At 33.1% G+C, this 72,089-nt stretch overlaps 4 protein-coding genes and 1 non-coding gene across 5 annotated transcripts in view; 3 read left to right on the plus strand and 2 right to left on the minus strand.

The window, feature by feature from the left end:
- The window catches only part of LOC130960921 (protein TIME FOR COFFEE-like), a 5,645-nt gene extending 4,431 nt beyond the window's left edge, over nt 1-1,214 (plus strand). Inside the window, exon 12 of the mRNA XM_057886458.1 lies at nt 1-1,214. This exon is cut by the window's left edge and continues 1,086 nt beyond it. Coding sequence (XP_057742441.1) covers nt 1-726 — 726 coding nt within the window. The 3' untranslated portion in view covers nt 727-1,214.
- Nucleotides 1,215-18,724: 17,510 nt separating this feature from the next.
- On the plus strand, nt 18,725-25,691 carry LOC130961300 (F-box protein SKIP17-like). The gene is made up of 13 exons (XM_057887079.1): nt 18,725-19,295; nt 19,920-20,095; nt 20,959-21,156; nt 21,235-21,345; nt 21,819-21,904; nt 21,988-22,109; nt 22,823-22,887; nt 23,015-23,087; nt 23,179-23,241; nt 23,337-23,401; nt 23,504-23,578; nt 23,696-23,957; nt 24,818-25,691. The coding sequence occupies exons 1-12, from the start codon at nt 18,924-18,926 to the stop codon at nt 23,901-23,903; spliced, it is 1,614 nt and encodes a 537-aa protein (XP_057743062.1). The 5' UTR covers nt 18,725-18,923; the 3' UTR covers nt 23,904-23,957; nt 24,818-25,691.
- Nucleotides 25,692-36,375: 10,684 nt separating this feature from the next.
- On the plus strand, nt 36,376-40,893 carry LOC130960161 (COMPASS-like H3K4 histone methylase component WDR5B). The gene is made up of 4 exons (XM_057885465.1): nt 36,376-36,892; nt 37,742-37,984; nt 39,136-39,443; nt 39,902-40,893. The coding sequence occupies exons 1-3, from the start codon at nt 36,470-36,472 to the stop codon at nt 39,427-39,429; spliced, it is 960 nt and encodes a 319-aa protein (XP_057741448.1). The 5' UTR covers nt 36,376-36,469; the 3' UTR covers nt 39,430-39,443; nt 39,902-40,893.
- A 1,382-nt stretch (nt 40,894-42,275) lies between these two features.
- On the minus strand, nt 42,276-43,592 carry LOC130962063 (uncharacterized). Its single transcript, XM_057888149.1, has one exon. It carries the CDS (start codon nt 43,320-43,322, stop codon nt 42,336-42,338), a length of 987 nt encoding a protein of 328 aa, XP_057744132.1. The 5' UTR covers nt 43,323-43,592; the 3' UTR covers nt 42,276-42,335.
- A 24,789-nt stretch (nt 43,593-68,381) lies between these two features.
- Nucleotides 68,382-68,489, minus strand: LOC130964977 (small nucleolar RNA R71). The gene has a single exon (XR_009081039.1). It is a non-coding gene; the product is annotated as a small nucleolar RNA R71 (small nucleolar RNA).
- Between the last annotated feature and the right edge of the window lie 3,600 nt (nt 68,490-72,089).

Consider the following 72,089-nt stretch of genomic DNA (forward strand, 5'->3'; position numbering starts at 1 on the left):
TTTTCTCCTTCAAATGGAAACTGGCCTAATTGCACTGTTGCTTCAAGTTCAGTAACAAGTGTGTCTTCAACTGCAATAACAAGTGCGCCTCTTTCTAGTAATGCCTCAAGTTCTCAAGAGCCATCATTGCTTCACCTTCAGAAGCAGTATGGTATTCAACAGTCACAGCAGCAGCCTGCTATGGCTACTTGGTATAAAGCACCATCCACCAATATCAATTCGGCCACAAAGTTTGCCAATGATATCCCTGTTTTCACACAAACTCAAAGCAAAAGTTCTACCCAAGCTTCTAACTCTAGGAGCTCAGGAAGAACCATGGATTCTCATCTTCATCATGCACCTGTTATAACATCTAATGCTCCAAACCTCAAAAGTTATTCTCAGGAGCGAGGAAGAATTTCACAGGGTCGTATGCAAATTTCATTTGGGGGAGATTACACAACCCCCCTGCCACCACAAGGGCAATTAATCAGTAACAACCGACCTGTGTCTACAACAGTTGCAGGCATTGCAGGCACTACACCTAATGGGGGCAATTTGAAGCCAAATCCAGAGGGAAGGAAAGTTAGTTCATCGATGAACACTTCATCAGTGAACACTTCTCAATCGCAACAAACTGATAATTCTTCTGCTGGGAGTGGTAAAAAATCTTCTCCAGTTTGTGGGAGAAATGTTCCTTCAATTTTAAGCTCATGCCCCAGCCAACTATCTGAGCTAAAGTATTAAGAAAATAAACTGTGTTGTACACCAAAAATAGAATTAGTTCTATAGAATCCCCTTGGAGGACTTGCTGATGTTGCTTCAAGCTCAAAGTGCAGTAGATGAGGGGTTTTGTTACCTTTCCTGGTCTCGTGCATGCATTTGGGATGCAGGGTAATTTTGAAGGCACAGAAGATTTTGTTTCAGACATGGCAATGTAGTTGAGGTACATGCTTATTTGAAAAATTCACTCTTGCACATATGATTGGTGGTTACTACATTTCTCTGTGTTGTAGGAATAGACAAAAACAGTTGGTGATAGTGCAAATTGGGATGCATTAGGCCTACAATTTTGAACTAGTTGGCACTGCTATTTTGGCATATTTCTTGGTTGGTTGGTTGGCTTAGAAGGGCCTTTACATTATCAGGGGGTTCTAAGTAGTTTGACATATAAATTCTATTATGTAAATAAATATTATGTTTTTACTTTAGTTCCATAGCAGGAAATGTACTTATATTCATTTTTTAGTTGAAAAAAGCCTGCAATTATTTCTTTAATGTTCTTGATTTTTGTTATGAAGTTGCAACTTTGAGCCCTGAAAACTCTGAAACCCTGTTGGCATTAAATGCAACAAAAAAGAAATTATGGTTTCTACACACCCATATTACAGTAGAATCATTTAATAATTTTTTTTGTACTAATTTACCGTGAACCTCTGATTAATAAAGATTTTAAGAAAATAAGTTACAATGAATAATTGTTATTGTTGCAAGTTAATTTGTATCATAAGATACTTTTTAAATTTGTATCAATGATATTGTAAAGTTGTGTTATATTGTCATCGTATATGTGAAAAATAACTGATAATATAACAATATATAAAATATAGAAGTCAAATCTATTTATAAATAATGAAATGAAGAACACATAAAAACTTCTACATTATGCATGATTTCTTGCCGTGAGACTGTAATATTATTAATTGATTATACCAAGCATTAAATTTTAGAAAATATTGTACTGTACCTTTTAATTTTTATATAGATCTTGCTAACATATGTTTTAAAGGCATATTTTATTAAAATTATTAGAAAGATAAATATTTTTTATATTTTCAATATATTAAATATATAAAACTTAAAATGTTTATATTATTATACTATTAAAATATTTTATACTAGGGTAGGGGGAAGTAGGTGCCACCTTGGCATTGTTGGGATGTCCTGCCATGCACAAGGCCCGGGTTTTGGACTGAGACAGACTGAATATAACAGTTCTTTCCTTTTGTCGTTTGAAACAGAATCAATCAAAGTTTGAGTCATCATGTGTGCAATAATGTGACACACTGTCCTACTTCCATAAAACTGATTGATAGGAGATAGCAACTCTACTAATCTAGAATAATTATTAGGTATTCTTGATGTCATTAAAAAAAAGTGCAGGGGAAAAAGGTTTGAGGTCATTGTCCGAGGAATTTTGCAATGCGCATAAAACAAACAATGAGAAAAGAAAGAGGATTTTCAAAGATGATAAGTTACTCTCACGCATATATCAAAGCAACAAGGTGAAAACGAAGGCTGAATAATTTAGATATGGAAAATATTGTGGTGTATTGTTAGAAAATGGAGACACTGTATATTATAGATAGGTGGATGTGTCAGATGGAAGTACAATACGTAGGGAGCGTGTTGCCTGAATCACGTGGGAGGCGTGGAAGCTAGGTGGCATGATGTGGGTGAGCCAATTAGGCAGCACGTAGGAGGCGTACTGACGTGGCAAAGGCTAGTTGGCTAGGAGGGACAGGACGTGGGGGCGTGCTGAGTCAGCATGCAGGGGGCGTGCTGAGTCAGCATGCAGGGGCGTATGCTGACGTGGCGAAGATTGATTGGTCCAAGTATGCAGCACGTGGGGGGCGTGCTGAGTCAGCACGCAGGGGCATTCTGACACGTGTCAAAGCGTGATTGGCTTAGGCAAGCAGCACGTGGAGGGCGTGTTAAGGGCAACTCTCTATATAAGACAGAGCTCGATAGTGTTTTGCATACTAAATAAGATTTGAGTGTGTTTTGAGTGTTCTTTGAGGCTGTTATTAGTGTAAGGGAGGGCACCGCAAATTTGGTGGTGTATCGCAACGGTGAGATAATACATAATACTCATGAGGGAGTGAGGTTTGTGTCCCAGAATCCGTTTTCGTTTGTGGTTCCATGCACGATGACGTTGACGGAGCTGCAGAACGGCCTCTGTCAAAGCATGGAGAACGGTACGTTAATGAGAGTGAGCAGAATTCTATACCGGAATCCGGTTGTAGTTTTTAGTGGTCTAATACAGTTTGATACCATGTCGATCACTTCACTGATGAAGCGAGTATGCAGAATATGTTTCAAATTCACCGGCAGACTCAGATGCGATACCCACAGATTGAGTTGTACGTTGAGTTTGAAGCTATAGAGGCAGTAGCGGTTCAAAATGATATAGATATAGATGATGATAGAGCTGCAGTGTACGAATGAATGAAAAGTAACAGCAAAGAGGGCTTCGAAGCCACTTATGAAGCCGGTGACGAAGATGAGGATGGTGATGTGGGAGTTGAGGCAGCAGCAGAGAATGTAGTGGTTCAGATGTACGTTCCACATTTTATGCGTGAGTTGGATCTCGACGCCATGCATATCCCCGAGTTTTCGAAATATGCAAACATAGGTACGTGTTGACTAAATAATAAGTTTTTGTTAGTTTATACTTTGAATTGATCAATAAACGATGATTTTGGCTTTCTGTAGGCGTTGCTGATTCTGAGGACGGAGAGTTCCGGATTGGAATGGAATACAGTTCTAGAAAGTCAGTCGTCGCAGCAATGAGAAGTTTCACTATATCTAGAGGAGTTGACTATGATGTGTATGAGTCTGAGTCACAGACGTTCTATACAAAATGCAAGATGTACGGGTGTGGATGTGACTGACTTATCCGAGTCAGCTTGATACGGAAAAAAGGTTGTTGGGAGATATGCAGATACAACGATAGGCACACGTGCACGATCGGAACGCTGTGGTCCGTTCTATGCAAAATGCACACGTGCACTATTTACCTCCTGCATGTAGTCTATATCATGCCTGAATGTCTTTACGGTCTTCGATAACCACGTTGTGGTCCATTCCGAATGACTCCACCTGAAACATTATTAATTAAAAAAAATTAAATAACTCACCATATGTCAAACATGCATCATGAATATAACACATAACTAAAATAAGACTTATTACCTCCTGGCAACTGGTATCTCAGCCGGTGAAAAGGTTTGTCTCGATACGGGAGCAAGACACGGCATTCGCTCCCATGCCCAAACAAACAACAGATTCAGAGGGCCATCTATCTCTTTTGTATCATATCATGATGCACGGCATAGTGCTCTGTAAAGATGTGCGAGACATGCTGACCCCCAACTATAAGTATGGATCCGCTCGAAATCGCGAAGCAATGGTAGATATTTCGCATGGGCATATGCAGTCGACTTGTCCGTAAATAGGGTCGACCCTAACAAATAGAAGATCTGACATCTGACGTATCTCCTGATGGACTCCTCAGTGTCCAACGGCTCTGCGTCTCTGATACGTCGAACCCAACCCAGCTTTATATAGGACTTCGAAATATGACTGACTGATGGTTCACGACCGATTATCGCTATGCCCTGACTTTGAATGAAGTCGCTACTACTATCTGTCCATCCACTGACAGGCTCTCCATCAATGGGTAGGCCGAATATATGAGCAACATCCTCTAATGTCACTGTAACCTCACCAACCGGCAATACAAAGGTGTGGGTTTCTGGCCTCCACCTTTCAACCAGAGCAGCTAACATGGGGTGAAATCTTCTTATGACTCCAATCCTAGAGACGTGGTAGAATTTCGTGACGCGTAAGTAGTTCTCCACCATCGGATTCCATGTCTGTGGCGGATCCAGTTTACGCACCAACAAATTCCTATTAGGCTACATCAACAAAGATATATGTTACATTAATTAAATAATAATCCTTATAAATATTTTAATAAACATTCACATATTTATTTAAATATCTTATTTATTAAAATATTTAACATTGTTTATCTATTTATTTATTTATTTATTAAAAATTTAAATTCTTTATTTATTTGTCGAATAAAATATTTAATCCTTACAAAAAAAATTTATGCGACAACAATATTAAATAACATTTATCACGTATTATTTAATTATCTTTATTTATCAAATTATTTATTTTTTCAATTTTTTTAATAACAATATATTATACTATTTTATACATTTTATATATTTAATTTATTATAATATTTATTTATTAATATACGCAACATATATATTTTTAAAAAGTCAAAATATTTTTTTTATTCTTGAATATATTCATAATAACAAAAATTATAAAAAAATTATTAAAAAATTACATATTATTATTATTATTATTAACGTTTATTTTATAAAAACTATTGTTATATTCTTAAAATATTTATAAAATACACAAAATAATATTCTCATTACAAAATATATATGCATTAAAAAATAAAATAAACTTTAAATACTGAAAAAAATTAAAATTTACCAACTTACATAAATAGGATGATCCAAATAGTTGATAATATGTTCTTCGAGTGTCATATAATTACGTACCATTTTTTTAATCCCTTAAACTAATAATTTTTTTTCTTTCGCCGTATAAATTTAACTCACTACTACTCACTACACTCTCCTCACTACAACCTACACACTAGCACGGACACACTTCTTTCTTTCCTTTTCTCTTATTTTTTGGCTTCAGCATCTGTGTGATGAATGAGAGAAGAAGAGAGTCGAAGAGTGCATATATATACATGAAGGAGGCACATTGGCACTGGTTTCCGGGGTGGGAGGTTGTCCCCTGCATACAGACAGGCCTGCAACACGCCCCCCACGTGGTGTAGCAGCAGCATTGGAACTTCGCGAAACCCTGCTACACTTCACGGGCCTCCAAGTACCACGCCCTCTGCGTGGTGAGTCAGCACGCCCCTGGCGTGTTGATGGCGTGCCGCCACATCGCTCTCCCGCTCAGCCATCACGCCCTAGGCGTATTGAGGGTGAGCTCCACCCATTAGCAATTCCCCTCTTTAGCCAATATTTAGCCAATACACCACCACTGCATCCATAAGAAAAATAATTTTCGAAAAAAAAAATGTTATAAATATATTTGCACCCGTTGGCAATAGAGAGATATTTACCTAAGAGAATAAAATTTAATTTTGATGTATTAGATAGGGTCATTAAAATAGTCGAGTTTGTCGAATTAGTTTGTTTAATCACTTTAAATGAGTGGTATATTTTTTTCTAAAATTAAGTCATTGAAAATAAAATATTTAATGGACTTCACCTTGTTAATCTCTAATTAAACGGGTTGGCACAAAAAATAAATAACTTACCAGTTTAGCCTGTTGAATTTTTTTTATTCTTTTTTCTTTTATCTACAAAATTTAACCATTTTTTTTAATAATCTCATTCAATTACCTAAGTTTTGACTAAAATATCTTAAATTCTAATATAATAATGTACTATTAAAAAAGTAAAAAATTTATTTTAGTTCAAAAATTGAATTTTCTATTTTTAATTAAAATATATATTTAGACAAACAATTAAAAAAAATAAATGTGTCAGCCCGTTAAGCTCTGTTAGCTTTCCCTTAAATGGGTTGGACCTCTATTTAGAATCCCATATTTATATAATTGGTCCACCCATTTAAGTTTGTAGATCTTCTATCCAGGGTTAATCTGTTTGATGCCTATATTATCAGTATAAACTAATTTATACCACTAATCACGGAATATAACATGACATGGGATACATAAATTGACCAAATTTTAAAATAATAAGACATGAACCCAAAATATATGCATACATATTTTTAGAATAGAGAATGTTAGGAATTCACAAAAAATCAACTACAGTGTAATATATATATATATATATATATATATATATATATATATATATATATAAAATATATATTAAAAATAAATTAAATAACACAAATACACAATAGTTGGTTTGATAATTGATTTGTGTGTATATATAACATTTTTGTTTCAATTTATACGCCAATCAAGCAATTATATACCAATATTCACTATTGTCAATATTTAAACAATTAATATTAATGTTTTTGAACCTTACAACACTATATGTACATTGTATTTGAAGTGCCAATGAATTTAGAAGAGTAAAATCATTGATTTAATAAAGATTTTACTATTTTTAGTATGACATGTGTGGTAAATCTGTCTAACAAGTTGACAAAAATCACCAATTATCGAACCAAACATCATCAACACGTAAATTCAGTCTCATGAATATTTGTACAAGTAACAAAGGAGTTAAGAGGTTCAATCTTAATCCAATCATGACACCAAAATGAAGCAAAGCAATTCCAACAGAAAATTCAAAGTCCTCTCTCAAACACAACCCCAAACAAGATGCCGAATAAAACAATGTTTTGAGGTATTCAAGTGGTGTAAGAACTCCATTGATTAGTTTTTTGTTTTTATCTTATGTTCTTCTTATGCTTTTATGCATTAGAAACATAAGAAACTAGGAATAAAATTGGATATATTATTATTATTTTGGATTAGTTGGGATTATTTAATTCCTTCTTAGATTCTAGACTAAGTGTTGCTCATCATCCTTTGACAAACTAAACAAAAATCTATGTTTTATACAAATGAAAGGTGCATTTGTTTGGTGACACTCTTTATTTTCTGTGTTTTATAAAAAATTTAAACATAAAAGATTTATTTCTATTTCTTTAGTTTATGGAAAAATTACGATGAAAAAATATCTAATAGTGTTCAGAAAATATATGTTCCATATGAAAAGGTGATTCTTCTCTCCCTTGATCGGATTACAGTGGGAAATTAATAAACCCTAATTGTTATCTATGATCTCTTCTTTTTTCCCCAAATAACACTCACTATTCAGGAGTTTAACTCATGAAGAATCTTAATATAATATAATAATTATAAAATTATATTGCAAAGAATCTTGGGATATATGATCACATGTCAATAATTCAATATTTAACCATCATGAGACATAAACTAAGACTACTTTCATTATTTTTTAATCAAGCATCACTAAGACAATTTCTGCTAAAAGAGGGTAAATAAAAACCGACAAAAGAGTCGATCCTATTTGTTTTATATACTTTGTCATTATTTATTGGCTTATAATATTCCTCTCCGTGATTAGAGTAATCTTTGGATATTTTGTGTGGAATAAAATAAAATACATGTAATAAAATAATAACTTACAAGAACGGTTGGTCTCACTATGATTGGTAATTGGTAGGGTGGTAACGGGATGGGTAAAAACGGATTTTTATTCTATTGGATTCTATTTAGTCTTACAATAATTTATATAGTATTCCTTCCATTTCTATATGTAAATATCAAAAAGTTGAACCCTAATCCATCTTTACAAGTACTTGCGCGCTCTGTCCTTATCCATTTCTATAATTATTAAAATTTAATAAATGAAATTAAGTTTTAAAATTTATATAACTATCACCACATACATAATATAAATTAAAGTAAAAATTTAAATATGATACAATATTATTAGTCATTCTATTAATTATTTTACATATATTACACATATTATATATTAAAATTATATATATTATATATATACCGAGACAGGTATTACGTAAATCCGGTCCCGTCCCGTTCCAGTAAAAACCCGCCCCGAGCGGATACGAACAGGGTGGGTACCCGCGGATTCGGGTGGTGTTGCCATTCTTAGCTAGTAATTGGTATTCATGAATGATCTGCTGAGCAATTTTTTTTTCGTTTGTCCCTAATATCCCACAATTCGACCGCTCATCAAAGACTAATTTATTACGAATTTGAATTTCATTTAAGAGTTTACCACTGGCCAAACCAATAAATTGTTGTATAATCTCTGATATTTACTTAGGCAAACGAATAAGCTAATTATTCGACCAATTCAAATTGGTTAAACTGTTGAGCAACTTGCAATATAAGTACATGCATGTTATTTTATTTATGGGTAAAATAAATTTTTTGTCCCTAACGTTTAGTTTTATTCAATTTTGTCCCTAACGTTTTTAATACATCTAATTTTGTCTTTAATATTTTTTTATTTGTGTTAAAACTATCTCTAAAAATTTTTAATTTTGTCAGTAACATTTTACATAGAGTTAACATCTAAGAATAATTTTGACAAAATTTAAAACGTTAAAGATAAAATTAAATACAATTAAATGTTAAGAATATTTTTTTAAAAAAAAAATCACAAACATAACAAAAATATAGTTTACCTTTTATTTATTTATTGTTAATAATATTTTGTTAACCAAATCATTCATCAAAGAGAAATTTTTGTCTAGATACAATTTATCACCTACTCTTTTAGGTACTTCAATTATTGTTCAATACACCAAAAAACAAATAAAAAAGAATTATATAATACAACTTGCGTTGGTATCTCTGTAATCTTACACCTGTTAAATAGTATTTTGCATAGTTATGACAAATCATATCTAATAATCGTAACCCTTTATATATATAGAACAAAAAAATATGCAGTCCAAAGGATCTCATTTTATTTTTAATTATAGTTTATTATTAATTAATTATTTTATTAGTCTTTATTATTTTTCTAAATTTATAGTTAAATCTTTATACTTATAAATTTTTCAATTAGAATTTTATATTAATTTTAAATTTATAGTTAGATTATTGTGGACAATAAATAAAAAGAATAATTTACTTATATAAAATATTATAGAAGAATTAAAAGAGTCCAACAACAAAAATAACACAAATATTTAATATAAAAATAATATAAAAATACTCATAATACAAAATGACAATAATAATGAGCAAGCAATTATATATCAAGTAAAGCAATAAGAAGAGTACACCAATATTTTAACGTGAAAAATTTTTTCAATGTGAGTGGTAAAAATCACGAGTCGTCCAAACTAATGAAATAACTCTATTATAATTAAATATGAGGTATATGAGATACAAGAGAGTCTCAAATAAAGCACAAATCGTATATACAATTAGCCAAAACACTAAAGCACCAAAGCTTACAAATTAGTAATAAGAAGATGAAAAATACCCAAAATTAGAGAGCTGTTGTTCGAAAGCTATTTTCTTTCATTATAGATCTTCAATCAACATCTCCACTATCCAGAATGAAGAACAAGATGAGATAAAACTGCAGTCCAAATTTCAGACCGATGCAATGATGAACGAATGAGAACCTACTGTTTGAAATCTACTACTCTGTATAAAAACGAAAATTCTATTTTTTCTCTTCTCTCTCACTTTGTGGTTGCTTTCTCTCACTCTCTATTATCCAAAAAAAAATCTGATTAGGGTAGTGACACAAAGGTGCAAGGAGACACCCCAAAAAATTGGTCTTGGACATCACAAAGGAGAGAAAAAGCCCAACAAATCGTCTCCTTCTTGACTAGGTAGAGGCTCTCGCCATCCCGGCGATCAAACAACATGTTTTAAGTTTATCTCTTGACAATACTTTTATCATCGTATCAGCACCATTATCATCAGTGTGAACTTTCTCAAGTTTCAACAACTTTGAATTCAACACATCCCATATCCAGTGATATCTAACATCAATATGTTTAGATCTTGCAATAAAAGTAGAATTCTTAGCAAGATGAATAACACTTTGACTATTACAAAATAACACATGACGATCTTGTTTGAAACCAAGCTTTCCAAGAAACTTCTTCGTCCACAACAACTCTTTACATGCTTCAATTGTTGCAATAAACTCTACATTTGTGGTAGAAAGTGAAACACACTTCTGTAACTTTGACTGTCATAAAATAGCTCTCTCTGCAAATTTGACTAAATAACTTGAAGTAGACTTTTGAAAATCAACATCTCCTGCCATGTCTGCACTAGTAAAGTCAACTAGCAAAGATTTTTCACCACCAAAACTCAAACTCAAGTTAGTTGTACTTTTTAGATATCTCATAATCCATTTAACAACATTTCAATGTTCCTTACTTGGATTAGAGGAGAAACGACTCACACTACCAACCGCATGAGCAATGTCTGGTCTAGTGCACACCATAACATACATCAAGCTTCCAACACCCGAAACATAAAGAATTTCATCCATTGCTTGTTTCTCCTCGTCAATGAGTGGACACTGCTTGGTGCTCAACTTAAAATGAGGATCAAAAGAATTAGCAACAGATTTGGCATCATTCATGCCAAACCTTTGAAGCACATTCTTTATGTACTTCTCCCGTGATAAATAAAGCTTCTTGGAATCTCTATAATAAATAATAGTTATATCCAAAATCTATTTGGCAGGACCCAAGTCCTTCATAGCAAAAAACTTACTCAATTGTTTCTTCAACTCATTAATTCTCAAAACATTCTTTCCTACAATTAAAATGTCATTTACATAAAGTAAAGGAATGATAAAATCACCATCAGAAAACTTTTGCACAAATATACAATGATATGAAATTATCTTATGGTAACCATGCTCTCCTACAACAGATTTAAATTCCTTGTACCATTATTTTGGAGTTTGTTTTAAACCATAAAGACTCTTCTTAAGTTTGCATATAAGGTCTTTCTTTTCTTTAACAACAGAGTCATGTAGTTGCTCCATATAGATTTTTTTGTCTAAATTACCATAAAAAATGTTGTCTTCGCATCTATTACTCAATCTCCAGATTAAGAGAAGCTGCTAATCCAACTACAGCATGAATGGATGACATCTTCACAACAGAAGAAAAAATCTCCTCAAAATCAATACTTTTTCTCGTACCAAAGCCTCTAACAACCAATCTAACTTTGTACCAAGACTTAAAATTGTGTTCTTCATTCTTGATTCTGAATACCCATTTGTTCTTCAAAGTTCTCATACCTTTAGGTAGCTTTACCAACTCATAGGTATCACTGTCAAGCAAAGACTTCATTTCTTCTTGCATAGTTTCAAGCCATTGAGCTTTACTTCCATTTTTAACAGATTCTCCATAACATTCAGGTTCTCCCTTATTACTTAACAAAATATACTCATGTGGAGAATACCTTGATGACGAATTTCTAAAGGTGGTTGTTCATCATGATCATCATCACCCACTTCATCAAGCGTCGGATCAACTGTTCCATCTTCACCTGCACCTGTATCATGCTCATTATTATGAGTTTCAACTCTACCAACTTCCACCATAGGTATAGAGAAAGTAATATTCAAATCAGAAAAATTATCACTAGACTGAATCATTGGCTTCTCTGCATTATCAATACCCTTCAATATTTGGTCTTCAACAAAGACAACATCTCTATTTCGAATTATCTTCTTGTTAATAGAATCATAAAATCTGTAACCAAACTCATCCATGTCATAGCCAATAAAAATATACTGCTTAGTCTTTACATCCATCTTGGATCTCTCATATTTAGAAATATGAACAAACGCTTTGTATCCAAAGACTCTTAAATAATCATAAGAAACATCTTTACATGAACATATCTTTTCTGGCACTTCAAATTATAAGAGAATACATGGTGTCTGGTTTAAGACATGAGCAATAGTGCTCAAAGCTTCACCACAAAAGATTTTGCCAATCCAGACTGTGACAATAAGTACCTAATTCTTTCAACCAATATTTTGTTCATTCTTTCAGCCAAGCCATTCAACTAAAAAGTCTTCTAATGTCTTATGTTCTTTACAATAAGCATCAAATGAACCTGAGTACTTACCACCATTGCCAGTACGAATTCTTTTCAACTTCTTTTTAATTTCTCTTTCAACAGAAGCTTGAAATTGCTTGAACACACCAAAAATTTGATCTTTGGTTTTTAAAGTGTAAACCCATAATTTTCTAAAATGATCATTAATAAAGGTTACAAAATAGATAGATCCTCCAAGTGTTTTTGTCTTCATTGGCCCACATACATCAAAATGCACCAAGTCAAGTATTTCCAGCTTTCTTGAAAATGGATAGCTCTTGAAGGAAACTCTGTTTTATTTTTCAGCAAAAGAATGGTTGCACTTTTGCAAAGCACCCTTCCAACCAGATAAAAGATTATTCTTTGATAATATATTCATACATTTCTCACTCATATGACATAATCTCTTGTGCCATAAATTAGTTTCCTCAACAAACTCAGCAGTATTAATAACAACGTTCACAATCTTTGTTTGAGTTAAATAAAGAGTAGAATATCGTGTATCTCTAGCAACAATCACGGAACCTTTGGTGAGTTTTCAATTATCACAAGAGAGTGAGCTATCTAAGTCTTTATCACACAACTTACCAACAGAAAGTAAGTTCAACCGAATATCTGGAATATAATTCACACGCTTCAAAATCAATTTAGTATCGTTAGATGTTTCTAGACAAACCTATCTAACACCGGCACATGTTGCAACATCTTGATGAGCCACTTTCACATCACCAAAATCATCAGGAGTATAAGACGTAAACAAATTTTTTCTATATGTAACATGAATAGAAGCACCACTATCAATCACCCAACTAGTGCTATTATCAATAAGGTTAACAGATTCAAACTACTCAACAAGAAGAAAATCATCATAAGTTACATTGACGTTGTCTTCATTGCTATCGTCATCTTTATTTGCCTTCGCTTTACTTGCCTTCGCTTTCTCCTTCTTTAGATGCCAACAAAATTTATTTACATGTCCCTTTTGACCACAATGATGACACTCAATATTTTTATACTTTTCTTGAGACTTAATTCTATTTTGATTTCTACTTTTAGGACCTCAACTTTTGTTTCTTCCCTAGACTTAGAAACCAGAATATTTGAATGTGTAGCTGATGCACCTTGTGAGTTTATTCTCATTTTTTCATTCAAAATGTTATTCTTGACAAGATCCATAGAGATTACACCATTAGAAGCAGAATTGGACAATGAAATTCTGAGAATTCTCTACGAGTCTGGTAAGGAGCCAAGAAGTAACAATCCTTGAACTTCTTCATTAAACTTGATACCCATAAAAGATAACTAATTCATTATTTCTTGGAAGTTATTTAAGTAATCTGTTATTGATGTCCAATCTGTATATTTTAAAGCCAACAACTGCTTAATAAAAAAACATATGTTATTCCCAATTTTTGAGCATACCACTGTTCAAGTTTAATCCAAAGGGTCCGAGCATGTGTCTCTCCAAGAATATAGTTCAACACATTATCGTCAACTCACTGTCTAATATATCCACAAACTTGTCTATGCAACAAAGCCCAAATAATCATCAGATTTATTATTAGACTTCTTAGTACTAAAAACTGGTTGATGAAAATTCTTGACATAAAGCAAATATTTTATATTTGACTTTTACAAATTATAATTAGGACCATTAAGAGTGATCATCATACTATTATTAGTATTAACTTTCATTGTTCACAGAATCACAAGTTTAGAAAAATACCAACAAGCTCTAATGCTAGTATGAAAGAGCCCAACAGTAGAAACAACACTAATATCCAATACAAGAACAATATAGAAGCATTCACAACATAATATATATGATAGCAATAATGAGCAAGTAAATATATCAAGTAAAGCAATAAAAAGAGCACACAAATATTTTAATGTGAAAATCCCATCAACTTGAGAGGTAAAAATCACGAGTCATCCAAACCAATGAAATAGTTCCACTATAATTAAATGCGAGGTACAAAAGAATCTCAAATAAAACACAAATCGTGCATACAATTAGCCAAAGCACCAAAACTTATAAATGAGTAACAAGAAGATGAAAAATATCCAAAATCAGAACTGATGTTCGAAACTATTTTCTCCCATTACAGACTTTCAATCAACATCTCCACGTCCAGAAAGAAGAACAAAATGAGATGAAGTTACAGTCCAAATTTTAAGACGATCCAACAATGAACGAATGAAAAACTGCTATTTAAAGCCTGTTATTCTGCATAAAAATAAAAATTCTATTTTTGTTCTTCTCTCCCACTTTGTGAATTGTGACTACTCTCTTTCATTTTCTATTATCTCAAAAAATTTGATTAAGATTGTGACAAAAAAGTACAAGGAGACATCCAAAAAATTGAACTTAAACTTCATAAAGAAAAAAAAAGGTCCAATAAAAATAACTATATAATTGTTCTAAAAACAATTTTACTATACATTTATCCTCAAATTTATAATGTAGATAGTAAAATTTATACATAATTTATATTTGCCCATAAAATATAACAAAAATGGAATTGCTTTTAGGATAATCACGTAATTTTACTTTTTAAAAATTTATATAAATAAATTACCCTTATAAAAATGTTTTAAAACCTATACATTTTATATTAAATAGGATTCATATTGAGGTTGAAGATCTCTTTTCTTCACTTTTATATTTTATTAACATTACTACCGCCACCAATTACAATACTAATGTTATTATTAATAACCACCACCATCATCAATAATAAATCAGTAATATAATAACGTTCGATCGCAATAATATAAAAAAAAAAACAAAAAAAGAAAAATAATTCGACACTACCACCCATTACCGCCACACCGCCACCACCACTCGTCTTTTAGATTCACTACTATTAACATTATCAACATTGTTCTCATTGTTATCAACAACATCTATACCCACCACTTCTTGCCACTTCTTAAACATACTACCACCATTTTTCCAAAATTCAAATCCCACAATAATAGTCACACTTCAAACCAAAAATCGATCCAAACTAAAAATCAGCACAAACCAAAAATAAAAGTTAATCCAAAACGTTAACAACAATAATAATCCAGAAATAAAGCTCCAGATAAAGACAAAAAAATCGAAAAGTTGAATGGTTTAGTAGTGGTAGTGATAAAACGAATCTTTATATTGATAATGGAAACAATGGTCTCCGAAGTAAAATTAGTCCCCAAAATTTTACAAATTACTTTTAATATTTTTTTTAATTTAAAAAAAATATATATTCTTTTTAAAATACTTGTTATGCTAATTTATTAATGTATATTCTTTTTAAAATAATATTAAATAATATTGAGACATCTCATATATTTGTTGTCTTTGAAATTAATTTATTATACAAATGTTTTTTTAAAATTTTATTAAATATGTAAATAATTTAATGAATTTGACTAATAAATATCATATTTATAAAAGTTAAAAAAACTTTTTATTAAAGAATTAAAAAAGCATTTATTGGATGAAAAAAAGTTAAATATTCTTAACAAACTTTGATTTATTTTTGCTATATTGTTCTATATTTTATTGTGTTAAAAAATTTGACCTCCCCAAAATATTTTCTCCAGTTCGCCATTAGTGGTGATGAGGTTAATTAGAGTTGTGATAGTGAAGGTTAATGTTGGGGCTAGTGATGAAATAGAGAAAGGAACATAGGTGGAGAGTGATTAATACAGAGAAGACAAAGTGTGGAGTAAAGAATAGGTTTAATTATTCTATTGGTTTTATAATTTTATAAAATTTTTAATTAGAATTTTATATTTTTTTAATTGATTTTTATACTTTTTTTTTATTTAGATATTTTTTAATAGTAATTAGCTTAATTTTATAAAGATCTAATTAAAAAAAATTGGTGCAAGAACTCAATTAAAAAAATACAGAAACTTAATTAAAAATTTCGTAAAATTATAGAGACTAATAAAATAATTAAATCTAAAGAATAAAAAGCTGACATGTTTTTCATCTTTCTGAAAATGAGGAGTTTGAAGATCAGGAAATTTTGTTTTAAATTGTTGATTATGTTTTATCTATTTTATATTATTAACCAATATATCTAAATATATTATGTTAAATTAAACTTTTTTAGAATAGAAGAATATTATTATAAATTTAAAATTGATGTGTGTAAGAATTTTACTAAAAATTTTAAAATATAAATACTTAATTATAAATTTAAAAAATTATAATGATTAATCGAGTAATTTAACTTTTATCATTTGTGCATATTTAATGATAAATGTGTTTGTAAATTATAATGTATTTCGAATTTGACACCTGGATCTTCTATCGAAACACTACTTACCCAATTATTGGGTCTAGACTACATTACGACTCAAATTGATCGGCTGATCACAAATTCTTAATTAATATTTAAATTTAAATATTTTTTTATCTTAGTAAATAAAATAAGATAAAATAACATACACAAATTATATAAAGAATTAAGTAGATTATACATTCTTAACTCTTATTTATATTTTTTATTCTGATTTAAATGTTAAAATATCTTTGCAGGTATCACTCCCACCATTATAAAAGTTCGATCCGTCATCATTAAAGGTCGACAAATACCACTTCTAACCTCTGCTACTCTAAAAATCCGATCTCGTCACCATAAAAATCCATAAGTTCCTAATCCTTTTCTCAATTCGTACCCGCCAAATCCTCTACATAATAGTAATATATTATGTTGAGTTTATGTTCAATATGCAGGCATTATTAAAACGAAAGACGTAAGATTGCTTACCCATCCTTTTTGTTCCAGAATTAACACTTCTCATGGTGATTAACTTACGAAGAATCTTCAAATTAATTTTTAAAAAATAATATCTTCTAAAGAATCTTAGCATAGGGCATCGCTGAAGACAAGTTTTGCTGAAAGAGAAAGACTGCAAGTCTATACCTAAAAAAAAAATCTAAAAGCAGAGAAAAAGGATAAATAAATATATCACACTTGGGCCTTATGTTTTTGTTTTTGTATATTTTTCCTTCGTTCTTTATTTTTTGAGGAGAGAGTTGGCCCTAGTTTATTTTATCGGTTATATTTTATCTGCCGTGATTTGAACTTATGTTTGCATAAATAAAAAGCCTACTATTTTACTTCAACCAAAACAACAAATATTTTATTTCATTATTTGGATATAAGAAGGATAAAATTTTTATTCGGTTTATTAAAATATATTAGTATAAAATATAAAATATTGTAATTAATTAATTCTATTTAACTCTATATAAAAGAAAAAAACAATTGTAAATAGAAAACTATTATTCATAAATATTAATTTATGATTGTTTACTAAGAGGAAGATAAATTTTAAAATTTACGCGATAAATCAAACTAAGAGAAAAGTTTAAGAGTTAGTAGAATTTACTATTTTTGATTAATATTTTTAATAATTAGTCTAATTTTTTATTTTAATAATCTAATAACATATTTTTAATCTATATTTTTTAATATTATTAACTAATTACTGACCAAATATAATAAATTCGATTGACCTTTTAGTATTTATTTAAAACTAAAACATATAAATACCAACCAATAATCCATTGACTATTAAATTAATTAAATTCAACAAAAAAATGGATGAAAAGAATTATAAGAAACTTTATTTTGTTATTGGTTGATAACAAAAAGATTTATACATAATACTTTAAGCAAATTCTTTTCAGGAGAGTCGCTAAAAAACTTTTAGTATTTAGAATTTGGCAAATGCTAATATATTATGAAAAAAATAAAGATTATAGTATTTTTTGAATTCTAGATTTTAAATTTTAAATTATAAATTAAAAATCCTAATCATTAAATTTTAAATTTAAGTTATTGATATAAAATATAATAAATAAAAAATTAAAATTTATTTTAACATTTAGTGCAACACTCTTTATTTCATGGAGAGGGTTTAAGGATGAACCTTAAAATATGAACAAAATATTTAACAAAAAATTTATAAAAAGTAATATTAATTATTATTGTTGTTGTTATTATTATTATTGAAAAATAAACCCACATTAACAAATTGACCATATTTTCTTTTCTTACCAGAAAATTTCAGCTTCACTCTTGTCCGTGTTCACTGTTCAGTGTTCACTAATTACAGACTACAGTCACCATGAAATGAACAAAGGCGCGTGAATCAAACCGGAAGATACCCCCACGTGTCACTCGCGTAGCGGTCACACGCGTCACGCAAAACCCCATCGTCTCAATATTCCAATCACCACCACCCTTCTCTCACTCCACACCTTTCTTCTCTTCTCTTCTCTCTGTTCTCTGCAACAAAAAGTAATAATACAAAAATATAAAAATAAAAAATAAAAAATAAAAAAAATGAGAATGAGAGTGTGAAAATGATAACAGAATCCACAACCACCACAACAACAGTAACGGCCACCGCCACGCGCTGACGCGTGAGGAAGAAGAACAACAGCAACAACCAGCAGAGGCTTATGGCAATGGACACTTTTCCTTGTTCTTCGAAGCGACCGTGTCCTTCTTCGTCGCAGGAGCAGAACAACGCTAGGGTTGTTCAGGGTCTGGATCACGTGGAGCAGGTGCTCCATAAGTTCCTGTGCCTCGACGATGACGACTCAACTTCTTCTTCTCCTTCTCCGTCGTCGCCGTGTTCTTCGATCTCTTTGGATCTGTCGCTGGAGAAGCTTCTGGAATCTTCTGCGTCAGATGCGGATCGAACGGTGCTCATCGACCGCGCCCTCAGGATGGGATCGATGCTCCTCGACGCAGCGAAGCACTCCTCCAGGAAGCGGGCTTCGAAGCACAACTCACTCGCTTGGCCACTCCCTCCGGACCTCACTATCAAGGTTTTAATTCAATTTCATTGCTACTTTTCACTTCGTCTTGTTCATACTTTATGAATCAGTAGTTTTCGGATTTCGATTGCGATTAATTTGATTCGAGCTAGGTTGATTCAACGCTAGCTTTTCGAACGCTGTGTTTTTGAGTTTACAGGTATTGATCGGAGCGAAAGTTTTCACTTTTTAGTTTAGCTGGTTTTTTAGCTTTACAGTCACTGAACGGAACTTGCTTAAAGTAGCAATTGTTGACTTACTTAAAAGTTTAAACAAGCTAGAGTTGATTATTTAGTGTTCTTAATTGCTCTTTATCATTATCATTTATGTTAGAAATGATAAATTTGTTTCCGTGTTTGTTGTTTCCTATTCTAATTGGAGTTTTGCTCCCCCTTTTAATTTCGCCTTTTCTTAGTTCTTTTCATAATTTGATTAATTTTTTGTTTTTAATGTTTTAGTTTTGAACTTTAAGTTATTCTTCAAATGTTCACTTTTCTTAGTTCTTTAGTATGTGGAGTCCCCTCCTTTTGCAGAATGATGATAATTCCCCTTTTAGGCATTCGAGTAGCGTTATGATGAACTTATGATAATTTGGTCCTTGAAATTTCTGTGTTGATTCCATGTTGTGGTGTGCAGGTCTTCTCGATGCTTGAAACCCAGAGTCTGTGTCATGCATCAGCTACTTGTTCATTGTTTAACAAATGTGCTAAAGATCCTTTGTGCTATGCAAACCTTGATTTGACATCAAGGGTTCCAAAGATTAACAATTCAGTAGTTTCCACGATGATTCAGCGAGCGGGAAATGCACTAAGGTAAAAGCTATTGTATCTCACTGTAAGAACCTGGCATCTAGAGCAAGTAGAAGAAAGAAACAGTAATAGAAAGACAAGGGGGACGGAGTGATATCAGTGGGATATCACCCAATTTCTCATTATTTGTTATTATTATCTAGTAAAAGGAAGTTATAACTTAAAGATATCAGTTATTCGAGAGACCTGATTCTCTCCTAGATTCTAATCCGTTCTTTTTCCCTCTTTTCCATGCCTGCTCGCGACTTGTCGACTTCCCACCGCTCTTTATTGTTCCCACCCCTCTCTCTCACTCACTTTCCAGCTAGGCAAGTTAGTTACAAAACCCTCCCTAGTCCATATTTCACTCAATTACAGCAAGGTCCCTAATTTCTATTTGCATTGATACATAACACTCACTGATCCTTTACATGCCATATTTACTTTTTCCCCCAGGTAAATTTTGATTAACAGCATACTTAGTGACTATGGGGCACAAAATTAAAACTTAAAAGTATGACTAACTAATTATAACTATTCACCTAGCGAGGTGATCATTCTGTTTCTCTTTGCCTTGACCCACAAACGGAGAAAAAAGGCAGGTATTTGATTCCATATGGTATTTTTTGGTATGTGTAACTGAGTGTTCACATTTTATTAGCGAGTAATTTTTTGCACTGTAGTCCTATCTGTTGAAGTTGGTCCATTGAAGAAGTTGTATAACTAGTTTAGTAGTTTCACGTATAATTCTACTATGCAATTGTTGCTAGTTCTGTTATCTATGACATGACAAAAGTGATAAATTAGCATTAGGCTAACATATTGAGCATGCATCACAATCTGATGTATTATCTCATTCTATCTATCTATTTTAATTTGTGTAAAAGGTCTCTTAAGCTTGGTGTGATCCCTTGTGCTACTCCCTCGCCTGGATCCTGTCAACCATTGGTTTATACCAACAGAAATTCTATTGTAGAGGTATCTAACTTCTCTTGGAATGATAAGAGATCTCGACAAGGGAGAGAATCTTCCATTCTTACAAGATCATGTCTAAGCCCTTTAAGTAGGGATGGTGGTGCTCCAGGGTATGTTCTTCATGGACCTAAAAATCTAATACTGTGGGTTTCTTGTTTTAAATGGGCTTATATACGTTCATCTTGCAGGATTCTTTTGAGAAAGTTGTATTTGTACAATATTGAAAGGATGGATAATGCATCTCTTGGTCAAGCCTTATCGGCGTGCCCCTCTCTCCTTGATCTGGAAATTGTTGGGCTGTAAGTTAGCTAACCCTTACCAGCCTTTCTCACACTTCTCTTCCTTCTAAGAATTTTCTCATTGCTAAGGGATATAAGACTATCTTTGGTTGGTTAAACATAAACAAATGGTGAATTCCTTCTATACGATTACTTTATTTTTCCTGTGGTACAGAATTCACGCTTTTCTAAGTTATATTCTGGCATTGCTAGAGAGGAAATCTTTTCTTGATACATTTTTGGCTTTTTGTTTAGAGTTACAACTACAATTTTGGTTACTTCAATTATTATAGTTAGTTCTTCTTTTATTTTATACTTGATATGAATATGCAGTGGATACAAAATTTCCGATTAATTAGGTGCCCATTTTCAGTTTATAGCTACCTTTTGTTACTTATTAAGTATTTAATATGTATCATTTGCATTCTCTCTAGTCTCTTCTCATAAACTGCATTGAGCAATGATTTTTGTTCCGTTTCTGTTTTAAATGGTAGTCATGTTGAGCTGCGGCAAACATTAATGTCTGTAAGTGCGAACTGCCACTCAATCGAGCGTTTGTGTTTCGAGTCTTCTAAAACAGGTAAATGTTTTCTCCGGCATCTTTTACTGTACAAGTATCTTTATATCTCTGCTTGAGTGCTTATCTATGTGTGTAATTATCAGGTAGAGATGACAGCTTGAAGACGCAAACCTGCCTTGAGCTAGTAGACAATTGTCCTCATCTAACTTCTTTATCTCTTAGAGGGTTTAAGCTACATGATTATAAAGTCCGTGTACTGGTTAAGGTATGTTATCAAGATATTCTTGATTATTGTCTCTGGTTAATCCCGGTTAAGGTTCCTGTGCTAATCTTGTTCATGAGATGATCTCTCCCTCTAACTGTGTTCAATTCTATATCCATCTTTTGAAAGTAAAAACGGGGAGGATTAAAAATAGAATAAATCTGTTAATCCAGCCTGCTATATATATGATCATATATTTTGTTTGTCATATTACCATTGCAACTTTTTGCATCTGAAGCCCCTTGAGTTTGAGAAAAAATCTGCTAATCCGCTCAGCTATATATGATCCTACTTTGGTTTGTCATACTGCAATTGACTTGTTTTGAACCTGACCTGAAAACCCTTGAGTTTGAGTTAAAGGAAGTTGTAAGCTTATGCAGCTCATAATTCTTCATGGGTTAATGGGTGTGATAATCCATATAAAGGCTATTAGATATTTTACAATGTACTAGTTTAAATCTATTATACTTTCAGTTTTAATGGTTCTTTTAATACATATTGCTGTGGATTGAAATGGTTGTTTGAACAAAGGTCGTACTTTGTCAAAAGTATTGTGTCAATGTTTGATCTGGAGTTACCCTTTGTCATTTTGATGTTTGAATTATGACCTCTAAACTAAATGGCATCCTCCTATTTCTCACTTTTATCATAGATGGGAGGGCGGGGAACTCATATTCAATGGGTAAATAATAATTCAGTACAATACTGTCGTGCAGGGATTTCAGAAACTGAAATATGTTGACTTTTCAACGTCCTACTCAATCACTGGAAGCTTCTTGAGGTCAGTTACTAGCAAGAAACAATAAATTGTCACATTCTGTCTATCTGTTGAGATCATCCCTTCATACAACTTTTTTTATTTTTATTTTTGGCCTATTATTTTCATTCTAACAAATGTTATTTTTCAGAAGCCTTGGAAGCTGCATGGGTGGGAATTTGCTTGAGGTCTTAATTTTAAGGGATTGTATGCATTTGAAAGAGGTGAGAGTGATACTATGTCTGCAAGTTACGATTCCTTGCTTGTTTTGTTTTTAAAGCATTCCCTCTGTAATGCTAATGCTTTCATGTGCAGGTGGAAGTTGCTAGGTTTCTGACAGCAATTCTTGCAGGAGATTTCAAATTTCTACTACGTCTTGTGAGTACATAGAAAGATGCTGTGTTAAAAAGAATAATTAGTTTCTAGTTGACTTTCAAATTTGGTTTGAGTTCTTACTATTTGCCTTTAAACAGGATATATCAAACAAGGAGGGCTTAGCATCTGAGGGTGACTGGTATCACAGGTGCTTCAACTCTAGGTAATGATTACATTGGCAGTTTAGATGTCTCAAGTATCAACTTTCAGAACACCCATGCTTTGATTGTATATCTATTTACAAATTTGGGGCTTTATGGTGCAGTATTATGCCTGTAAAGCAGGTTTTGGAAGCAAGGCCTGATATAAATTTGGTGGCCGAATATCCAGCTGAAGGAAGGTCAGATATTACACCAATTGATTAATTTTGTGCAATGTCTTTCGGTTTCTGATGAAGGGCTTTTCCCTTCCTTTTAAGTTCTAAAGTTTGACAATATGTGTTTCTGGAATGTTGCAGTTACAATGATTCATTTGATACTGATATGAACAGTGAGATAAGTCTGCCATCACAACTGAGCTCCCATAATTCAGATAGGTCAATTTTTCTGAGTACATCTGAAAGCAGCTACAATAGTGATCAGGGCAGCGGGAATGAAGATGGCCAAGATGCCAGCTATGTGATTTATGAGGAAAGTTCAGATGAGATAGACTTCTTGTCCTTGTAGGGAATGGTCATCCATGTGGTATTAATAAAAAAGGACAAACAATTTGTGGTTTTGGTACTCTCTCTCTCTCTCTCTCTCTCTCTCTCTCTCTCTCCATTGTGTTTGCATGTGTGTGCGGTAATGTACATTTCTCTTGAGGTTAAATGCTGTTACACATCGCTTGTTTATTTGTTTGTAAAAGTATACATTGACCTGCATTAGATTTCTCCTTCTCAAATTATATGTCTCTTTTTATCTTTATCGTTATTGTGAATTAAGTATATTTTTTAATTTCAAAAAGTCATTAATTAAAATTTACTCATTATACCATGTACTATTAAATAGAAAGAGAAAGTTAGAAGAGTAAAGAATTATTGAAGAGAGAAAATAATATTAGGTATACTTTCGTCTTTCTTTTGTTTGTTTATATTTTCAATAAACTAATGATTGTCTTGATAACTTTGCACAACTAAAAAAAGACATTTAATTTGAGGAGGGAGTACAAAATGTGATACTGATCTCCACTATTCAAAGGGAATGTTAGTTTAGGCATCTCAAATTAAGGGAGAATATGATCCAACTTCAAGATATTTTATCCAAGTGCAATTTACCCTAAATCAGTAGTTGATTGGCTTTTCTTGGTAACACATTAACTAGTTTGGAAGGCTTGTCATAGAACAGATATTAAGATATTATGGTTAATGTCATTGCTGACATGTTGCAAATGGATGTCTTTGCATACCCCATGTTGGAAACTAGAGATATTTCCTTGTGCTACCTTTATTTTGTCAAATGAGTAGTTGGTATAACTAGATGCCTCAAAAAGTCGGTCAGTGGTATTGCAATCTGTTTTCCTTCATATGTGACATGCATTATTCACCTCTTGCATTTCCTAATACTTGCTGTTTATGATTTCTGATTTAAATATAAACTAGGGGAGCAGCAGATAAGGCGGATATGGCAGAATACCAGATAGTGAACAATGGACAGTGATATTTTCTTCAACTTCCATTTTGACCTTGTATTGATTGAAGTCTATTCCTGTGGAATGTTCAACCTGGAAGAAGATTGGAGGTTGGTATCGATTTATCAGCTTTATTGGGCCTTTATCTCCTTTTTCGGAGTTGGTTCCCCATTCTCTCTCCCCCTAAATGGAATTTGCTCCATTCCATATCTATGGTTTTATTTTTCATTTTTTTCCCCTGAAGAAAAAGAAGCATTCTAAATTTTTAAAATATTTTCTACCATGTATTTTGTGGCTTTCCATACTGTGTCTACTTGCCAACACTGCAACTACAACCAGTGTGCCTGTAAACTACATATAATGACATCCCATACTCAAATCTTGCAAATAAGTAACAGTTTATCTAAGACAGACAATAATCATATGTATGTGCTATACTATTGCCATCTCCAAATGGCCAAACAGGATTAGAAAAATCTTTGATCCCGGCATGTAGGATATAGTAATGTCTGTTATAACGCAATCCTGAATTAACAATTAAGTGTATGAGGTGCTTAAAACGTATTTCAACTAGATTATAACCCATATTGTACGTGGAGATGGGGTCTGATATTAAAATTGTAATACCATTACAGTTTTGAGAATTTATAATCCTGCTATTGTTATGATCAGCTGCGTGATACTTAGTTATGGTAAACGAATTATATGATATTGGTGATTAATTTTTTGCGAGCAATGATATACTCTCCCACCTGTGTCTTGACTAAGGTTGCAGAACAAAAATTGAGAGATGATTTGATCATCTCAAATAACAAAGGAAAATGATCTTGTTAACGTGGGTTTTAACTTTTAAGCGCGCTTTTAAAGGATAATTATAAGTAGAAAGATATCATAGAAAATCGTCATTTTTTATTTTTTATGTAATACTATTTTTTTTTTTTTTTGGTCTCTGAATGTTTTAGAACACTTTTCTTTTAGATAAATAAAAAAAATATAGAAGAAAAATACTTCCTTCGTTTAAAAATAGCTAATTATTTTTAATACCAAGGTATGTTAATTTTATTTTAAAAAATTCTTAATGTTAATTCTGAATGTACTTACTTATCATTTATATAACGGTAATTTTGTCTATTATATATAATCTTCAAGTGGTTTGTTAAAATTTATTTATTAATTTTTGTAATGTGCGGTTTCAATTTATCCTGTCTCATTTCATTAAGCTATGATTAATATATTTAATTAGTGTAATAAATAAGAGGATAAATTAAACATTAATTGATGCATTATAGATATTTACCAATGACAAACTCTAACCCATTTTTTCCTTTTTGCTAGAAAGAAAACAATGAACGAAAGGTGATTAGTTTGTCAAATTAGAGTTTGGTTTTAAATGGAGAAAATAATAAGAATATGTTTGGTTAATATATTTTTAAAATATATATTTAATTTAAAATAAAAATATAATTTATTTAATAATTTAGTTGAATTATCAAATAATTTTTTTCAGAACACACTAAATCTAATTTTAAAAGATTTATTTGATGACAAAAATCTAAGTCAAATAAAATAAAGAATAAATGTAAGAATTTAAAAGGTAAAGATACTATTACTTTAATAAATTTTATTGGTTAAACAAATAAAAGAAGAAAATTAACATTGAGAATTAAAAGGTAAATATCTAGCCAAAATAAAAAAAAAAATATCCAAACGTAATTTGTGAGGATTAAGTTATAGTAGAAACGGAAAGAAAATAGTGTCCTTTTATGTGAAAATGTTTTTTAACAATCTATTTATAAGAATCTATTTATAATATATAAAAGGAGAAATTAAAGTTATTTTATAATGAACTAAAGATCTCTAGATTTTCTATAAGTTTAAGTTTATTTTCTCTTCTTTCTCTAATATTCTCATCATAACCTTTGCCTTTGGAGGTTAAAATGTCGCACTATTTTTTTCATTGTTATATTTTATGCTTTATTTTTTTTTTAAAAAAATTAAGCGACTTATTAAGACTTTTTAAATTAAGTATTAAAAATTTTAAAATCATCCTTACTATTTGAATCATTTCTCTACTTTTTTTATTTATCTATATTTTCTCAATTAAAAATAGTTTATAGTATAAGTTATAACGAATTTGAGTTGATTAAATGTTTATCTTATGTTTTTTATTTTACATGTCTTTTAAAAAAATTTCAAGTGATATAGATTAAATACTATATGGAATACACAAAAAATATAGATTAATAGTATAGAGGAGGTAGAAACCTTTTTTTCATAGAGTAAATAAAGTTTGGTAACTTACAATTCTAACAAAAGTATTGGATGAAATTAACTGATGTACGCTATAATATTGGTTCGCTAGTATTACTCTTGTAAAAAATATACGAATTGGGATGGATATTAATTAATTAATATAATCAAAATTATAATATTAAAAAAATTGGTTGGTGTATAATTTTGTGTTTAGCGAATTAAGTGGATAGGATTACATTTTTTTTAGACGAGAATCCTCGGTTTCGTATTATTAAATAAAAATATTTGTATAGAAATGACTTGGATTATATATTAAATTTTTTTTTTCTACTAAATGATAGAAAAACTCGAACTCGTAACTTCTTAGATGAGTATAAGCAGACTATGCTATTTGAAATATAACTCATTGGTTTAAATATTAAACTTTTATAACTTAATTTTTGTTGCTTTGGCATGTTTTCTTTTAAAATGTAATTATATTTATTTTTATTTTGGAATTTATTTTAGTGACAAATAAAATAGAAATTGTAAACGGATTGAATTAACATAAGTACATTCTAATTAACAAACATGAAATTTATAATAAATGCGTGTAAAATTATATATTATTATTTTAAATTAAAATTATAAAATACATAATATATGTATTATTATAAATAATTATAATAAGTAATATACTGTTATAACCTATGAAGTATGGACACTTTGTTGAATTGTGTCCGCATGTTAGATATATTTCAGATACGATATTTATCGACACTCGTCTAACATGCATGTCTACCGTGTTCAACTGTGTCTTAACAAAAAATAAAAAATTATTTTTCAAACACATTTTGATACACCTAAATACCTTTACATGTGTGTCCAGCCTTATTCTTAATATGTATTATTGAAATAAATTTAGAAATAATATATATTATTATTTATTAAAATAAAAAATATTTTAAATTCTTTATATAATTAAAAAAGACGTTAAAAATAGTTAAAAAATTATTTTATAAATATAAATAAAATATCAAAATATTATTTTAATTTATCTAAAAAATATTTTATATTTTATATATATACCGTACTATTTCTCCGTGTCTTATAAAATTTTAAAGTCTGTGTGTGTTCCGTATCCGTGCATCAAAGATTATAGAGAGAGAATATATCTAGTGAGAATGGATTGTTTATACGACAATGTAAGAATGCAATTATTATCCTTGGATTAAATTTAATGGCCAAGATTAAATTTGCTTTAAAAAGTAAAATTAAAATTGCTACTCCTTCTCTTTCTTTCTCTTTCTCTAACCAAAAGTGGCGTCCCTCTCACTTCTTTTTCTTTTCTCCTTTTGCGTTTGGATACCAAAAATCAATTCCCTAGCTAATTTTTGAACATCTCTTGTGCTGCATTATTCCCTTCACTTGTCATCGCTCCTCCTTGTACTCGTCATTGTCGTCGTTGCCACAACTCTTCTCTACGTTTTCGTCACTGTCGTAGTTTGTTGGAAGCATGCTCTAAATTTGAAAGTAAAAGCAAGTTGATTTCACATGCAAGGACTCAGTGTGTGTTTGGATTTTAGTTTACAAACGGGAGTTTGCATAAAAGTGATTTTGCAAAATTGATTTTGATGAAAAGTAAGTTTAGGTTAACGAGATTTTTGTTTGGCAATTTTTATATCAAAATTGATTGTAGTAAAATAAATGTTGTTTGGATTATACTACTCAAAATCACTTTTAGATGAAAAATTACTAAAAGAGACATCAATTTAAATAATTTTTTTATATATGCAAAATCAAAATACTAACAAAAATAATATAAAAATATTTATCATATAAATAAAATAAATATAATAAAAAAATAAAAATATAAAAGGGAGTACTATAAATTTTATAATGTCAAACAAAAAAATATTTTATAATTTTTTAGTACTGTTAGTACTCTTTAATTTAGTATTATTTTTTATTATAAATTTTTATTATTTATGATTTTGTTGTTACTTATAATTAATTTCTTATTTATTTTGTCCTTTTTTATAGGATCATAATTTATATTATACAAAATTTTGATAATAAACGTAGTATATAATAATTACAATTATAAATTTTACAAAGTCAGAATAAAAAATAAAAAAAATTAATACAAAACAAAAATAGAGTACTTCAAAGAATAGAAAAAAATCATACACATAAGAAATAATAAAAATTCCATAAAATCAACAACATATATCATATGAACAAAAAAATATAATAAAAAGTAAATAAAATTCATATAAATAAAATAAAAAAAATAAAAAATTTCATACGCAACATAAATATAATGCAGTAAAGGATAGAAAAAAAAGAATTCATATAAAAAAATAAAAATATCCTAAAAAAAGTCAACAACATTTGTCATATGAATAAAAGAAATACAATGATATAAATAAAAAAGCCAAACAAAAATAAAAAAATTTCATAAAAAAATACATATAAAAAATAGTATAATAAATGATTAAAAAAATTCATAAAAACATAACATGAATCAGAACACTACACAAATAATATAAAAATATTTATCATATAAATAAAAAATACAATAAAAAATATAAAAATTAAAATATAAAAATGAGTATTAAAAATAATAAAAAATTAAAATATTCAATTTGCTAGTGATTAAAATAAATTTGAACTATTTTAATGAAAAAAAATTTGGAACGAATAACTATGAAGAAGTAAGAAGAACTACAAAAAATTATTATGAAAGTAATAGTTACTAGTATCTTTTTATAGAAGAAAATGAAGGGTAGGGTTAGTAAAAAAGAAATAAAATTTCATCTAATTTTCCAAAGACAACAAGTAACCATGAAAGTAAAACGCAGAAGCTACAAATTTTAGCTTCTCCTAAACGTGCGTTTAGAAGCAAAATCACTTCTGCGTTCAGGAAGATAAAAATGGCCAAACAAAAAATTGAAACTTTCAAAAAATTTAAACGTGCTTCTCTCCTCCCCAACGTGTTTGCCAAACACACCCTCAATTGTTTAAATGTATGCATATGATTGGTAGATCTACAGAAAAACTACAACTTGTCATAAATGGAGGTTTAGAAATTGAGTCACAACTAACTAAGATGAAAGGTGATATCCTCCCAAGCAAAAAGGATGAGTTAGAGTCTTTTAAAAAATAATCCAAAATTCTTATATTATTCTTATTATCTTCTTTGTCATTTTCATCACACTCTTTTCTTTCTCCAACAGTCAATTTCACTATCTCCATCATTATATTCATTATTGTTGTTGTTCCCACATATTCTCGAGTTCTTCGAATTAGAGGAAGAGGTGGAGGACGATCCCATGTTGTTCCCGCCTAAGTTCAACTAACAAAGAGTTTTTGCGTCACTAGATTTTTTATCTTTGGCAGCAGCGACACTTGATCTCAGAGAGAAGTTCCTTTTGGCCTCACTTGAAATGTTCGTTGGCAAATTTTTATTTTTTTGGCACAATCTTTTAAAATTCCTAATATTCTAACCACCTCCCAACGAATAATATGTTAGCTCAACACTACACTCATGATTTAATTTGTATAGTTTATGTCGTAAAAACATAAAGCATATAATTTGTGATTGTTTTTTTCTGATCTGTTAATTATAACCTCGTCAGTTACACCTATAAATCAAAATATGAATAAAATAAATAAAAAGTGACCTATTTTAGTTAGATAAAATCTCAATTATAACGGACTTTTTGTATAAGCTCAAATAACGTTTAGAAGCGGTTACCACAAAATTAGGCTAACATCCCCAACAACTTCGCAATACTAGGTCAATGGAGTAACCGCCTATAGCATAACAACTTTATAAAAAAGAAGAAACCCTAAAGGGAGAAAGTACGGTATTTGCTCTGAATAAAATTTTTCTCTTTTTTTATTCTTACTAACTTGAGTATCGGAGTGCCTTTGCAGGTGTTCGCCGCTGCTATTCCTCTTGAAGTCGATGTATACCTTATCCTATTTAGACGAGGACGAGTTTAACCTTGAAACGGATGAGTTATACTACTTCAAGGCTTACCACGCAGAAACATTTGACGTCCACCATGGGGCTGAATTTTATTTAACCCTACCGTCACCTCTTCTGCTTGCCTTTCCCTCTCTTTTGCAAGTCTTCAGACAATGGCGGAAGAGCAGAACATTCCCTCCTCCTACTCAAGCCGAGTTACTGGCTATAAATGATTCATTACGGGCCGAGGTCCAGAGAGTGATTGAACTACTGAATCAAAAGCAGAATGACCGAAGTGAGGAGGAGAACCAGAAGAATGTTGAAAATGGAAACAATGGTGATCATCACACCTCGGAAGTCACAACCGGTAGTGGTCATCCCACCAAAAACAACAAAAAGGACAACCCCTTTCTCAAAAAAACTCATCAACTTTCAGATGCCTAAGAAATTCACCTTGCCGACAACCCTAAAACCCTATAAGGGGATCGGCGACCCTAACATCCACTTATAAAATTCCATTCTATGATGCTTTTAAATGGTGCATTTGACCTTATACTCTGTCATTCTTTCCCTACCTTTTTGGATGGTGCTGCCTTGATCCTTTTTTCTAGTTTACATGCAGGTTTTATATTAAACTTTGATGAGTTCGCCGATCTATTTGTTAATAACTTTGCAGCTCCAAAGATTTATGTACATGACTCAGACTAGTTCAACACCTAGCCGACTTTATCGCAGAATTGACATTTTATAATTCTACTCCTGCCTACACAACATAAGCACTATACATTGACAGAACTTCAAACACACAAGGTTTTAGAGTGGGTATTACTCAAAGATAGCAAAGGAATAGTCATAAAACAATATTTACAATTCAGCTTTCACGCTAGCAATATCTGAGCAAAATATAAGGCACTTATAACTGGTCTTAGATTAGCTCAGAACCTTGGAATAACGCATATAAACGCAAATGTGATTCAGTCTTGGTGGTACAACAGGTAACAAGTAACTTTCAAGTAAGGGTAATTTGTTACAAAAAATACTTGTCTACTGTTAATAACCTAATCTCCTACTTTTTAAAATTTGAAATATCCCATATAGCTCGGGACCAAAACTGCCAAACTGATATTTTGCCAAAACTAATAACCAGTAAGAACCAAAGTTATGTGCCGAGTTTATCCCAACTAACACTGGATGAGCCCAGTGTTACGTTAACATTTGTTTTAAGTATTGCATAAGAAACAGATTGGCAAGCACCATTTATTCAATACCTAAACACTGACAATATACCAGAGAATGTCAAAGACAAGCACAGATTCAAAAGGCAATCAAGTTTCTATACACTAATCAGAACCGAGCTATACAGGCGCGGACTCACTAAACGTTTGCTAAAATATATTAGTGACGAAGATGCTAAATTTGCTATGGACAAGGTCCACGAAGGTGTATGTGGTACACACATTCGGAGATAGGTTGGCATTTTAGTAAGTGGGACCTAGACATTTTTTGTCCTTTTCCACAGACACTAGGTTGGGCCTTACGAAAGAAGTTAGATGATTCTTAAGGACAGTGGGCTGGGTTCATGCCCAAAACCCTATGGAGCTATAACACAACCTAACACTCATCAACAAAAGAGACTCCATTCAAACTAATATATGGCTGCGATGCCATGATACCTATTGAAAAATCACACATCAATCAGGCCGAACATATGACTTAAATGATAAAGTCGATGCCGAGCTAAGAACTAATGAGCTGGATACAATAGAAGAAATACGAGATTATGCGTTAATTCCACAACGCGCACCACAACTTGCTATAGTTGGGAAGTACAACAAGAAGATCAACCCAAGATCATTCAATCAAGAGAACTTCGTCCTTAAAAAACCTCAAGGCCATGTAAGGCTCGCTATAAATTGAGAAGAACTATTCAGAATATCAAAGGTCATCGGATGAAGTGCATACGTTTTGCAAACTTTAGAAGGCAATATTCTAACAAGTACATAGAACATCTCTTTCCTAAAGATATATTACGACTAAGTTCATAAGTCAAGATAAGATGATGTATTTTTTGTCTTGGATTTTATCTCATATTGGGTTTTTACTGGAGAGATTTTAACAAAGCACACCTCTCGCACCTTCAACCCCGAAGGCCCTCCATTCAATGATACTTTCTATTTTTCTATATTTCTTGTTATTATTTCTTTTTCATGTTTCTTTATTGTTAGAAACACAAACCGACCTATAAGTTGGAGCAAAACTCGTGCTAATCAACATCATATACGCTATCCCCACAATCAACGTTATCTATTTGACCTATCAAAAATGGTCCTCATTAATTACCACTAATAATACATATTCAATCCTGTAATTTCAGGAACAATGCATATCAAATACTCTACCCTTTATAATATCTATACTTATTCATAGATATTCATGGATGCATATCACCGTTTATTTATTTATATTTTTCTTCTTATCATTATTTCTATCTCTTCTCTACTAAAGCGAAACTCATACCGACCTATAAGCTAACTTATCTACTATCATACATCAAACAAGGCACCCAGCCAAATACCTATCCACTCGACCTATATGTCTAATACAAATAGTTGTGATTTTGAAATGTTTGTAATCAATCTCTTCTATTTCAATGCATATAAAAAATTAAAGAAACAATTCTTTTTTCCACAATATATTTCATAATTCATCAATCAATTGCTTAATACAAAAGGAGCAACAAAACAATAATGATTTCAAACAAACCGGCAACTATAAGTCGGAATTAATCCGAATAAACTGACACATCGGAATTAATCCAAACAAATCGACACATATAAGTCGGAATTACTTCAAACAATGACAACTATAAATCAGAATCAATCCAAATAAGGCGACACCTATAATTTGGAATCACTCCAAACAAATCGTCAATTATAAGTCAGAATAAGCCAAAACAAGCCAACACCTATAAGTCGGCAAATAATCAACTATAAGTTCATTCAAAAATACACTCATATAAGCAATACCTTTCTAAACAATAAGGCTAGCCAACTTTATTTTTAAGATTATCAAGTTGATCTTAGGGCTAATTCTCGTATCTTCAAATTATAACACAATTGCATCTGTTTTTATATCCTACCGAGTTATAACTATATATGCTCCACCAATCATTATTTTTCTACATTTTATATCCTCTATAAGACCATGACTAATAATCTTCTCTATTGTTATTGTTATATCAATTTTTGAAAGCTAATATACCAAGTAAAGCTCTTATCTAAAGAAGAACTATAACAAGCATCATTAAATATGCAGTGATATCATAAATCACTAAGCAAATTCAAATGTCGTTACTTGATCTATGGGTAATTAGCTCATCTTTTTATTTTCCTATTTTATAATAGCGCACGTTTATTTTCAACACATTTTATTTATGTTACAACATTTTTATTATTCACTCAATATTCAATAAATTAATTGTTTTGAGGGAGAAATTTATCAATAAATTGTTGTGTGTCGAAAAAATTTTCAAGACGATTGGTCATTATATCCTTGGGTCATACAATCGATTCCGTCAACGAATATATATTTTCGAACTTTTCAGTTCGCATCAATCAAATGTTACAGGCATGTCATGAAAATTGTTCTCAAGCGGAAAATATCTCCCACACAATTTTCTTGATCGAATAACTTACCATTCAATTATTTTATGAATAATTGCCGACACAATAACCCGACTAAGCTTGGGCTCATCATGTTATCCTTATTCATAATAACTCTCAGTTTTGTTTTATTTTTCTCTTTAACATGAGTGTTATTTTCCATGTACAACAAGTTGAGTTTGGGGACTACTACTACTATTATCACGATTCTCATTTATAGGTCGAAAGCTCAACCTGTTTTATTGAAAAATATCACAGGTCAAATTTGGGAGTTGTGATCTGTTTAGCTATAATCTGACCAGTTATACCTATAAATCAGAATCTAAATAAAATAAATAAAACATGACCTATTTTAGTTAGAGAGAATTTCAGTTATAACAAATTTTTTGGTATAAGTTCAAATAACGTTTAGAAGCTGTTACTACAAAATCAGGCTAATATCCCCGACAGCTTCGCAATACTAAGTCAATGGAGTAACTGCGTATAGCATAACAACTTTATAAAAAGAAGAAATCCTAAAAGGAGAAGGTACGTTATTCACTCTGAATAGTATTATATTCATTTTCTATTCTTACTAACTTGAACATCGAAGTGTCTTTCTAGGTGTCTGCGACCGCCGTTCCTCTTAAAGCCGACGTATACCTCATCTTATCCGGACGAGAACGAGTTTAACCTTAAAACGGACGAGCTATACCTCCTTCAAGGCTTATAACAGAACATCTTCCTTGACTCCATGATTAGTGTCACCGTTAACAATAGTTGTAGTTTTGGTCGTTGATAATGAAGATAATGATATTAACGAGGGAGATAGTGAAATGGACTCTTAAAAAAGAAGTGTGATGAAAATAATAGTAGTGATAAAAAATATAACATAAAAGTTTTAGTTTATTTTTTTTAATTGAGTCAATTAAAATTTAGTAGGATTAGAATCTAGATGCAGTTCTGACCATCTGTCAGAGAAAAAAGAACGATTGGCTCTGTATCAATGGAATCTCATCATCCATACATAACGAATTGGTGTGATATATTCAAATAATAACATATGAACAGTAAAAACTAGTATTCTTATTGAGACTAGAACTCATAGGGAAGAAAATCTATTTATGAATAAAATCAAATATAAATGGAATAAAAAATGCATTATATACAAACAAAGGTATTCAGTAATTGGTGAAAGATTAATATACTTCTAATGTCAAATCGGGATCAACTAGGATAGAAATAAGAGCAATGCTAGGGGCCAGCAATTTTTGTGATGGTTAGCCATCAACTAGCCATCAATGATGATTTGATGGTCTGAGATTGGTGTGAGATTTCATCCAATGGCTCACATTTCTCTGCTGGTTACATGTTGGCCAAAATTCAATAAAACTGCTGGCCCCCTAGACTTTTCCTAGAAATAAAGCATTGGGTAGAACTTTTCTTTGGTGTCAAGGTAATAGCTATTGTTAAATAAAATTTATTTTCTATAAATATAAATTTATTTTTTTAATTTTTTTGAATAATTTTATTAGTATTTTAAATATTTGTTAACAGAAATAATTATTTTTATTTTATAATATTTTACAAATATTTTTGTTATTACAAAAGCTGATAGATATTTTCATGGACGTCTCTTAGGATGGGATTTTGAGTGTTTAGTGTTTACTATTGAGACTTGAGAGAGGAAAAAAAAAAGCACCGACCAAAGCGAAAGTGAAAAACAGATAAATTAGCGCGAAATATCGCGAGGGAGTTTCATTTGTGTCCCGAAATGGCAGCAACGAGCACGACCACGAGCGGTAGCGGCAGCCAACCTTACCGTCCGTACAGGCACCTCAAAACCCTAACCGCCCACGAACGCGCCGTGTCTTGCGTCAAGTTCTCCAACGACGGATCCCGTTTGGCCTCCGCCTCCCTCGACAAAACCCTAATTATATGGTCCTCCGAAACCCTCTCCCTCCTCCACCGCCTCACCGACCACTCCGAAGGCATCTCCGACCTTGCCTGGTCCTCAGACTCTCGTTACATCTGCTCCGCCTCCGACGACCGTACCGTCCGCATATGGGACGGCACCTCTGGCGAGTGCGTCAAGACCCTCCGCGGCCACTCCCACGCCGTCTTCTGCGTTAACTTCAATGACCAGACTAACCTCATCGTCTCCGGATCCTTCGATGAGACCATTAGGGTTTGGGAGGTATGCTTGTTTTTCAATTTCATCACGTTCTGATCATGTCTATTATTCAGTTAGTTTGTTAGATTCTGGCACAAGGAGTAAAATTCCATCAAATTAATCTCTTGATTGGCTATAAAATTTCATTACGTTAATTGTGTGGGTCAGTTCAGTTAGTTAGTTAGTTAGTTAGTTAGTTAGTTAGTTAGCTAGCTAGCTAGTTGGTTGGTTGGTTGGAGTTTGTTGAATATGGAATGAGTAGTAGATCGTTAAACCGAGTTTGCATCATTGAGAAAATTTCGATAGTGAGAAAGTGAAGTGCATAACACCCTTGCTGGCACTTTCTCAGTTTAGGAAACGTTTCTCATTTAAGAAGATTGAATTCCTGCCAAATTAGTCCCAAAGTTGGTAATGCTGTTTCTGTCTTTGTTGTCGCAATGCAGCATGGATAGCAGCTCAATAATAATATTGGTGCTATAGTTGTGGTTGTTCACACTATCTCCACATCAGTTGGGTTAGTATTTGCCAACTTCAGAGATCTTAGGAGAGGTTTCAAGATTTCCGAAGTCAAACTTGATGTGGAGATTAATTTGAGAGTTTACGAGTCACTTAACGTTGGTTGATTTTTTCTTAAAGTTAGACCTAGAAAAACAATTGATTATAGTCATATACGTAATGTAATCATTTACAAACTGCAACTATGAGCTATAGCTTATTGACGGGACTAAATTTAGATAGATATGTTTTATTCCCTGGTTAAAAATGAGTTATGTACATAAACCATTTCTTTGATATGATTGAATTAATGAAATCATTATTCTCTCGCTTTTTCTCTACCTCTGAAGTCTGAATTATTCTTAGCTTGATTGATAGGTGAAGACGGGGAAGTGTATCCATGTCATGAAAGGCCATACCATGCCAGTTACTTCAGCACACTTCAATCGTGATGGTTCGCTCATTGTGTCTGGAAGCCACGATGGTTCTTGTAAGATTTGGGAGTCGGCCTCCGGGACGTTGCTCATGACACTTATTGATGATAAGGTCCCTGCTGTTTCATTTGCGAGATTCTCTCCCAATGGCAAGTTTGTACTTGTTGCCACTCTGAATGATACCCTTGTAAGTTTTGCTTTGTTTTATTTATCCTGCCATCTCATTTATTTTACTTTTGGAGTCTATGGAAACAGGTGAAACTAATAAAGAAGATAAGAGGGACATGATTTTTCTTGGGAATCATTTGATTCTAAATTTTGTATACAAGCTAATCCAAACATTAATTAGTTGCTCGAGTTTGATGCAGTGACAAGGAAATTAATGGTATAATGATTAAATTGGTTTGGAAAGACGGTAATCCAGTTATCAACCATAAGTGGTTGGTTGCAGTTGAAGGATAATGTAAACATGTCGCCACTCAAGCTGCAAATACCAAACTAAAATTAAGCATTATTTTGAAGGAAAAGTTAGCTAATCTTCCTAATTATCACATGTACTTAGATCAATCATCGGGGAAATAAGTTTTAAATCTATAGTGGCAAGCGTTAATTATCTATCATCTTTAATTGCAGTGGAAATGAATTGTGACCTTAGACAAACTTTACCTATAATGTTAGAGCTTCAAATCCTATAGTTTCCATCTTTGAGATAAGTTTTGCCTAGGCACCAGCCCTATTAATTCAATTGTTAAACTATGAAAGTTGTTTCATGTTTTCTTTTATGTAATGGCTACAGATTTCTATTTCCAGGGTTTTGGAATCTAAGTTCATTTACCACTTTGATTTGTATATTAATTAGTAAAACTGTTATATTATTCCAGCATATCTTCAAGCGCTACATTTACTTGGTCTGGCCCTAATGCCAGTTGTTGCAGTTTTGGTGAGGAAAATAATTCTTTGGCGGTTAGTTTTTCGAGTTTGTTCTAAGAATGTTAATCTTGTGTGCATAGATTCCTAAGGTTAAGATACACGTTTAAACTTGCGGGCTATGGTTCTTGAAATCAAGCGAATTGACGTACCAAAATCTTGTAATATTGCTGGTTGTCCCCAGTTGAACTTTTTGCTCTTAAATTAATCTATTAACATTGCAAGTATTGGGATAGATAAGTTTGTCACTAATCCTGCGCTATCATTCGTGGACGAGGTTTTGTTTTACATGGTTTCTGAGGTTTCAGGTTTATGAGAGTTACTTCCAATTCTGATATGTGTCCATAATCTAATAGAATATTAGTTTAGTATATCCATTAATAACATGCCAATTAAATTCTCCTGTTGCAGAAGCTATGGAATTACTCGCAGGGGAGGTCTGTAAAAATTTATACAGGTCATGTGAATAGAGAATACTGTATAACATTCACATTTTCTGTTACACAAGGGAGGAGATATATTGTTGGAGGATCAGAAGATTGCTGTGTTTATTTATGGGATGTTCAGCAGAAAAATATGGTTCAGAAACTCGAAGGCCACACAGATACTGTAATATCTGTTTCCTGTCATCCAACAGAGAATAAAATTGCTTCTGCCGGCTTAGATAATGATAGAACCGTGAGGATATGGGTTCAGGATGCCTGAATAATAGCTAAACCGTATGTAGATTCCCCCCTCTCCAATTATGCTCTTTTACATACAGTTTTGTTCAAGACATCAACTGCAACCATGCTAATTGTTTTTTATTTATAGTCTCTGTTTTTGAATTTTCGCATGCATATGCATGTCTGCTTTCAGTATTCTGTGGCCTTGTTTCCTTGATAAACACCTCTTCAATATTTATCTGCTGGCTCTGTTGCTAGCTGCTATCAGTTTAATATTTTCTTTGTGAAGATTTGAGACAAATTGATGATGAGCATTTTCTCGGTCTGCCACTCTGCCTAATTGATATTGAATGAACAGTCTCAAACTCTCAGTCAGATATTTTAATCATGGTGAAAGAATTAGAGTCCTGCATTCTGTGTCATTGTCTTGTTTATTTTCTTATACTTGGTATTTTGTTGCTTCATGTATTCTCATCATAGATGCTGAACTAATCAAACATTCAATTTTTCAGTCTCTGGTGATAATGAGAAGTGGCTGGCATTTCAACCATTCAAATCCTGCCTGCAGGTTGTATAAATTTGGATCTTGATTGTGGGACACCGATGGCGCTTTGCGTTGTATTAATCAATGAAAGGTGCATTTCATGTAACTTGCAAATCATTAAAGCAAGGGGGAGAAAAGCTCAAAATTATTAGAAGGCCTGTGTTCAACCAATCTTTTTAGTATTTTTATCGTTGCACTATTAAAATGAAGCTGCTCCACACGATTCCTGTGGTGCCGAATTTTTTGTTCTTTTGCTTTATGAACGGTGGCATTTTGCAATTTGCATGATCCATAAAAAGAGAGTGAACGCTAGAATCTTATGACATGAATATATAGAAAAGTTTAAAGGACTCAACATCGTTTTGGGTTCCAATAATACTTCTATGATTAGGTACAGCGGTATGCTAACATACTACGTTGGAATTACCCGACAATGTGAGAAATAATGGCCTTTCTACAATCCATTATTTGAATGTAATGCCACGTTAGCATCACTTGCTTGTTCAGTTGGACAAGATTTCTTAACAAAACCATGTGTTTGGTATTGTAATGTCACTCAGTTCCAGTGATTGAAAATTTCCCTTTGTCTTGGAGGAAAATGGTTGTAATGTTTTTGTTGTTATGGAGGATGGCCTACATCACCTTCCCTAATTCAGCTATAGCTACTGTCAGTGTATATGTATATACTTACAAATTTCTTTTCTTTTTTTTTTCTTTCTAGTTATTTACGGTATTCTTTAATCTGACAGACTAAGGGTTAATTTGGTGAACTTTATTTAAGGGTCTTTTGCTAGTCAATGCGATGGGTTGTTATATGTATAAGATGAGATTTTAACTCCTAATATTTGTTTAAACAGACGAGTAAACTGGCCATTCGATCAACCCAAGTTGGTTAGATAATTTGGTTTTGGTATTATATATGATTAGCTGAGCAAAATTAAGTAAAATTGTTTTAACGAAGTAATCTTATAATTGAGCATTATTTGAATATTACTTTCGCTGCATACTTGCATGTCACTAAAGTGATTAAAAATAGAATATAGAATAGACTTTTGTAGCAAATATACAATATCTACGCTAATTTCAAGATATTGCGCCGAAATTTTATGAAGTTTGCATAAAATACATGGGAAAGATCTCTCTTGGAGCATGCATCTATGATGAAATAATTTCCCTTGCGTCCGCAATCTACATTGATTAGAATAGTGTTGACAATTGCGACTTTGATCTATAGAGATACACTGAACAAAACATTTATATTATAAGAACTAATATTAAGTTATCCAACAAGAGCTGATCCCAGTAAGAATACGAGAAAATCACACAAACTGGTTCAAGCAAACTCAATATATATATATATATATATATATATATATATATATATATATATTTCATACCTTGTTGACATGACTTTGTGTGTCCCATAATTTAGGCAGCATACTCTGCATGTTTCATGTTATTCTGCAACCTAAAATTAAAGAAGCTTTATCCTTTCAGTTTCACCAAAATTAATTAGTGCTGAACCCGAGACATTGTTCATTAATTTCTCTTATTTCTTTTATTTATTTATATACTATGGTTACTTAATTTTCTTAGAAAACTTTGCTTAAAGTGAAATAACAAAAATTTTATATATCCATACAAAAATCAGCAATCAAATTAGTCCTTTTATATTTGTATATAAATATATAAATTTAATTTTGATACACTGTCAGTTTAAAGTAGTTTTACACGTGCATTTAATTATGTAATGTCATATCAGCAAAAATAATTATCTTTCACGACCTTGTGAATGGTCATCCAAAAGAATGGATGTAATTGTATGAACTGTATAAAACTTTTACACTGCTAGTGCGTTAAAATTAAACTTATATATATTGTTTAATTTATTTTAATATATATTTTATATTTTAATATATTCTATACGGATGGTTAAGTGTATACATACATTTACGTAGCATGGTCGGTGAAATAGCTGCCAAACCACACAAGTCAATTAAGCATTTCTCCTTGGATTCAGGGTATCTGAAATTAATCTTTTAAAAAAAAGTCAAATGCATTGATTTTGATCAGGATTTTGCCTACTGGCTAATGTTTGATTTTAACTTCTACAAATAAAATACAAGTCCATCAACATTGCTAAATAGTTAAATGTTATTATGGTTGGGTTCTAGTTGAAGATTACAATCACAATGAAGATTGAAGAGACTAAGAAAAGCTAAACCAGTAAAAACTAGAAAGCAAATTATACATATCCAAGATGAGAATCAAAAAATAAATAAAAATAAAATAAAATTGCCAGTTTCATGTACTTTTTTTTGTCACATCACTGTTGAAAATGTATTTATCAAAATCAGTTCAACACTCGCAAAAAAAAAAAAAAGAAGTAACAACTCTATTGATTACTCATTCTTCCAAGCATACAAAATGAGAGAGAATCCAAGACCTTGCAACTGTGAATCCTTAAACTGTTGACAATAAGCCCAAGTTAATGCATCTTCATGATGATGATGATGATGATAGTGATGATCTTCAGAAGAAGAAACAGATTGAGATTGAGTTTGGAACATGAACACAGCATTCCCCATAGAATTCCCAAAGAGCCAATTATGCACATCCCAGAACACTTCCACTGGAACCCCATCAACCAAAATTGTATGATTCCCTCTGAATTTCCATTTCAACCTCTTCACCTGAATCACAATCTTGCTATCAATTCTTATCACAAGACAAGGATCACTGCTAATACTATTATTACTATTAGTATTAAATGTGTCACATTCAATTGTCACATTGTGCAATGGACCCTTGTCACAAAATTGAGCCTTTGCTCCATAACATTTCTTACCAAAAACATGTTCCCTCTTTGCAATAAAAATTGCACCAGAAGATTGATGAAGATTGTAGGAAATTTCATCATCACCATTATTATGATGATCAAATAGTTTCTTGCATGCATCCTTTTTGAGATCACCAAGGAGCAACACCATGACATGGTTGAACATGATTGCTAGGTAGTAGCCTTCTAATGGTTCAGGGCCAGAACCAAATTTTGCAGAGCTCAGATCCCAAAAGATGTCAACTTTATTGGATTTGACATCAAAATTCTTGGACCCTTTTCGCCTTGAGAACAGCCATGGCTTTATGTCAAACTTGCAGAGACAATGGTTGCTGAAAAGATCATCAATTCCCACACTCAAGCCTTGTCCCATTAGGGTTTTTGTCCATGTCACTGTGATGAAGCAAATTGAAGAACTTCCTTGCAGCTTGCACTGGTAGACACATGTCACATTTTGTGCTGATCTTGTTGTTGTTGTTGAACCTAAAGAAGATGATGAATCAGCAACTTGAACACCATTCTCACCGAAGCAAGAAGGAAATTCCCTCATTATGCAGCAGCAAGAAGAAACTAAAAACTATATATGAACTCAAGATTGAAGACTTCTTTAATTTTCCTATGGTTTTGGCTAACTAATAATAATTAAGCAGAAAAAGGATAATAGTAATAACAATATATAGCTATATAAACAAAAGGGTATGTTTCTTATGTTGATTTTGTGTGAACACAAGGAATTATAGCTAAAATGGTTCAAGATCAAATCCAAAAGACTTCACTTTTGACATGGGTTTTTAAGAGAGAGAAAGTGTATGGTGGCTTTAGATGTCAAATTATGTGCTGTGACCAAGTGAGTAATGACCAAATTCCAAATATGAGAGATTAGAATATGGCAGGTGAACATGAAAAGGGAGAGGTTGCTTTAAGCACGTGGGGTACCATAAAGGTTAGAAGTTGAATTGCCCCATACTATTGATATTCATCATTAAAATCAAGCAAATGGCAACTGGCAATTGGATAATGTTGCTACTCATAATCATGTTTCTTTTTTATTATAGTTATTATTATTTGCTAAAAAAAATAGGTGAATTTGACACCGGTTAATTTACTATAGATTAATTTCTGATATCTAAGCTAACAAGTCCTCACAAGTTAAAGGAAATAGATCCTCTCAATTTTTTTTAACACTTAAAAGAATAAAGTGTGATTTCTTATATTTAATTCTATAAGTAAGACAAAAAATAAATATGAGAGAGAACAATTAAGTGATTAACACTATTCACTCCCCAAATTACAACAGTATTCAAATTTAAGAGATTTTTGCTAAAATATATGCTGAATTTTTGCTATGTTTATCAACTCCTTTTTATATAATAATATTTATTTGATGAAAACAAATATCGTCACTTTTATTTTAATAACATTATTCTTTTTTCTACAAATTTATACATACATACAATGTAAAAAATGATGTGTGGAATGAGAATTGATATGATCATTTCTCTTATTTGATAGTTAAGAAAAATTAAAGAGTATATTGAAAATCAGTCACTAAATTAATTTTTTATTTAAAATATATGTTGAAATAATAAAATACACATTAAAAGTGAATTAAATAATACATATATTTATACACAATATATAATAATTGATTTAGTGACTAATTTTTTATATGCACATAATATTTTTAAAAATAAATATATTTTTAAAGACCTTTATCTATTCACAATGGGTTGAAAATTTACTTTCTTACTTTAATAGGTGTCTTTTACTTTTAGTATTTTTTTATTATGATTTTTGTATCTTTTGGCTTTCAGTAATGACAGCCTTTGTAAAATCCACATATATAACCCATCAACACTTATTAGTTATTACCATTATTCCCTTTTCAAAAGGCTTTCTCCTCCTCCCCTCAGTACTCCTTTTCCTTTTCATTCTTTTTTTTTAAAAAAAGAAAATTAAAGAAGAATCATTTTCTGTTCTATAATTATGTCTTGTGCTAAAGAGGAGACAAGATTGCAATACTGTGCCCAGCACAATTGTTAGAAAATCATGAACAAGTAAGTGTAATATTCAAGTTTTAAAATGTTAATTAATAATTATTACTCTATTTGGTGATTATAGATATCTTTCATTATCAAATGCTAATATTATAAATAATTGCTTTGAATTAACATCATGAAGGTATTAATTACCCAGGCTTATACATGTTTAATCAAATTAAAGCGTTAATTAAGCACTAACTTTATGCTTTCATAGTCAAGATTGGGTGATGTGTGACCTTTGCCATAATTAGTGGTAATAACTCTGATCAAGAAAAACCAATTATTATAGCTTATAACTCACACAGCTTTTATGATTCATTTTCCAATCTGAAGAATCATGGTTGCTTCAACAACAAATCACTATTATATAATATATATGTTCATTCCATGATTATCTTGGTGCATCCATTATCATCTATTAATCTTCTTATTATGTATTTTTATTGATCCATATATACGTTATAATTCGGACTAATATACACTGGAAGAATGACTCGTATAGAACCGTTGCCTTTTTTTAAAGTTGATTACATGACAAAATATTATATGTTGCTTAAACCGAACTATGATGTAATAATTCCGTATATAATTGAAATGGAAAAATTACCCGGCCAATAACTATATTCACATGAACAAAGAAGAAAAAATTGGAATGAATCCAATGCTTTTCTAAACTTTTAACATTATGTATATACACGTTGATTTGAGTGTCGAAGTGTCCGATGTAGATATACCAGAATGTTAGAAAGACAAAAAAAATTATTTTTTACATACAAATCATTTTTTGAGATAAATCTATACAAGTCATTTATATTTATGCGCACATGTTCTTCTTTTTCTTCGTTCTTCTTCTCTTTCGTTATCGTTGTCACCAACACCACCACCTCCTCCTCCTCTTTCTCCTTATTTTTTCATTTTTAATTTCTTCTCCTCCTTCCTTTTCCTCCTTCTCCTCCATCATCAGTTATTTCGTTGTTGAAGATAATAAATAATTCAAGTTCAGATTGTCAATTGAACAAGAACGAAATTGATTATTGTTTTGAATCCAATCAAATGGCTGAGGTGTGGTTCGATTCTAGTTACTTTTTTCGTTAGTAGTTTATGATTTTGTAGGTGAATAATGTTTCATCGTTGATGATTTGAATTGAATGTAATGTAAAAGTTCTGCATTAAAGAAAATATTTTTCTGTATTTGCAATAAATTTGGGTGTAACACGAAGATATTTCGGTATAATACGAAGATATTTAAGTGTATTGTTTAAGAATTTTCGGTGTATGTGTGCTGATAAGTTCTGCATAATTCAAAACTCTTCTTCTCCCTTGTAAGAATACAGTTTTCGGTAAATAGGCTTTTCTTGCTATTTTAAAATTTATTTTGCAAAATTTCAAATCACGGTCCAATAAGAAATAGTAAGGCTGACCCAATGGTAAAAAAAAAAACAAAATTAAAGAAAAAATAAAAAATCAAATAGAAAAAGACCATTAATAAGGTCAAAATTGACTTTACGAGGATAATTAATCCCCCTAAGTCAAGTTTGACTAATAAATAATAAATATTAGCTTACTATTGGTTTATTTTTTTCACTAGAGACTTTTTGAGTCAGAAATCTACTTTTAGTGACGATTTTTCGTGCGTCGAAAAAAACTCTTGTAACCGAAAACTTTGAAACCAGTGGTAAAAATAATTTTTTCCTAGGTAATTGTGTCTCAAGATTATTATTAGTCATCTATTCATGATTTATTTTTTTAAGAATAAATCTTAACCATTAATTATTTTACCACATGGTAAAATTTACTCCGAACTAAATTTCTGACTAGTATTCTGCAAATGACTCTTAGAGATCCCAAATCTTCTAACTTGCCATCCAAGTAACTTGTCTCTCCTTCTCAGCCTTTGGGCTGAGACTATCTCATCCTTTCACCCCTTTCTGCTGTGTTTTTAACCTCGATTAACTAACTGCGGTTAATTGTGGATAAGCTCGACATGCAAGCGCTGACCAAGCTTCCTCATTTTCATGCCGCTTCTTCATTAAATTCCAACCTTGACCACGAAAATTTCAGCCTCTTTACCATCATAAATTTAGCAAGATTTTGATTTTTTATTTAAGGAATCATTGGCCACAAAATTTACAAAATACTTTACATATTTTTACATTCTTTTGACCGAATTTTTGAGAGAGAAAGAGAGAAAATCCTTGCACTTGTTCTCTAGGCTCCAGCCCCTATTTCAACTCTTCTTCCATTATTCTTCATGTGTTCTTCAAGTACTCAATCCATACAAACACAAACTCTTGCTCGTTTTCGCTAATTCTTGCGTTTATACCAAAATTTCAGCTAGGTAAACTCTTGTTCTTTCTCCTTTTCTTTTTTTATTTAAAAATAGTAGCCATGATAAATTCTTACCCTTCTCCATGTATAGAAAAATCCTTTTAAAGCACCCATGGAGCACGCCTAAGGAGTTAGAGAGATTCGAGCTCAAAGTGGTTGAATTTCGACGTTTTTGCGACACTTTCGGCAAAAAATAAAACTGCACCATCACCAGCTGTGTTCCTGTCTTTAATCGAACTGGTTAATTAAGTGGTTGTATTGCCCAAATTTGATTCCAAAAAGTTAGAGTAAGAATTTGATGTTTTAAACATCATTTTTGGACTCAGTGGGTCTTTCCGAGTAAGAAAATGTGCTTTCTGCGAAAAATAGTAAATCGGCAGTTTAACCGATTGAACTGGTTCAAGTCTGCCCGGTGCTGCGCAAAAAAAAGTTGAAACAGTCATAAACCTTAGAAAAATATTAGAAACAGAAAATCGGGCATTAATTTTAAAGGTTTGGTCCGAAGTTTGGCCAAACGGGCTAGAAACGCTAACGGGTTGAACCGGGCCCAACTTGGGCCCAAGTCCAACATATATAAAGGTTCATTTAATGAATCCTAGCCTCCATAAACACACACACTTCAGATTTGAGAGAGGGAAGGAGAGAAAGAAGAAACCCTAATCACCTCAATCTTCCCAAGCTCATATCTTGAGCTATAGAGCTCCGATTTGCGTGCCATCAGTGGCTACGCGTTCCTTGCGAAGAGCTCTACAAATTCCATCCAAAAAACTCTAGAGGCAAGCTCGAAATCCTTCCAGTTCTGCTATCCAAAATTTCGGGTTACATTAGGGTTTTGGATTAAATAGGTTTTTGTGATTTTGGATGTTTAGGTTTGCTCTAATCCTTGCTTAGCCTTAGATTTTGGCCATCAAATTTATTGGGAGAGGTAAGAGATACTAAATCCTTGTGAAATTATGTTTATGTTGAGTCATAGGTTGATCTTGTGGTGATTTATATGTATATAGCTTGATTATTGTGAGTTTGGAGCTTGTTGGTGCTTGTTGGAGTTACCTTGGTGGTTGAATTTTGGTTAAAAGCTCATTTGGTTCATATTGGGAATCGGCCAAGGTATGGTTTTGATTTTCTCTATGTAGTATATAATATTCATGGACACTTAGGCTAGTGACTCATAGGATAGGATTGGATTTGAATGGTTGATGAGTTGTTGGATTTAATTGTATGATGATGATTGATGAAATGATGAATTTTGAGTGGATAATGATGATTAATAGTGATATGTTGAGGATGCATGGTTTGTGAAGTTGAGTAGTGGATTTTGTTGATACATGTGATATTGGTATTGATTTATTGGTAATATAGTTGGAAAATTGTTAATAAAGTTGGATATATGAGATATATTGATATTGATGTTGTGGATAAGGAAAAATGTGGTATGTTTCGTGTAATATGCCATATAGTGTTGAATTTGATGAGAATTGGAGTTTTGGAGTGGTTTGGGTTAGTTTGGTTGTGTTTTATAAAGGAATTGTGGAACTTGTGATTTTGGGTAAAAGTGGAATTTTGGTGAACTTTGTCTGATCATAATTTCTGCCTCAGTTTTTAAAATTTGTTGAAATTTATTTAGAATTAAAGATCTTTGAAAACCCTTTTAAAACGGTATAAAGTTTGTGAAATTTAAAATTTGTAGAGGAAGTTATGATCATTCAAAGTTGGTGTTGAAAATCTGAAAATTCTGCAAAGTTACAGAATTCTGAGTTTTCTGATATGTGCGGACGCACAGCCTTGTGCGCACGCACACCCTGCGAGAATTTTGACATGTGCGGACGCACACACACTTTTGCGCACACACATGCAGGGAAGTGCGTTCTGTTGGCAACGCTAGCACAGGTTGGGGAGAACTGTCTGTTGGGGGCGCTGGCACAGGTTGTGCGAGTGAACAGACCTTTTGCGTTTTGGCACCCGTGCATACGCACACCTTTAAAAATTTCCTGGGTGTGCGCACGCACACCCCTGTGCAGACGCACACGCCCTATTTTTTTCAAATTTTGTTTTGTTTTTAACTATTCTACTTCCCCAACAAGGTTGTAAGCTTCTATAACACCATTTTAAGACTTTTGGGCCTAGTTTTGAGTATTAGAACATGGGATATAACTTAAGGGTTCTAGTACATGATTTTATGATAGATTAGAAAATGGAGGCCTAGGTTTCTGGTGTGCTGAGAATGGTTTGACGTTAGGTGAAGGATGGTTGATACATGAGATGAGGAATGATGGACTTTGATATTTGGAAACTGAGTTATGAATGGATACTAGTTGAGATGAGTCGAGGACTCTGATTGACATGATGGATCTGTGTATACTGAAAGTGTTTTCTAAAACCACTGATATGTTATTTTTACTGTGATTATGAGACGCTATGCGCCCGACAGGGACGGTAGTTAATCCCGCCTGTCGAGGTAGCGGCAGCGGCGTAAGGACGATGGTTAATCCCGCTTGCGCTTAGATATGAGGACGGAGGCAAGAGATCCCACTCGCATCCCTTCGGATCTATAGGGCGTGCAGGTGCCGGTACCTGGACAGTGATCTGAGCACTATATCTCGGGGGTTCCCATATGAGAAAATCCGAAGGGAGACGTCTCCATGGAGATATGTCGGGTTGGCAGTTGAACCGACAATGTGATATCACAGCCAGTAGGGCAGGCATTCATCATATGCATTTTCTATCTGTTTGTTTGCTTTGTTTACTTGTAATGGCTTGCCTAATTGAATAACATGCTTACCTGCTATTTGACTTAATTGCCTTATATGCTTCTACTTGTGTTTTACTTGTACTGTATATACTTGTGTTATCACTGGGATTGAGGATGTTCGGAAGGCGGTGGCAATGGGATCGCATGGAGGATCGGGTGGTGAAGGCTGTGGGACAGCGGTGTTTGAATAGAGTAGAAATTCCCTAAGATAGATTACCCTGTTACAGTACTATGGTTAAGTCGTGTTAAGGAATTACATACTACGCTGTTTTGGTTTAGAATGCTTTAAGTTGAATTTCTTGTGATGGATATGGAGTCTAGGATTGCCTTTGGCGTCCCGGGGTCTTATATCCTACATCACTGGGCACTGTTACCATACTGAGAACCTCCGGTTCTCATACCATATTTTTGTTGTGTTTTTTAGATGCAGGTCGCAACCCACCCGGCCCGGTGAGTTGTCTGGTTGGTGACAGAAGCAGAGGATCCATATACTTCTTTTGAGTCTTTGATGTATTTTGAATATGTCTCTCACTTTTGTACTTTGTTTCGCCTAGTGGTGTGTATTTGAGAGAACAAAACTAGTATAAGCTGTTTTTACTGTCTGGTTTCATACATGGTCTATATATGGCTAGTCGGCTTAAACTCCGCGAGTCGTGGTTAGCGTCTTATGATATTATACTATTATACTATGATGTTTGGTTATTCTATACCTGTTTCTTATGCTTCAAGTTAGTAGTTTTGTTAGTATGTTTTGCGCTTTTGAAATCCTGTCTTGAGCTATATACCTTCATCGGGCTTCTAGATATTATAAATTCCTTCTATATATATCTTATGTATAAGCTTCGAACTGTCGTAACCTTCGATTAACCTTTGCTTTACGACGCGAGGTAAGGCTTAGGGTAATTAGGGTGTTACACCTTGTGTGTATGTTTTTTAGTATGTGAAAAGTTTAATAACTGAATGACATAAGAGGTAAGGGTTAGGATTAGTTAGAATATGTTTGTGCTTATTTTCGGTGTTTATATGAGCCACTTTGTGGTGATTTTGTTCTTGATTTTTAATTCTGAAAATTCAGTGATGCTTCTTTTTTTTTGGACTGTTATTTGAGTGGTATATAAAACTTATTTGCCTCTAAAAAATGTATGGGATAGTAAAAAATTAATGGAGCACTTAGAGTTTAAGTTTCAAGCCTTAAAAGTGGATAAAAATGAAAAACTGCACCTCTGAAAATTCAGCTACTAAATGATCATGAAAGTCAAGTAGATAAGAGTTAAAAAGAGGTTAAAAAACTGATTTTAATCCTATGAAACAAATGTGTAAAAGTAAAAACAGTGTTATGGTCATTTTTGGGTAAAAAGAGGGTTAACGATATAATTTCATTGAAAGAAAAGTAAAATTCTGAACTTAGTGTCATCAAGGATAAATTAGTAATTATATAAATTAATTGGGTCAAAATTATAATTATAATAAAATTTTGAGCCTAAATAAAAGTTTTAGTAAAAATTAGAAGTAAAACAGTGAAAAGCGGTAACTAGAATAAGTAAATAAATTAATAAAGGGTAAAATAATTTTTTAGGTCCCTAAAGGTAGAATTGGCATTAACTAAAATTATTATGGATAATTTGATCATAGAAAAATATCAGGATTAACCCGGTAACATTTTGATGGTAAATCAGGTTAAACGGTAAAATTAGAGTACTTAGGGAAATATTAGTAATTTTAGGCATAAAGTCAAAATTAAAAATTATTAATTAACTTAATGAAGGGTAAGAAAGTCTTTTATAAAAAAAAATATAAGGATAAAACAGTGAAGTGATAACACTAGTGGTGAAAACGTCACTAAAAGTCTAAAGAAAACTAGAAAAACGAAGTTATGTACAAAAAGGGCAAAATTGAAAATGTACAAAAATACTAAGGACAAAATGGTAAAATATGTGACAAGGCTGAGATATTTTAAGAAAGGATTGGGCACAAGTTTAATTTAAAAAGAAGGGCAGAGAAGTCCCTCAGAGATAAATTTTATTGAGATGTGATGCGGAAAAAGAAATGTCAACCCCAAGATGCTTGAGGTTGTTTGGAGGTGGGTATTACCCACTGAATGTTAAAACTCTATTTTATTTTGTGCGTATATTATGGCGTCAAGCTTTGCAACTATTTCCTGTTGTCACAGACTGGTGATATTTTTAACCACATCGACACGTATGCACAAACGGACGCAATCGGGAAACCATATCTGGGACTAGTTCCTAGGTAACATCAAGTTGCGGGTAATCAACCGACGCATGAGTTTATGGCCTGCATAGGACCAGATATGCATCATACTTGGTTGCTGCATTTATCTGTGATTGTGATTTATCTCTACTTCCTGTACTTTGTGTTTGTTACTATTCTGCTATGTACTTGTACTTGTATGTGTGACTTACCGACCTAATTGCGCAAAGTCTTAGACTTAGGATGCGGAACCCCTTAGAATTCCTCTGTAGTACCCTATTGGGAACCTTAGATTCTCACCCCTTACTTCTCTGTTCCGCAGATGCAAACCGGTGAGATCTTCTTTGAGTCTCCAGCCTTGAGACTAGTGAGCAGCAGTAGCATTACCGAAAGGTTAGAGCGACTTCTTTTACTTTCACACAGCACTTTTGTGTTTCTTTAGCTACCAGGGGTCAATGACCAGTAGTAGTTAGAATAGTAGCAGTAGTGGTAGTAGTCTTTGCTTTCACTCTGTATAGGCTTTTAGAGGGCTAGGTGCTTTTGTAAATACCTATATAAACAAGTTAGAACATGTCCCAGACTAGAGTGACTCTTGTGAGTCGAGGCCTATTAGTTTAAATATGGAGTCTGTAAATATTTTCATGAATAAGTATGAATAATGATGTACTAAATGAGCCTTCGGACATATATGTATGATATTATTATGTTTTCTGTATTTTGTATGCTTCATGTATATATTATCTATTTAACTATTACCTGTTTTGTTATATCTATATATCTAATATGTGATCTCGACTAGCGCTACAGGCTCATATGTATATATTTAATATAAGTCTAAAGTCTCTAGGAAAAGCCATGTAGTAGCGCCTAGCGGCTAGCATTGGTCATGACGTGCTAGAAGTTGGGTCGTTACATCCCTCCTCCTCATTTTCTGCTGCTTCTTCTTCTTCCTTTTCATCATCATCATCATCATCTTTTTTTTTTCTTATTCATCTTTTTTTTTCTTATTTTATCTTCTCAAGTTTCTTCTTGTTTTACTCTTTTAATAAGAATAAAATCAAAAAAATAAAAAAAAGAAACACATAATGCTACAGAATCACTTGGAAGAGGATGAACTTACATTCATTCAACTAAAAGAAAAAAAAAGAAAAAAAAGAAGAAAAAAATGCAGTATTAGAGAAAATATTTTTCTATATTTGCAGTAAATTTGGGTGTAACACGAAGATATTCGAGTGTATTGTTTAAGAATTTTCGGTGTATGTGTGCTGATAAGTTCTGCATAATTCAAAACTCTTCCTCTCCCTCCTCCTCATCTTCTGCTGCTTCTTTTTTTCATCATCATCATATTCTTCTTCTTTTTTTCTTATTCATCTTTTCTTTTTTATTTTACCTTCTCAAGTTTCTTCTTGTTTTACTCTTTTTAACAAGAATAAAAACAAAATAATCAAATAAAGAAGAAAAAATATATAATGCTGCAAAATTACTTGGAAGAAGATGAATTTACATTTATTCAGCTAAAAGAAAGAAAGAAATAAGAAAAAAAAAAGAAGAAAAAATGCAACATTAGAGGAAATATTTTTCTATATTTGCAGCAAATTTGGGTATAATACGAAGATATTTGGGTATAACACGAAGATATTTGAATGTATTTTTTAAGAATTTTTTGTGTATGTGTGCTGATAAGTTCTGCATAATTCAAAACTCTTCCTCTTCCCCGTCCTCATCTTATGCTGTTTTTTCTTCTTCTTCATCTTTTTATTTCATATTCTCATAATTCTTCTTGCGAGGAAAAAATCAAACAAAGAAAAAAAAATTAAAATACATAATGTTGCAAAATTAATAGAAAGAGGAGAAAGGAAAAAAATATAGCAACAACAATCGTAATAAAAAAATGACAATGAAGATGAAACATACGAAGAAAAAGAATGAAAAATGCAAAGAAGAAGGAGAAGAAGAAGGAAGAGGAGGAAGAGGAGGAAGAACGCGGGATACAAAGAAAAATAACATAATTTCACACGCACGTTATGTAATGACTTATATAACTTGTATGTATAACAGTACTCTAAAAAATAGTCAAAATTTGTCTTATTTAATATTTATTAATTATTCAATAATTAATAAATGTTAAATAAGACAAATTCTAGTGATTTTAGCTAAATTTTGTTTGTTATCAAATATTTTCGTACTCGTTGTATTGAAAAAATTTGAGGGATTATATGGTCGCTAAGAAGTAAGAACCAAACACGTTATATAACCTCGATTAAACTTAGATAAATTAGAATACAATTCTTATCCGGATTTGATTTTCATATTTTTTCGATTACTTAATAATTTAAAAGTATATTGAGTGGATGAATTGGAATGCAGAATTATCCCTGAATTGAGGTAAATTTTCCCAACCTAAAATTTATACTAAATAATAATAATAATAATAATAATAATAATAATAATAAGAGGAATATAGGAGTCTAAAAGAATTACTTAACTTTTTTTAATCAGGTCCCCTTAATTTAAACTTTTTAAATCTAGTCTCTACATTGAAATCTTTTCTGTAATCAAATTCTTTGTGGCTTAGTGCAATTTGTTTTTACAAACTTCTGAATAAATAAAATAAATTGTTCTTTGACGAAATAAAATTAGAAAAGAATCTATTAAGTTATATAAGTGTCTAAAATCTTTTGCCATATGAATTCAGATTTCACTTAAAATCTTATTTAATACAAAACTAGATTAAAAAATAGAAAGCTAATTGAAAATTGAGTACAAGTGTACAGCTATAATTTTTTTAAGTATAATAAAATTTAAACCGAAGTTTTCACATTAGATAATCCACTTCTACAAGGAACTACTTGTAAAGTGTTTTTTCAAATTTGAGGCCGTTTTGACCATGATGTTCATAATTACTCCCATGACAAAATGAAAAACATCTTTTGTCAAAACCAAACAAAGGATTAGGTGCCCCAACTTTTGGGACAACTAGATTATGGACGCACCAACTACTTCAAACCTTGATCATGCCACTCTTTTGATTTTGGGTATTTGTCGTCGAGTACAATGATTCATTTCTTAGTATTACTTAAAAGCATATATATCGATTGACGAGACATTTAATGTGAAATTAAAATAAATAAGTGAAAAAAATTAATTAATTAATTAATATTAGTTAAATTATTTTTTAATTCATTTTTTTAGAAAATTTAGGCTTCGAATTTAAAATTTAAAATTTATAAATATTAGTTAAAAAAAATTACTTCCTAATTGAACAATCAATATTTTTATTTAATTGATTTGGAGAATAAACTCTTTTTCTCAACCACGTTCTATTTTTTTCTTTTTTTTTTTTCTTTTGGCTTTCTAAGATCAAATTAAAGTGGAGGAAAAAAGGTTGTGTGTGATCTGACAGTCATTCTTCAGGTGCTATCTGTATTGATTGTTTTGTTTCAGAAAAGTATTTGGGAAAATAATTGGTCCCATTTTAGAACCTTGCAATTTGCATGAAGGAAAAATGTGATACTTAAAAGTGTTGATGCCAAACACTAAAGAGCCAAGAACTGTTTGTGTGGTTCATGTTTTTTCAATTTTCATTACTTGTTTGAGTTGTTTCTCCTTTTTCTTTTTTCTTTTTCTTTTTTCCCTTTTTCATTGTCCCTTGGCTCTCATTTATAAATGGATAACCATTAAATTGGAAAAAAAATGTTTAAAGGACTTTATGACTATAAAAAGTAAGTGAAGAAATTAAAATCGTTGTGGTCCTATATATATATATATATATATGGTGATTGAAGGAGACATTACCGGAAATTTTTTTTTTGTGCTATATGATATGGCATATTGAGGAATTATGTGTCAATTAAATTCTTGGTAAATTCAACATAACTAGTAGGATATATAACAAATAATAAGTTCACATAGATGTGATTAAGGAGAAAAGGATAAAACATCACATTTTACTCTCTAAAGTGAAATTCAAATTTTAGAGAATTCAAATTAAAAAATAAGTGCATGTAAAATTTAATATATTTCTTCTAATCATATTCACATGAAAATTTTAATGTGAATTTTTCATTCATAAAGTAATTCTGACTACAGTATTGAAATTATAATTATTAGTGTATTAATATGTATTAATATGTCTATAAATTCATCTGTTTATCAATTAAATGTAGATGATAATAATAATAATAATAATAATAATAATAATAATAATAATAATAATAATTGTTAGAATATAATTAGGATCAATTAGCATGATCCCTCAAACTCAAGTGATAATTTGAGTTTGAAACTTATTTAAAACAACGAAATAAAGAGAAAAAAATGTATTAACCGATAAAATGGGTGCAGACGGAACTGTCGGAAGAAAGCGCAGACGAAACTGCCGCTAGTCTGAAGGAAGCGCAGACGGAACTGCCGCTTGTCTGAAGGACGCAGAACTGCCACAAAGAAACACAAACGAAACGCAAATAAAATTGCCACGAGAAGACAGAACTGCCATGAGAGAACACAAACGGAACTGCCACGAGAGAACACAAATGGAACTGCCACGAGAGAACGCAGATGGAACTGTCGAAAGAGAGCGAGAACTATATGATTTCTTCATGAGAATAGGTAAGCAGCGGATGACAATTGTTTTTATAAGACTCGAAAAAAACACAAGACAGAAAAAATAGGCTAGTCGGTGAAGTGAAAAAGTATCAAAGGAGTGACAAAAGAGAAAGAAGAATGGCATAGAAAAAAAATGCAAAAACTACAATGATTTTACCGCAAGAAAAATAACATATCTTCTTTAAGGAGGATATCATTGAGTATATTCAAGTTGTCTATTCAAATTGTCTAGAATAATATAATATAGAAGGGTATTTATATGTGCTAAGAAAATCAAAATAATAAAGACGTAATATCTTATAATAAATATTCAGATATACTAAATAATGCTAATTAACTCGAAAAAAAACAAGACAGAAAAAAATAGGCTAGTCGGTGAAGTGAAAAGTATCAAGGATGACAAAAGAGAAAGAAGAATGGCATAGAAAAAAAATGCAAAAACTACAATGATTTTACCGCAAGAAAAATAACATATCTTCTTTAAGGAGGATATCATGGCTCTGATACCATGTTAGAAACAAGAGACTAGACTGAAAAAAAGATTTGTGTATTATTGAGTATATTCAAGTTGTCTATTCAAATTGTCTAGAATAATATAATATAGAAGGGTATTTATATGTGCTAAGAAAATCAAAATAATAAAGACGTAATATCTTATAATAAATATTCAGATATACTAAATAATGCTAATTAATCCTAATTGATCTTAATTATATTCTAATAATAATAATAATAATATAAAAGAAGTTAATTTTGGTCAAGATAGTAAGTTATACTAAAATAAAAAAGTTATGGTCTAATTTTTGGAATTGACAAATTTTTTTTAATAAATTATATAAGATAAAAGATTTTTTTTTAAAAAAAAAATTGTACATCAAAACTTTTCAATCGTCGTTATCTCATGTATGTATTTATATAATTATATAATAATTGTAGCGTTATACTTATTCGTGTAACTATTAGGATTAGTATTAGGTTTATAGCTTAATTAGAGAATTATACTATAAATAAAAATATGATATAATAATATGGATATGCATGATATAATTTGAAATTCTAATTTTTTTCTTGGTCCTAATTTTAAGAATTTTTATTCTATTCTCTCTCATTTTCAGCTAATTCTCTCTATTTCTTGATACAATATCGTATCGAATGGTGTTTTTATTGAACACCATGCCAGTAGTGATTCAATTTCCATTTCTTTGTTCGATGGTCATAATGGTTATTGGTGGATCTTTTGTGTTTGAAAGCGGTGGAATGCCAAAGGAATATCAGAGACTCAACGTTTTCAGGTGGTCGCCGAGAGACTAATCGAACGTGATCGGATGTGGTTTCGACTCTGGTGGCAGCAGAATCTGGTGGCAGTTGGCCAACCTTCGAAATAGCATTCTTGCATCGTTACCAACTAGATTTTCAGCAGTTTTACTAGAAATTACAGAAAATAACATTTCAGATAGAAAAATTGAGTTAAAAGAAGCAATCTCCGAATTCAGATATCAACCACAGCCAGAATCATTAATAGACAATCCAAATCCAAAAATTCAAGCCAATTCTGAGTTAGAATTTCACCTAATCAACAAGCATTCCACAAATCTACAAGATAAAATTCAACACTTAAAGATCTACAATTCCATAAATCAGATTCAGATTATGCAGAATTAAGGAATGCAATAACAAAAATATCAGAATTAGCAATGAATTTATAATACACATAAGTGATTTGGCCGAGAAAGAAGAATCAGATTTCAATTTTGAATTTTAACCACAACAGCGACCACAAGAATCAACAAAAATGACAGATCAAGCAGAATTTCAAACCTCAAATTTAGAAATTCAATCAAAATTTCAAGGTCCAACTCCAGTATCATCAATCAAAATTCAAGACAGCACAACACAAACAATTCAACAAGTAGTAGATTCAGAAGCATATATGAAACTATTTATCGTGATCGAGATTGAAAGTGATGATGTTGATAGATGAGCAGTGGATGGCACCACTCTGGGCAATGGTGATAGAAAATTTGCGGCCAGAAACAGCGCCGTGAACGGGGCCATTGCAATGGAGAAGGTGGAGGACGCAAGACAAGAACCAGCAGCAGAGAGGGTGACGTGACCACCACCAAATCTACTGCATTCAAACTCGCACGCAGTGGTCTTGGTCGGCGCTGACGACACTACAAAGCTGGATAGAGAAAGTGGCACTAAGGAAGAAGAAGCAGCAGATCTAACCGTAGGTAGCAACGCCGAGGGCGGCGCCTCTATGAAGGGAGAGCCGATGCTCGCGAAGCCCCGGGTTGACAATGCAATGATGATGGAAGACAAAGCGGCAACGATGAAAGGAAGTGTTCTATGCCGTTGTGCTCCCGTGATCGTGGCCAAGCCATCACCACTTATAGTTGCTATCTTTCCGAAGGATCATGGTGGAGGACAAAACAACAACGGCTTGCAATGGCGAGCAGCGATTTTAGCAAGAAGCGGAGATAATGCCACATTGGACAATGTAGAAGGAAGACGGAGAAGGGATGAGAGCTGGATAACGATGCTGAGTGTGCCAGAAGATCCAAACGTGGGGCAGATCGTGCGGTTCCTCCAGGCAAGCCCGCGACGGCTGGTTTCTCCCTACTCTTCACCAGCATCAGGGATGAAAGGGAGGGGAGGGTATTGCTCCCTCCTCACTGGTTGGGCCTCCAATATGGGTGCTCAACCCAAATTTAAATTCTGTAGAATGATCAACTATTGGGCCATCTTTCACAGAATATTTTTTGATAAGTTAATGGACTTTGTTTTTTTTTAAACAATGAAATCCTCATGGTACATTTTTTATTTTGAACAGTAGCATAGAAAATATTATTTTAAAATTAGTTGTTTTTTTTATTAATTGTAGTTCACATTTACAATTTTAATTAGGTTTTATATTTTTCTGCAACCTTGTGGGCAAAGTTGTTTTGAAAGAGAGAATAATGTTAGGATTAGTATTGGGCCTATAGGCCAATTAGAGAAGTATATTATAAATAGAAATATGATGTAATAGTATAAGTATGCATGATGTAATTAAAAACTCTAATTTTCCTATTGACCTTAATTCTAGAGATTTCTATTTTTTTATGAAAAACCAAGGGTCAGGGACCAAAAAAAGAACCAAATAAAAACAAAATACAAACCGAGAGAATTACACAAAACCTCTCATCCTAAAGGATCCAGGATAATCATACGACATAGGAAGATAAATCTCAGGCAGGGTAGAATAAAAAATATGCAAGCCTATATCAAGCCCTTGTCCCTTCTTGGCAAGAATATCGGGACAGAAATTCGCTTCACGCAGAGCATGATTCCATTCCACAGTGCTAATTCTTCTCTCGAGAATGTTGATATCTTGAAGAAGAGCTTAGCATGGGTGGGAGTTAGAGCATTTATCTTTGATAAGATTTAGTGCCGTTTGAGAGTCTGACTCCACAATGATATGATCCATCTCATATGTAGCTGCAATTTGGAAACTCTTAATAATAGCCCATATTTCTGCATGCATGATGGAACAACTACCCAAATTGTAAGAGAAACTCTCCAAAAACCATTTCAGATGGTCTTTAAATATATCCTCACAAGCAGCATTGTTGTTATGGGCAAAAAAAAACCATCTACGTTTAATTTAATGACATTTTTAGCGCGAGGATGCCATTTAATTAGCTCATCTGAACTTGAATTCAAATCTTTTAGAGTCACACACCTCTTAACCAAATTCAGACTTTCATGGAATCTAGCCTCGATAGAAGCAACTTCATAACTAGGCATGGTTGTTAGTTACTCCCTCAAAAATAAATTTATTTCAGAAATACCAAAGAAAGGAGATTCCCATTCTGAACACAAGCCCCCAATTAATATTCTTTGATAAGTTAAGGATGAGTCAGTCTCGGGTAGACAAGGTAAAGAAGTGACCTTCATGAAGGGGAGGGTTCAAAGGTTTCCAGACTAATCTCGCAAAAGGACAATCTCTTAGAGCACGGAGAATGGTTTCCTTTTTATCATGACACTTCGAGCAACAAGGATTACCCATCATGTGTTTCCTATGTCGATTAGCATTTGTGAGGATAGTTTCATTTGCAACGAGCCAAATAACAATTTGAATACATTCTAGATCCTTCCAATTCGAAACTAGTCAAAAAACATGATTACCGATAGTAGGATCATCATCATCATCAAGAGAGTTTTGGGATGGCTTCAAGCTGAAGCTCCCTTCTGACGTGCAAGCCTAAGTGATCCGGTCTTTCTCTTTCCATGGAGATGGAGGCGTCATCACCTTGATTTGATTAATCACCACATCAGGTAGCAAATCTTTAAACTTTTGTATATCCCATTGACCTGAAACAGACCAAAAATTATTTAAGGACCAATTATAATCAAAAGAGTTAATTACCTGCATGGCATATTGATCCAAACGTCCTATCTTTGGCACCTAATTGTATTCCCAAAAATTAATTTGGGAACCATTTTTGATATGCTAAATAGTATTACGCTCCACATCCTTTCAAGTTGAGCAAATGCCTTTCCATAAATTTGAATTATTTGCTCTTCTTTTAATATCTGGGAGAATATCATTTCCGCAACGATATTTGGACATCAAAACTTTAGTCCAAAGATTGTCTTTTTTTCTCCATTAGCCCCCATCCAACCTTCATTATGAAGGCATGATTGAGGTCCTTCGCATGCCGGATGCCTAGAATTTTCCTTGCTTTCAGCTTTGACACTTTCCTCCAACTTAGGAGATGCACTTTTTTAGTGTTCTCGATCTCTCCCCAAAGAAAATTCTTACATTTAGAGTCAATCAAGTTACAAATAGATAATGGTAAAAGAGCAGTTTACATAATATAACTAGGTAAAGAAGTAAGGGTAGATTCACCAGAGTTAATCTTTTTGCTAGTGAAAGAATGTTGGCTTTCTAGTTATTTAATCTGCTTTGTATTTTGATCGTGATATCATTACAAGTGTGCTTGGTCACTTTAGAGTGGATCAGTAAAACCCCAAATATTTTTCAAGATCATTAGTAATAGAAAATTGCATAACACTCTTTATCTCATCCTTGATAGTGTGACCCACATTATTAGAAAAGAAAATATGAGACTTCTCCTTACTAACTCTTTGACATGAGCTACTGCAAAAGGCCTCCAGCACCTTATTGATTACCTTAACATGATCAACAGAAGCTTTGGCAAAAAGGATAAGATCATCCACAAAATAGAGGTATGAAAGCTTCAGCCACTCTCTATTGAGTTTAATGGGCTTTCAGAACTCAAGATGAACCACTGCACTGATAAGTTGAGAAAGACGTTCCATACACAGCACAAAGATATATGGCAAGATGGGATCTCCCTGTCGAATGCCCCTAGATGGGGTGAATTCCTCCGAGGCTTCTCTGGTCCAAAGAACCCTCATCCGAGCAGTAGATATGCAAGCATGAATCAGGTTGATGAAGTGCTGAGGGAATCCAATGTGTTGGAGAGTATCCACAATGAAATTCCACTTTAATATATCATAAGCTTTTTCAAGGTCTATCTTGATGGTCATCCAACCTTTTTTCCCTTTTCTAACCATCATAGAGTCCATAACCTCTTGAATAATAATAATAATATCTGAGGTGTGTCTTCCTGGAAAAAAAACTACATTGGGTGGGTGTGACTAGCTTTTCAATAACCTTTCTCAATCTCCTAGCCATGACTTTAGTAATGATCTTATAGGATATATTATAAAGACTAATAGGCCTTATTTGCTTCAGGCTGGTAGTAGGTTTCACCTTAGGGATAAGAGTGATAAGGGTCTCATTAATGTTCTCCACTTTCATCAGATTTTAAAAAATTCTCTGTACCAAATTATACATATCAACACCAACGTTGTTCCATTTAATTTGATAAAAAAATAACCTGTAATCCATTCTTTCCAGGCACTTTGTGGCTGTCCATACTAAACAAAGCATCTTTAATTTTCAGCAAATAGATATTTTTTTCCATTAGGCTCACATCATCACTACTACGGGAGGGAAAAGCCTTACTCAAAATATTAGGAATATCTGGGAAGTCATCAGTAGACAACTTAGTATAGAACATAGTAACCATAACCTCCAAAACTGCACAGTCAGATATCCAATTACCCTCTTCATCCTGGAGCGCTTCAATCTTATTCCTTCTTCTTTTAGCCATAGTGGTCCCATGAAAATACCTAGTGTTGCGATCTCCAAACTCAATCCAGTTACATCTTGATTTTTGAAACCAAATGAGTTTCTTTTGCGCCAAAATTTTCTAATATTCCTTCCAGAGCTCTTTTTGCAAATTCTCCAAAAAGCGATTACTGTTCATACATAGACTATTTGTAATGCCTTGAAGACATTTGAGTAATTTGGGGTTTTTATGATGAATGTTCTCAAATATGTTGTGATTCCGGTCCTTGAGAATTTTTTGAAAATCTTCCAAACAATTATTCAAAGAGCCATGCATATTCCAGCTCCTATTCACCACATTATCAAAATCCGGAAGGTTAAGCCAAGTCGCTACAAAACGAAAGGGCATCCTCCCTCTATTTATAGGAGAAAACGCACTGATTCAAATTTAAAAAGAGGGGGGAGTGATCTAACTTTAAACTAGGTAAATGTTAAATAAAAGCTTCAAGAAAGGTTATATGTCAATCGAGGTTTGCCAAACCTCTATTAAGTCTTTCACACAGATTACTTAGTTTTCATGTATAAAGGCACCCAGAGAACCCCAAATCAATAAGACCACAGTCTGAAATACAAGAGTTAAAAGCAAGGCATGCACCACTATTATAGGAAATAGCACCACCACTCACCACCACTATGCTCATAATTGTGGAGAAGAGCATTGGAATCTCTAATAGTGCACTAAGGTAAGGTAATATTGCTATTTAGAGACCAAAGATGATTCCAGAGAGCCTTCCTAGACGTTCTATTTGGGCTTCCATAAACTGGCGTGTACAGCCATTGAGAAGAATTTTTACCTTCAATCTTCATATGAACTAGTTATGAATTATGATGCAGGATGTCTACTTTCCAGTTATTAGAATTCCAAATGCACCAATACCACCCGACTAACCTCTAACTTCCTCCATAAAAGACCCATCAAGACCCATTTTCTCTCTAACCTTCTGGTCCCGAATGCCACTAATATGAATTTCCATCAAAACAAAGAAATGTACATCATAATCCTTTCTTAAATATCTAATCAGAGACGCAAAACCTTTTCTCCTGCTCTGTGACAATTCCAAGACATAATATTCATGATAATCAAACAAAAAGAAGAAAGTCTCAATGGACACGACAACATTAAGCAGACCGCTGAGCATCTGTTATGATCACCAAATTAGCATCCATAAAGACCATATGCTTCTTACCTTTCTTGCTAATCGAGGTTCCCTTCTTGTCATTATCTGGTGGTCTATCTGGGTATGTCCCTTCTTCCCTGGCTGTCACCACCATCGTAGCATCATGACACAAAGGAGATTGTGTTAAGAAAGGATTTTGAACGACATGCCTTTTAAGCACATGTTCTGCCATCTTCAAGCAATTGAAAAACTTCCTATTCTTGTTGTGCTAAATGTCTTATCCTATTGAGCATCTCCCATTCCATAACCTTCATATTGGAGTTCTTCGAGGATGAAGTAACATTCTGCATCACCGCTAGAGAGACTTTAAGAGAGATAGAATTCTTCTCAATAGTTCTTTGCTTGGGTTTGAACCCTTTTGATGAGCGGATAATTTATACACTTTTTGGCATTGTTTTTAGTATGTTTTTGGTATGATCTAGTTAGTTTTTAGTATATTTTTATTAGTTTTTAGTTAAAAATCACTTTTCTGGACTTTACTATGAGTTTGTGTGTTTTTCTGTGATTTCAGGTATTTTCTGGCTGAAATTGAGGGACCTGAGCAAAAATCTGATTCAGAGACTGAAAAGGACTGCAGATGCTGTTGGATTCTGACCTTCCTGTACTCGAAGTGGCTTTTCTGGAGCTACAGAAGCCCAATTGGCGCGCTCTCAATGGCGTTGGAAAGTAGACATTCTGGGCTTTCCAGCAATATATGATAGTTCATACTTTGCCCAAGATTTGATGGCCCAAACCGGTGTTCAAAGTCACCCTCAGGAATCCCAGCGTTAAACGCTGGAACTGGCACCCAAATGGGAGTTAAACGCCCAAACTGGCATAAAAGCTGGCGTTTAACTCCAAGAAGAGTCTCTACACGAAATTGCTTCATTGCTCAGCCCAAGCACACACCAAGTGGGCCGGAAGTAGATTTTATGTCATTTACTCATCTCTGTACACCTAGGCTACTAGTTTTCTATAAGTAGGACCTTTATTTTATTTATATCTTTGGATTGTTTTTGATCCTTGATCATCTTTGGACATCTAGTTCTTAGATCATTGGGAGGCTGGCCTCACGGCCATGCCTAGACCTTATGCTTATGTATTTTCAACGGGGAGTTTCTACACACCATAGATTAAGGTGTGGAGCTCTGCTGTACTCGAGTATTAATGCAATTACTATTATTCTTCCATTCAATTCCGCTTGTCTTGTTCTAAGATATCACTTGTTCTTCAACTTGATGAATGTGATGATCCGTGACACTCATCATCATTCTCACTTATGAACAAGGTGACTGACAACCACTTTTGTTCTACAAGCAACCAAGGCTCTAGTGAATGTCTCTTGGATTCCTGATTGCACGATGCATGGTTGATCGCCTGACAACCGAGTGCTCGCCTGACAAACGAGCCAACCATTCCGTGAGATCAGAGTCTTCGTGGTATAGGCGAGAACTGATGGCAGCATTCAAGAGAATCCGGAAGGTCTAACCTTGTCTGTGGTATTCTGAGTAGGATTCAATGATTGAATGACTGTGACGCGCTTCAAACTCCTAGCAGGCAGGGCGTTAGTGACAGACGTAAAAGAATCAATGGATTCTATTCCGGCCTGACCGAGAACCGACAGCTGAATTCCGCGTGCTGTGACAGAGCATATGCAATCGTTTTCACTGAGAGGATGGGAGGTAGCCATTGACAACGGTGAAACCCTACACAAGCTTGCCATGGAAAGGAAGAAGAAGGATTGGATGAAGACAGTAGGAAAGCAGAGAGACGGAAGGGAAGGCATCTTCATGCGCTTATCTGAAGTTCCTACCAATGAATTACATAAGTATCTCTATATCTTTTATGTTATTTTCGTTCATCCATATCCATTTGAGTCTGCCTGACTAAGATTTACAAGATGACCATAGCTTGCTTCATACTAACAATCTCCGTGGGATTGACCCTTACTCACGTAAGGTATTACTTGGACGACCCAGTGCACTTGCTGGTTAGTTGTGCGAAGTTGTGTAATGCCATGGGATTGAGCTACCAAGTTCTTGGAGTTCATGACCGGGGATTATGAGAGTTGTGAAAAGTATTGTTCACAATTTCGCGCACCAAGTTTTTGGCGCCGTTGCCGGGGATTGTTCAAGTTTTGAGCAAGCTTTTGGTAACAATGCCAAGGATTGTTCAGTTTGGACAACTGACGGTTCATCTTGTTGCTTAGATTAGGTATTTTTTTTTTCGAAATTCTTGAAGATGAATTCTAGAGTTTCATGATGAATTGTTGAAGTCTGGATGGCTGAGAAGCCATGTCTAATCTCATTGGACCGAGGTTTCAACTTGTCATCACAAGAGCTTGTTGATATTTATCAATCTTGCTTTTGGAGCAGTGATCTGCTAAGGCTTGGCTGGCCTTTGGCCATGTCTAGTGTTTTGGACCGAAGCTTTCTTTGAAAGCTTGGCTGGCTGTGAAGCCATGTCTAATTCCTGGACCGGAGTCTTAGACTAACATTGCACTGATTCCTGGAATTCTCATTAAGAATTTTGATATCTTTTTCCACTTAATTTTCGAAAACACAAAACAAAAAAATCAAAAAATCATAAAATCCAAAATTCTTGTTTGAGTCTAGTGTCTCATCTTAAGTTTGGTGTCAATTGCATGCATTGTATGTGTCTTAATGATCTTCAAGATGTCTTGATGATTTACTTGCTCTAATCTTTGAATTCTATTGACTTGAAGTATTTTTTGTGTCATATGCATTCTCATATTGTTAGTGTCAGTGGTATACAAACTGCTAAGTTTGGTGTCTTGCATGCATTGTTATTTGATTTTAGTTGCATTTTGATTATTAAAAATCCAAAAATATTTTTAATTTGTGTCTTTTCAAGTCAATAATACAGAGAATTGAAGATTCAGAACATACAGCAGAGGAATTGCACAGAAAAAGCTGGGCGTTCAAAACGCCCAATGAAGAAGGACAGACTGGCGTTTAAACGCCAGCCAGGGTACCTGGTTGGGCGTTTAACGCCCAAAAGGGTATGGTTTTGGGCGTTAAACGCCAGAATGTGCACCATTCTGGGCGTTTAACGCCAGGATGGCACAAGGGGGAGAATTTTGTTTTCAAATCAAATTTTTTTTTCAAGTTTTCAAAGTTTTTCAAAATCAAATCTTTTTCAAATCATATCTTTTCAATCAAATGTTTTCAAAATCAATTCCCTTCCTTTTTCAAAGATACTTACTATCAACTAATGATTTGATTCAACATTTCAAGTATGTTGCCTTTTCTGTTGAGAAAGGTTTAATGTTTGAATCATATCTTTTCTTGATAGCCAAGTTACTAATTTTTAAAAAAAAAATCAAATCTCTTTAAAATTGTTTTCAAATCATATCTTTTCAATCACATATTTTTAAAATCAATCATATCTTCTTAACCTCATCTTTTTCAAAATAGTTTTCAATCAAATCTTTTTGATTTCTAATCTCAAAATCTTTTTCAAAAATCATTTTACTTCTCTCCCACTTTCATTTTCGAAAATTAAGTAATGTTTTTCAAAAATGTTTTCAAAATCTTCTACTTAATTTTCGAAAATTACTTCCCTTCTCCTCACATCCTTCTATTTATGGACTAACACTATTCCTTAATGCAAAAATTCGAACTCCATCTCCTTTGATAAGTTCGAATTTTCCACTTCTGTCTTCTACTCTTCTTTTCCTCTGACACTCAAGGGATCTCTATACTGTGACATAGAGGATTCCACATTTCTTGTTCCCTTCTCTTTCTTATGAGCAGGAGCAAAGACAAAAGCATTCTTGTTGAGCCTGATCCTGAACCTGAAAGGACCTTGAAGAGAAAGCTAAGAGAAGCCAAAGCACAACTCTCTTTAGAGGACCTGACCGAATTCTTCAAAGAAGAAGAACACATGGCAGCCGAAAAACAACAAACAATGCAAACAATGCAAGGAAGGTGCTGGGTGACTTTACTGCACCTACTCCCGACTTCTATGGGAGAAGCATCTCTATCCTTGCCATTGGGTAAACAACTTTGAGCTTAAGCCTCAATTAGTTCTCTAATGCAACAGAATTGCAAGTTCCATGGACTTCCATTGGAAGATCCTCATCAGTTCTTAGCTGAATTCTTGCAAATCTGTGACACAGTCAAGACTAATGGGGTTTGACCCTGGGGTCTACAGACTGATGCTATTCCCTTTTGCTGTAAGAGACAGAGCTAGAATATGGTTGGACTCTCAACCTAAAGAAAGCCTGGACTCTTGGGAAAAGCTAGTCAATGCCTTCTTGGCAAAGTTCTTTCCACCTCAAAAATTGAGCAAGCTTAGAGTGGAAGTCCAAACCTTCAGACAGAAGGATGGAGAATCCCTCTATGAAGCTTGGGAAAGATACAAACAATTAATCAGAAAGTGCCCTTCTGACATGCTTTCTGAATGGAGCATCATAGGTATTTTCTATGATGGTCTCTCTGAACTATCCAAGATGTCTTTGGATAGCTCTGCTGGAGGATCCCTTCATCTGAAGAAGACGCCTGCAGAAGCTCAAGAGCTGATTGAAATGGTTGCAAATAACCAATTCATGTACACTTCTGAAAGAAATCCTGTGAACAATGGGACTAGTCAGAAGAAAGGAGTTCTTGAGATTGATACTCTGAATGCCATATTGGCTCAGAACAAAATATTGACTCAACAAGTCAATTTGATCTCTCAAAGTCTGTCTGGAATGCAAAATGCACCAAGCAGTACTAAGGAAGCTTCATCTGAGGAAGAAGCCTATGATCCTGAGAACCTTCATAGAAGAGGTGAATTACCTAGGAGAACCCTATGGAAACACCTACAATTCTTCATGGAGAAATCACCCAAATTTCTCATGGAAGAATCAGAAAGACCTCAACAAGGTTTCAATAACAATAATGGTGGAAGAAACAGGTTTAGCAATGGCAAGCCTTTTCCATCATCTTCTCAGCAACAGACAGAGAGTTCTAAGCAGAATCCCTCTGACTTAGCAACCATGGTCTCTGATCTAATCAAAACCACTCAAAGTTTCATGACTGAAACAAGGTCCTCCATTAGGAATTTGGAGGCACAAGGGGACAGCTGAGCAAGAAAGTTACTGAATCCCTCCTAGTACTCTCCCAAGCAACACAGAAGAAAATCCAAAAGGAGAGTGCAAAGCCATTAACATGGCCGAATTCTGGGAGGAAGAAGAGGCAGTGAACGCCACTGAGGAAGACCTCACTGGACGTCCACTGGCCTCCAATGAGTTCCCAAATGAGGAACCATGGGAATCTGAGACTCAAAATGAGACCATAGAGATTCCATTGGAATTACTTCTGCCATTCATGAGCTCTGATGAGTATTCTTCCTCTGAAAAGGATGAGTATGTCACTGAAGAGCAAGTTGCTAAATACCTTGGAGCAATCATGAAGCTAAATGACAAGTTATTTGGAAATGAGACTTGGGAGGATGAACCCCCTTTGCTCACCAAAGAACTGGATGACTTGTCTAGGCAGAAACTGCCTCAAAAGAGGCAAGATCCTGGGAAGAAGTTTTCAATACCTTGTGCCATAGGCACCATGACCTTCAAGAAGGCCTTGTGTGACTTAGGGTCAAGTGTAAACCTCATGCCCCTCTCTGTAATGGAGAAGCTAGGGATCTTTGAGGTGCAAGCTGCAAAAATCTCACTAGAGATGGCAGACAACTCAAGAAAACAAGCTCATAGACTTGTAGAGGATGTTCTGGTAAAAGTTGAAGACCATTACATCCCTACTGATTTCATAGTCCTAGAGACTGGGAAGTGCATGGATGAATCCATCATCCTTGGCAGACCCTTCCTAGCCACAGCAAAGGCTGTGATTGATGTTGATAGAGGAGAGTTAATCATTCAAGTGAATGAAGAATCCTTTGTGCTTAAGGCTCAAGGATATCCCTCTATCACCATGGAGAAGAAGCATGAAGAGCTTCTCTCAAAACAGAGCCAAACAGAGCCCCCACAGTCAAACTCTAAGTTTGGTGTTGGGAGGCCACAACCAAACTCTAAGTTTGGTGTTGAACCCCCACATTCAAACTCTAAGTTTGGTGTTGGGAGGTTCCAACATTGCTCTGAGAAAATGTGAGGCTCCATGAGAGTCCTCTGTCAAGCTAATGACATTAAAGAAGCGCTTGTTGGGAGGCAACCCAATGTTTTATAATTAACTATTTTCTTTGTTATTTTATCTTTCTTGTAGGTTGATGATCATGAGAAGTCACAAAATCAATGAAAAAAAGCAAAAACAGAATGAATTCCCTCCTTCTCTTCACCACTCACATCCATCCATCCTACCCCACCATTCAAATAAAAACCACTTTCCCACCCAAACCACCCTCAAATGGCCGAACAACCCTCTCCCCTCTCCTATATAAAACCCTCCTTCACTCCTTCTTTTTCACACACCTTAAACACCATATCTCTCCCTTTGGCCGAATACAAAGCCATTCCTTTCTCCTCATTTCTCTTCTTACTCTCTTCTTCTTCTTTGCTCGAGGACGAGCAAACATTTTAAGTTTGGTGTGGTAAAAGCATTGCTTTTTGTTTTTCCATAACCATTATGGCATCCAAGGCCGGAGAAACCTCTAAAAAGAGGAAAGGAAAGGCAAAAGCTTTCACCTCCGAGTCATGGGAGATGGAGAGATTCATCTCAAGGGTGCATCAAGACCACTTCTATGAAGTTGTGGCCTTGAAAGGTGATCCCCGAGGTCCCTTTTTCACTCAAAAGGGTGTGAATATCCGGAGATCGACATGGGATCCGAAGAAGAGGTTGGGAAGTCTTACCAACCCCATTCAACAAGTCGGAAATCTTGATGGTTCAAGAGTTCTATGCCAATGCATGGATCACCAAGAACCATGATCAAAGTGTGAACCCGAATCCAAAGAATTATCTTACTATGGTTCGGGGGAATTACTTGGATTTTAGTCCGGAAAGTGTAAGGTTGGCATTCAATTTGCCCATGATGCAAGGAGATGAACATCCTTACACTAGAAGGGTCAACTTTGATCAAGGTTGGACCAAGTCCTCTACCTTAGCAAGGTTAGCCTTTCCTCATTCATTTGTCACCTCGTTAGTTGTAGTTGACATAGAGGGAGACATCCCCATTGATGAGGATAAGCCCATCACTAAGAAAAGGATGGAGCACACAAGAGACCCCACTCATCATGAGATCCCTGAGATGCCCCAAGGGATGCACTTTCCTCCACAAAACTATTGGGAGCAACTGAACACCTCCCTAGGAGAATTGAGTTCCAACATGGGACAACTAAGAGTGGAGCATCAAGAATACTCCATCATCCTCCATGAAATTAGAGAAGATCAAAGAATCATGAGGGAGGAGCAACAAAGACAAGGAAGAGACATTGAGGAGCTCAAGCACTCCATAGGATCTTCAAGAGAAAGAAAGAGCCGCCATCACTAAGGTGGACCCGTTCTTTGATTTCCTTGTTCTTTATTCTTCTGTTTTTCGAATTTTATGCTTATGTTTATCCATGTTTGTGTCTTGTGATCATTAGTGTCTTAGTGTCTATGCCTTAAAGTTATGAATGTCCTATGAATCCATCACCTTTCTTGAATAAAAACGTGCTTAATTGAAAAAAAAAAAGAAAGAATTGCATGAATTTTGAATTTTATAACAGTTTAATTGTTTTGATGTGGTGGCAATACTCTTGTCTTCTGAATGTATGATTGAACAGTGCATATGTCTTTTGAATTTGTGGTTCATGAAGGTTGGCTCTTGAAAGAATGATGAAAAAGGAGACATGTTACTGAGGATCTGAAAAATCATTAAAAATGATTCTTGAAGCAAGAAAAAGCAGTGAATACAAAAAAAAAAAGAGAAGCAAGCGAAAAAAAAAAAGAAGAAAAAAAAAGGGAAAGAGAAAAAGAAAGAAAAAGAAAGAATAAAGTTGTGATCCAAGGCAAAAAGAGTGTGCTTAAGAACCCTGGACACCTCTAATTGGGGACTTTAGCAAAGCTGAGTCACAATCTAAAAAGGTTCA

This window comes from Arachis stenosperma, chromosome 2, assembly GCF_014773155.1.
Source record: "Arachis stenosperma cultivar V10309 chromosome 2, arast.V10309.gnm1.PFL2, whole genome shotgun sequence".
NCBI classification, from domain to species: domain Eukaryota; kingdom Viridiplantae; phylum Streptophyta; class Magnoliopsida; order Fabales; family Fabaceae; genus Arachis; species Arachis stenosperma.

Bases quoted from the DNA above. Each gene is read 5' to 3' on its own strand.
- LOC130961300 (XM_057887079.1), top strand. From the start codon at position 18,924: ATGGCAATGGACACTTTTCCTTGTTCTTCGAAGCGACCGTGTCCTTCT. The intron at 21,157-21,234 runs GTATGTTCTTCA...TTCATCTTGCAG, and splicing joins AGGGATGGTGGTGCTCCAGG to GATTCTTTTGAGAAAGTTGT. The intron at 22,888-23,014 runs GTCAGTTACTAG...GTTATTTTTCAG, and splicing joins ATCACTGGAAGCTTCTTGAG to AAGCCTTGGAAGCTGCATGG.
- LOC130960161 (XM_057885465.1), top strand. From the start codon at position 36,470: ATGGCAGCAACGAGCACGACCACGAGCGGTAGCGGCAGCCAACCTTAC. The intron at 36,893-37,741 runs GTATGCTTGTTT...CTTGATTGATAG, and splicing joins AGACCATTAGGGTTTGGGAG to GTGAAGACGGGGAAGTGTAT. The intron at 37,985-39,135 runs GTAAGTTTTGCT...CTCCTGTTGCAG, and splicing joins CCACTCTGAATGATACCCTT to AAGCTATGGAATTACTCGCA.
- LOC130962063 (XM_057888149.1), bottom strand. From the start codon at position 43,322: ATGAGGGAATTTCCTTCTTGCTTCGGTGAGAATGGTGTTCAAGTTGCT.